The 72,089-nt window shown below is 37.3% G+C and overlaps 1 protein-coding gene across 2 annotated transcripts; it reads left to right on the top strand.

Annotated features, from left to right (window-relative positions):
* The first annotated feature begins 17,976 nt into the window (after window positions 1–17,976).
* BPNT2 (3'(2'), 5'-bisphosphate nucleotidase 2) lies at window positions 17,977–40,138 on the top strand. Of its 2 annotated transcripts, XM_081266287.1 has the most exons (5): window positions 17,977–18,632; window positions 27,200–27,362; window positions 28,692–28,787; window positions 37,479–37,640; window positions 39,188–40,138. In XM_081266287.1, the coding sequence occupies exons 1-5, from the start codon at window positions 18,246–18,248 to the stop codon at window positions 39,457–39,459; spliced, it is 1,080 nt and encodes a 359-aa protein (XP_081122413.1). In that variant the 5' UTR covers window positions 17,977–18,245; the 3' UTR covers window positions 39,460–40,138. The 2 variants fall into 2 exon arrangements, with proteins under 2 accessions (XP_081122413.1, XP_081122414.1); XM_081266288.1 differs by lacking the exon at window positions 37,479–37,640.
* The last annotated feature ends 31,951 nt before the right edge of the window (window positions 40,139–72,089 follow it).

Raw genomic sequence — 72,089 nt, 5'->3', positions numbered from 1 at the left:
AAAACTCTGGGTTTCTTTACATTGAAATATTCACGTTCATGGGGAAACTGAGGTGAAGGCTTATTTTTATTGTTTTAACATACATGGTTTCCTGTGACCTGACTTCTGATCAGGTTGAAGAGATAGAATGAGTGGAGAAGTATTAAGCATTTGGGATAAGCTGTTTCTCCTAATGGGTGTGGAGGGAAGGCTGGTATACTTTCCAGGTACAATCTCCCCTAGTAAAAATGGGCATTTCTTACCAAGTGAAGAAGGGCATCTTCAAAAATTTGGAGATAGCTGCCTTCAAGAGACAAAAGGGGCTTATAAGACATCTAAGAGACAAAAGGAGCTTATATTTGATAAAGACTGAGAAAGATGTGAGTACTTTTTCAGACAAACAAGAAAAAAAAAACAGTTGTAATCTACTTTCTTAAGTGGGAATGGGGGAGGCGGCGGTACTAAAGGATTTCCAAGTAAACAAAAAACAAACAAAGAGCTCTGCTATTTCCACTGCTCTCTACAATTGTGTTGAAGGCATTTGCAAAAGTAACTGGTCAATATGAAGTGGCACAGACATTAGAATCAGAAAGGAAGATATAGAACTATATTTTCAAAAGCTATAAGTATTAAATATCTTAAAAAAACTCAAAGAATCCATGGGAAAACATTACAAAAATAATAGAATTTAGTGAAAGAAGAGAAAAATTAATACACACACACACACACACACACACAAATCATCTAGAGAAATCAAATGAAGGCAAAGACCATATTTATAGTAGTAGAAATTATATATATATATACATATATGTGTATACACACACACACACACACACACACACACACATTCTAAGGAGGAATAATGAAAGGGAATATAGAAGTTACCAGTATGCCAGTTTGTGCTGGAAATCACTTTTCATCATTAAGTAAAGGTATTTCTAATATTAAAACATATCATAGCACTCTAAGTATAATTCTGTATCATTAAAAGGTGAATGGATATTCTAAAAACTAATAGTAAATCTAAAATATTGAATTTATGATATATAGGAATTCAATGATACATAGGAATTTAGTGTATGAGAAAGATGGCATCTCAAATCAATGGAGAAAAGATGAACTTATTAATCAGTTGTTGGAGTAACTGTATAGTGACATTAAAAATAAAATTAGATCCATTGTTCAGTACATGGAACTAAATCAGAATCCAGAGAAATATATATTAAAACTAAACAAAACTATATGCCATAGTTTAGATCTTGAATTTTCCCCAAAGCCCTTATGCTAAAAGGCTTAGTCACCAGCTGGTGGTGCTACTGGGAGGTAGTAAAACCTTTAGGAAGGAGATGGGGGTCTAATGAAAGGAAATTAGGTCTTTGGGGACATGCTTAAGGGGATATTGGGATTCTGGCCCCTTTCCCCCCTCTCTTTCGTTTTGAGCTACCTCCACAGTGTTCTCCCTACGATGATGCACAGCCTCACCACAAGCCCAAAGGCAACAGGGCTAAGTCATCATGGCCTGAATCCTCTGGAGTTACAATCCAAAATGAATTTTTCCTAGTTTTAAGTTGTTTTTGTCATAGCAATGGAAAGTTGACTAAGACACCATACAAGTGTTAAGAGAAAACCTGGGTAACTACTTCATTAGCTCATAGTAAAATATTTTTTCCTACAATGACTCAAAATATAAACCAATAAGTGAAAATATTAATAAATATGACCACATGAAAGTAATAACTTTGTATCATAAGAATCTATCATAAGCAAGTCAAAAAAGACAAGTGATAAATGGAATAAATATTAGTCACTTCACATCTGAAGGGTTAATATCACAAATATATAATGAACTTCTAAAATTGAGAATAATTAGCAACTTTATAGGAAAGTATGATAAACACATAAAAGGGAAGTTTATGCAGAAAATTTTAAATAACACTTAAATGTATTAAAAATGTTTGAATTTCCTCTAAAAACTGAAAATGCATATTTTATTGTAAAATCAAACTTCATTTAGACATCTTTTCAAAAATGCCAAAATTAAGTAGTTTGACTACACACTATTATCAAGATTATGGGGAAATGGATTTTTATATCTTGGTGGTTAGAATGTAACTAAATGACTAAAGCCCAAATGATAATTTAGCCATATCTGGCAAAATTATATATATTTACCTTAGATGCAACAATACTACCTTTAGGAATATATCTTAAAAATACTTGAATAAAAATGTGCAAATATATTGTTAGATGACTATTTGTAAAATACTAGTAATTGTCTTAACATGGGAATTCAGTGAATTAATTGTGGTATGTTCACAGGATGGAGCACTGTTACATAATGGAGTAGTCCTGAAAGTAATGAGGAAGACTATGCAATGTCGTAAACTTTATGATATACTACTAAGTGGAAAAGGCAAATTTCACAGTATTATGGATAGTGTAAGTTATGCATCAACTTGACTGGGCCATGGAGTGCCCAGATATTTGCTTAAACAGTACTTCTGGATATGTCTGTGAGGGTGTTTCTGGATGACATCAACATTTGAATCTGTAGACTACTGTGTGTCCTCAAAAATTTGGATGGATCATCCTCATTCATTCTTGGTGGTCTAAAAATAGGAGAGGAATGGTTCCCTCCTATAGGGAAATGCTGCCCCATTGCCTGTTGTTAAGCAGAAACATTAGTCTTCCTCTGCATTCACACTTCAGACACAATGGGGTGGGAAACACAAAATAAAGACAAAAATAAACAAGTGCACATAATTGTGTCAAATTTAATGACACAGAAAATTTGTATAATATGACTTTAGAACACAGTAATTTGGCTCTGTGATCTGCATGTGATATAGTCTAAAAAGAAAAAAAAACTCCAATGAAATTATAAACTTGTGTTCAGTGTTCCTATTGTTAGTAATAACAAAGGTCCCAGGAATTGCTCTCTTTTTGTTGTCCTGAAGATGTTGGCTCTCAACCTTGTGTTTGTTGTGCAATGATCTCTTCTTCAGTATCATTAGCCAAAACTAGGTTACATGACTACTCTCTGGCTTCAAAGAAGCCCAAGGAAATATGAAACAGGATTATCACAATTATTTAGATAACTCATGCACCATAACATTCAAGACATTTATCTACTCTTTTCCACAAAAATAGAAATATGTAAGTAAGGAAGAAGGAGAGCATGTGTTAGACAGAGGCCCAATAGAAAGTGTTGGCCATAGAGGCAAAAGGTGAGCGGAAGAGGTTTAAGATGATCCCTTTCTGGAGGCACTAGGAGGGAAAACCCAAGTGCAGACTGTTCATGGGGACAATTAACCAAGGAAGATATTTTCCTTCCATCATTCATTCCATGAGTTGGATTACAATCCCTCTTTCTAAAGCACCCTTTGGAAACTGTTTAATGTTCCATGTGTGCCTGTGTGCGTGCGTGTGTGTGTGTGTGTGTGTGTGTGTGTGTGTGTTCACTTCCTAGACATGGAAGGTTCAGTATCTTACCCAGGGTTAGACAGCCAGTGGTAGAACCTGAATTCTGACTCATAGGTCCAATGGTCCAGTGAGGTCAGCTGACAAGAGAGACAACCTTTTTATCTTTTGGAGAACTACCAATAAGGCGGGTTTTACTGACTTTAAGATAAGAGGCACAGTACTAACTTCAAGATAAGGGGCAATAGCATTGAACATTTAACAGCCAAACATTGTGCTAAATGCTTTGTATCAAACATCTTGTTAATCCTAGAGAAAAATCCAACTATTATCTAGGAATTCCAAGTTAGAACATTGAGACTCCAAGAGACTGAGCAGTTTGTCCCAAGTTCTTAGTTCTAGCAAGTAGCAGAACTGGAATCTACTCCTAATTCTGTCTTCTCCCACTGCCTCTTTTCTTTCCTGCCTTGGGAAATTTTCTACCAAAAAAAAAAAAAATTCTTTTTTTTTAATTAACCTTTTATTATTGACACATTCTTTTCAGCTCTTAAACTTATAGGCCTTTATTTACTTATTTTTGTCTCATTGTGTGGGCAAAGATTTTAATCAAGTATATTAATTTTTTAAATTGTAAATGGAACTTTATTTTTATTAATTTATTTTTGTTGATTTTTTTACAATTTTTTTAAATTTTTTAATTTGCTTTAATTAGTTATACATGACAGTATAATGACTTTGATATATCATACATTTGAATCAGATGGGATATAATTTCTCATTTTTCTGAGTGTCCAGGTTGCAGAATCATATTGGTCATGCAGTCACATATATACCCACAGTAATAATAATGTCTGTTTTATTCTACTATCTTTCCTATCCCCACATATGTTGCTGAGAATTGAACCCAGTACCTCACACATGCTAGGCAAGTGCTCTACCACTGAGCCACAATCCCAGCCCTTAATCAGATATTTTTAAATATGCTTTTTTTCCCCAATGGATGATGTGCAAATTAGAAGTAAATTTCTTAACGAAATGTTAATTGAGTAGTGAGAGTTAAAATTTTTGAATTTCAGAATTGGTGGCCTAGAGCATATGCACTTGAGTATTAAGAAAGAAATTGCATTGTGAGTAAAAAGGGAAATATAAGGAAAAGGGAAAGGGACATGATTCCTAGTGCAGAGATCAAGATGAACCTCAGAAGTACACAGCACTTAGATCCAAGTCAAAAGTGTGATGCTCTAGAACTTTCCAAAGTCAGTTGTTATAGTTACCCAGAGAATGCATGCGAACAACTTCTACTACCACAACCTTGAAGGCTTCTGCACAAATCAACTACCATGAAAGTCTTATGTGATTTGACACTATTTTATTTAAAGGACACTTCTGACACTTCTTTCAGTGACTCTGAAAGAAGCCATTGTTCAAGCTCAGGAGCCCCTGACCTCTGCCCCTCTTTTCATTAGTGTTGATTTCTGAGGATGATCTGCCCATCCACAGTGTGGTGAGTACCAGGGTTACCAGAGGCCAATTTACTAGAGCAAATACGGTACCAAGTGAATGTTGCTACACTGAAGATGAACACTTTCGAAAATAGAAAAATCAACTGAAAAAATGGAGAAGTTTATTTGTCCCAATAAGTGAAAAGATGATGACAGCAACATTGAAGTCTTGACAGAGTCAGCTTACCTGCCAGTTGGGATTTTTACTTCAGTGGTTCTGGGAATGTTACTTTCATTCCTCTTATATTCTCACTATTTTCCTTTTGTATTTTCTATTCTTATGATTAGTAGTGAACTACCCAAAAGAAAAAGGCCTTGAATGTTCTTCATTACTACATATACATATATACACAGACATATATAAATATATTTACAAATATATGTATACAGATATGTGTATATATATATATGTTTACATATGTGTGTGTGTGTGTATATATATATATATACACACACACACCCACACACACACACATACACTTCTCACTGCAGGTCTAGATCTGTCATGTTCACTGGCTCTTTTTCCCACTTTGCCCTCTCTCATCACAGCCACCAATATCACACTCTTTTTCATGAAGTTCTTCTCAAAGTCTCATCCAATGTTGAGGAGAAATAGTTGGACTCACTGAAGCAGTTATGTTTAAAAATGGCAAAACCAGACTTTCAAAATATTAATTGACTTTGGCGAAGATTAGATAAATCCTGTCTTCAATTATCACCATGCTAAATTGGCCTACTGAGAATATTTCTGTAGTAACTATTGAGGCCCAGCCATCAGTTGAGCCCACAGTGTTCAACATGATTCTTGCCTTCCTACAGTTTTCTTTCTTCCTCTATTCTTCCACTTTTTTTTTTCCTCCTTTGGATATTTCGGGGAAATTATATTTAATTTTGTAAGAAACTTTCAAAGTGGCTGTACCATTTTTGCATCCCCACCCATAGGGAATGAGAGTTTCTGCTGTTTCACATCTCACCACCATTTTGTGCTTGTCAGTGTCTTGGATTTTTGCTATTCTACTTGCTGTGTAGTGATTAGTCATTGTTGTAACTGCCATTTCCCTGATGACATGTGGTATGAAACATGTTGATTTGCCACCTGTATAACTTCTTTGGTGAAGTATTTTTCAAGGTCTTTGGCTTGTTTTTAAATTTAAATTCTTATTGCTGTGTTTTGAGAATTCTTTGTATATTTCAGACAACAGTCCAATATTAGATATATTTTTGGAAATGTTTTACCCAGTCTCTGATTTGTGTATTATTTCCTCTCAACACCATCTTTTACAGAACAGAATTGTTTAATTTTAATTATATCCATCTATAATGGATCATGCCTTTGGGTTTATTTTTAAAAACTCATCTCCAAATCCAAGGTCAATTATGTTTTCTCCCATGTTATCTTCAAGGAGTTTTATAGTTTTGTTTCTTACTTCTAGTTCTGAATTAATTTTTGTAGAGTGTAGAGTCTGTGTCTGCATTCTTTATTTTTAAATGCCAATATCCAGTTATTCTAGCACCATTTGTTGAAAAGACTATCTTTGATCCATTATACTGCCTTTGCTTCTTTGTCAAAGATCTTTGATTTTATTTCTGTAGGTCCATTTCTTTGTGTGCTGTTCTGTTCAATTGATGTACTTTTCCATTCTTTTACCAACACTATAATATCTTGGTTAATTTAGCTATATAGTAAGTCTTTAAATCAGGTTGTAGCAATCCCTGCACATGGTTATTCTCCCCTAGTATTGTGTTGACTATTCTGGGTCTTTCACCTCTCCCTAGAAGCTTTAGTTTATTGATATTCACAAAATCACTTGCTGGGATTTCGTTGGGGATTGCAATGAATCTGTTGATCAAGTTGGGGAAAAGGGACATATGGACTTTATTGTGCCTTTCTATCCATGAACGTGGAATATCTCTCCAATATTTTAAAATTAAGAAGTGTGTTTCAAATACATACTGCCAAATATCTACTTAGTATTTGGACAAAATACAAAATGTGTCTCTATTGTAGCATTTCTTACATTTATTTTTAATTCTCTACTCTCTATCATTCAGGCTGGCCTCAGACCTAGCAGCCTACAGTGCAGGAGGGGAGGTATGAATTGGGTCTTCATTCTCTCATCATTAACTCCAGGCAAAGAAAGGAAGAGAACTGGCATACAGAAGGGTTTAAATGGTGTTGTTGTGGGGTGGTTCTTCTGTCCTATGGACAGCGGAAGCCCAAATTCTGGCTTTCTCTCTTGGAGAATTTTTGTGGATTCTCTGGAGACATTCCACCTTTGCTCCCCTTGCTGGGAAACTTCCACCCCAGGTTCCTGGAGAGAGTGGCCTGCTCTAGACCCCGCCCTGAAGCTTTGTCTCCCAGAGGCCCTCTGTCACACTCACCTTGGTCTGGCAGGCAGTCCTAGTGGACTGTGCTACTTCAGAGAGCACTCGCCTGGCTACTTCTCTGCAGCCACTTTGTCTAGGGCAGAAAACCTGGCTCTTGTTCCACCATCTCCCGCAACTAATTTGAATTGAGGCCACTCCATGGAGACCTCATTCTTGGCTTTGTTCTACCACATCTATCTTAAGACTTTTCTATTCCTTGTGTCTCTGCACCAAAAGGCACATAGTTTTGTTGTTGTTGTTTTTTAAATTTTTTGCCTTTGGAGGCTCCATTCAAACCCTTCCCATTCTGTCAGAGTAAGAGATGAAGGGATGGTGGTGGCCAAAATAATATTCAGAAAGTTCCTTTAAAGAAACCTATATTTACCCATCTCCTCTGATCATATGCCTACTCTGTGTAGGTGGAAGGGAATGATTGGTCAGGTTTTTCTGAGACCGGATAATGATCTAGAGGCATGAAATGTCTATATTCTCTCTTGAGAATGTGTGGACTCTTCATAATTCTGTTCTTAGCTTGGGGGTCTCAGCCAGAACTCCCACACAAAGAGAAACTCTAAATGTAAGATTCCATTTCATACAATTAATAGAGCTAGGCACCTCTTCCTTCCTTCCTTCCTTCCTCCCTTCCTTCCCCTCTCTCCCCTGCCCGCATCTCTCGCACAAGGCATCATATAATCAATCATATCAATCAATAGTTACACCTATCCAGTTTTGTGCCAGGTACTAAGGAAATTACAAAGACTACACACCTTTGAGTACTAGTTATTACGGTAAATAAAATAAATGGCCTTTATTTAAGACATACGAAGTCAACAGCAATACCTGTGCCAACTGGCACAGTCTAATAGACTGGTCAAATAAGCCACAAGCAAACAGGGATGTGGGAGTTGCACCCAAGGCTAGAGCTCTTAAGGGGGACAGTGAGAGATGATGTTGCCTCTGGTCATATGTAATTTCTTGACAGATCACAAGACAGCATGGCCCAGAGGCCAAAAGCAAGTGTCCTGAAAGAGAAGAGTGTGCAGAGAAGGACAGGAGAGGGCAGCTTGTCCAACCATGCTAGATAGTCTGGGGGTATACAGACACAGGAGACCTCTGCCTTTTAGCCATTCCGACAGCCACTGGGTCAGAGCAGTGTGATCCATCTCCATGTCCTCAGAGAAGGGACTCTCTCATCCAGGAACAGTGTGGGGGCACTGATAGGCACCGAGTTTCTAGAGAAAGTATACGGAAGAGAACTGTGTAGCTTTCAGAGTGTATGAGAAAGGCAAGTTAAAAAAAAGAAATTTTGAGGGAAAAATAATCTTTTTGATTCCTTGACTGTGTGTTTTTTTGAGAACACCAGGGTTTGGCTTAATTTTCCTGTTGTTGTTTTGTTTTTCCAATCTTGGGACTCAAATACAGGACCTTCAACATGCTAGGCCTCTACCACTGAGCTACACCCAGCCCTGGACTGCCTTCCTTTGATTGCATGAGACTAGATGGTGTGGATGGAGTGTTTCAAATGTCAAGGGTCAATGATTAAGAACATAATGCCATGCTAAATAAGAGAGATAAAGATTATGAGCATAATAGAAATTCAGAAAGGGGGCTTCTAAGAGTAGGATGGAGTAGAAAGGAAGCCAAATTCACTGGGCTTGAAGGCCCACTTAGATTTGGCTAGGCAAAACCAGGCAAAGGAGAGCACATGCAGAAAATAGCTTTAGCAACTAAAACAAACATTATTAAAAACCCTGGGCCAGTCAAGGAAAAGCAAACTACTTCTCTTTTGTATTTTTTTCTCTCTTTAGTCTCAGCCATGGAACCCTATCTTGGATATGACCGTTTTTCACTGAAGTTGGCCTCATACACGCCAATTAAAAAGCACACATAGCACCCTTCCAAATTGTGCACTGCATTCTGGGATACTTAAACAAAATAAGTTGCTCACTGTCTAGTGGGAAGAAATCCAGGTATTCGGGTGAAGATGTAAGGTGTTCCATGCTATGAACAATGTTTATTCCAGGAGTGCAAAGAGAGTGAAGCCCAGTCTTGTGAGCAGGGAAGCTTTGTGGAGATTGTGATATCTAAAACCAGTCTTGAAAATCATGAACAGTATAAGGCATGAATTTGTTTGTCAAGGTTGTTCATGGTAATAAGTGATTGATAAAGTAGAAATGGGAAAAATAATTTAAAATTAAGCCATATCATTCAAGAAGTGAGAAAAATTTAAAAAGCAATCTGAATATGATCTAAAGTGATTCAAATCTGAAGTGATTCAACTGAATTTACAAAAAGAAAGAGAGCCAGGGAGAGGCTACCTCACCGTTGTCATGGAGCAGACTTTGTGGCAGTGGCTGAAAAAACAGAATCTCATTGGAAGGGCTAACGCTCTTGTGCTGTCCTAAGGACGGGTATAACATCCAGACCTGGGAATTTGGTGGAACTCAGGCCCAATAGGAAGCTGGAGACCAGGATTCTTGATCGGGTTTACTCTTTGCAGAACTCAGTTTACTACCTATCAAATCAAGTGTAGAAACTAAATTCTCTCTCAAGTGCTCTAATTTCTAATTTTTCCAGTTTGATTTTCACTTAGCAGGTGTTGGTGGCTTTTTTCACAAGGATGTTAAGATATTATCTAAGGGACTTTAATGATGGCATAATGTTTTGGATCTTAAATGTCCCCCCAAATCTCATGTATTGAAGATTTGGTCTCCAACTGATGATACTATTGGTAGTAGTAGAAACTATTGGGGATGGGACCTAATTGGAGGAAATTAGGTGAATGGGGGCATGCCCTTGAAGGGCACCACAGCCCCTTCCCCCCCCTCTCTCTCTTTTTGCTTCCCAGATGCCATGAGTTGAGTAGCTTTGTTCCACCACATGCTCCTTGTCATGTTGATTTGTCTTACCACAGGCCCAAAGCAACAGGGCCACGTAATCATGAACCAAAATAAACATTTCCTCCTTTAAGTTGATTTTCTCAGGTATTTTGTCACAGAGACAGACAGCTGACTCACACAGTTGGGCAACTATGGCCTCATCCACCCATAGCTCTCTGCAGAGGACAACCACATCAGGTAATTGTTTTTCTTTGAGTTGCTACAGCTTTTCCCCTGCATGAATTCAAATGAAAGTAATCCTGCTACCTTGGCTGAACTGACTCAGTCAGATCCAAAGACACCTGTGTAAATAAGTGTATGTGAATACTGAAAGAACTGGGTGTGAAAGACATCCTGTAAGAGTGACCCAACCAGAGCTCTTTATGCTGATGTGAACATGATCCATGGCTGGAAAAAAAAGTTGATCAGTGGAGCTGCTTTGTACTCTACACGCCTGTGAGTCATTCTTGAAGTGATTCATGATCTGTTGAAAGTTACAGTTTTAGAAGCACTGGGACACAGAATGACTCTGTAATTGCTGAGTGTGCTCCTGGGGTTCCCAAGAAATTCTTGCAAAAATGTCCAACACCTAAAGCAATCTGGGTGTGCCTTGTCGTTTCTAACCATAGAAACCACAGGGGCAGGCAGGAGGCTTTCTATGTCTGAATGAGGCTCCTGTTTGAAGAGAGAGGTGTAAGAAGCTTAGTTCTGCTAAAATGATAGTGTATTCAGTAAGACTCTGTAATGTAACACAATATTGACAAGTTGATGCTGTAGCACAATAGTTTGTCCTTTATATCCATGAATTCTGGGATTTAACCAACCTTGGATTGAAAATATTTAGAAAAAAAATATTCCAGAAAGTTTCAAGAAACTGTTGATGATCCACAGAAATATGGTCATTTGCAGGCACACTGCCATTTCATAGCCCTTTAGTCTATTTTCAGCACTTGTCTGAACATTATTCACATTGCATCTCATTTGTGTACTAAGAAGTCAGGTCTATGGTGGCTGCATCTATACTGAACATGTACAGACACTTTGTCTTTCACTAGTCTCTGGACAATGTATTGTAACATCTATTTACATAGCAATTATACTGCATAGGCATTATGAGTATTTTGAGTCATTAATTAAAATATTCAGGAGGATATGGTTAGGTGATTACAAATACTATTCCATTTTATTTAAGGAACTTGAGCACTAGTGGGGTTAGACATCCATAGGAGGTCCTAAATCATTCCCCCATGGATATTAATAGAAAACTGTATGTATTTTCTATTTGCTTTGGAACTAAGATTAAAAATAATTGTGAAATTTGGCTTTATGACTTAATTGACTTGAGATATGCCTTAATATATTCAATTCTGATTAGAATTTTCTTTAAAATTATAAATGCAAAATAATCTTTTTTTTGGGGGGGTACCAGGAATTGGGCACTCAACCACTGAGCCACATCCCTAGCACCTTTCATATTTTATTTAGAGACATAGTCTCACTAAGTTGCTGTTATGGTTTGGATGTTAGATGTCTCCCAAGAGCTCACGTGTGAGACAATGAAGAAGGTTCAGAAGAGAAATGATTGGGTTGTGGGAGTCTTAACCCAATCAGTGAATTAATTTTCTGATAGAGATTAACTGAGTGGTAACTGAAGTGCTAAGGAGTGGCTGCAGGAAGTGAGAATTGAGGGTGTAGCTTTGGGGTATACATTTGTATCTGGAAAGTGGACAGCTCTCCCTCTGCTTCTGGATCATCATGTGAGCTGCTTCCCTCTGCCACAATATTCAGTCACTATGTTCTGTCTCACCTTGATCCCTGAGGAATAGAGTGGCCTTCTGTGGACTAAGATCTCTGAAACCATGAGCCCTTAAAAAAACTTTTCTTCCCTAAAATTGCTTTGATTGGATCCTTTAGTCACAGCAGTGAAATAGTTGACTAAAAAAACAGTTGCTTACAGCCTTCTAAGTTGCTGAGGCTGGCCTTGTACTCACTATCCTCCTGCCTCAGCCTCTCTAGCTGTTGAGATTATAGGCATAGGCCAGCAAAATAATGGATTTTTGCTATTGCAAGGACTGTCTTTGTTACTGATACTTTTCAGGTCAATTTGTGGGCATCCCAACATTAAGTATAAGAAATAATATGAGTGGAACATGGTGGCACACACCTAATTCCAATGACTTGGGAGGCTGAGCCAAGAGGAACACAAGTTTGAGAGCAACCTCAGCAATTTAGAGAGGCCCTAAGCAACTTAGCAAGACCCTGTCTCAAAATAATGTTGGGGATTTAGCTCAGTGGTAAAGTGTCCCTGGGTTAAATCCTTAGTAGAAGAGACAGAGAGAGAGAGAGAGAGAGAGAGAGAGAGAGAGGGAGAGAGAGAGGGAGAGAACATGATATATGGAACATTTTGTCTTTTCCTATGGTTCAATTTTTCTTCAAAGTTAGAGTTATAAAAATTCTAAGTCATTTCTGAATAAAGTCTGGATTTTTGTTGTAAAAAAATATGTCCTCTTTCATGTAATTATTCTTCATTTTGAAAGTTCTTTTTTCTTTTCTTTTCAACTTGAATGCATAATGAACTCTCAACGGGGACAAGATTAAAGCTTTGAATATAGACTAAAGAAGTATTTTCCAAAATGTGTGGTGTATGACTGTCAAGAGCTGGGAATGTCTGAGATTTTACCCAAGATGCTAATAAGTGAGACTGCCAGACTTAGTGGTGCTGGCTGAGGACAGAGGGAGGAGCCTAGGATCAGAGCCAAACTGTAGCATTCAAAGGGTCAGTGTTTGCACTTGTCTCTCAGCCTTGATTTCCACAGGGTGGCATTAAGAGGGTTTCAAATCGCACACATACAATGGGGATCCATTTCAGGAGAGGAACATTGAACTTAGAGACCCTTCGCCCTATAAGCAGCCATTATCTGTGTTATAATGTAAGCGAATCCAACATGCCCTTTGCTCTGGAGGGAGACATCATCTCTGTCTCTCAAGGCTTTTTGCTGTACAAACATCCCTGAAAAGATAACATCCTTGGAAAGGGAGCCCGTCTTTCTTGTATACACAGAAACACAATACACTCACAGAGAACTGTCTCAAACAGTGACCTGTTAACAGAATCAGGAAATCAATTTGGAGGGTTTTAAAACATACAAGGGACATTCATTGTAGTAAGAGTAAGCATTTTAAATATTCAATGAAGCTTTTGTTTGCTATTTATACAAATTAAGCTTAAGAAAATCTTTTTCATTGGCAAAAAGTTCGGGAAACATTGGCTATGGTATAAAGACTATATTGAGTTCTTACTTTTGAGATGCCAAACTTGACTTGCATTCTATCCAAATCTATGTAATAGCAATATGTATTATGTTGGGGCTCTCCTGCATTATAAGTCATGAGCATAATTCCATAAACATATATTTTAATCTTATATTTTTAAAGCTAAATTGAATTTTAAAAAGATAATTTTACCTCAGGTTTCAGGTAGTGAACAAAATATGTAACACAAATTCTTATCAACCAGAAAATTTTTTTAAAATGTGGGAAAATTGACCTCACTGACTGAATTACAGCTTTGCCAAGCACAGAATTTAATGAAAAGCATGCACAAAAATTAATAAATTGACATCTTAATAGCTCCAAAGCAAATGCATATTCATTTTACACATACACACAAGTTCATGAAAATAGTTTTTAATAAAGTTTTTAAATGGTTTTAAAGTTTTTAAAAGCCAAGTTTCATAAATATTTACTGAGTTATTTCTATATGCAAAGGATCTGAGTTAGATCAAAAGATATAACAATATGTAAAATACTTATCTGGCTTCATGTGCATGTGGATTAGAGTGATTATAATTTCAAAGGGTTGAAAATATATCTGGCTTTCTTTTGTATATACCTACAACACTATCTTTATTTAATAAGAATTTATTACTAGTATTGCTAAGATCAGGGTCATAATAGAATGTGATAATGGGAACACAATTATTTTGCATTAATCAAAAAAGTTACCTGTTTAAATTTATTGTATTTCTAAATCCTGTAGAAAAACAATTTTAACAATGGATGTAGATTATGTTTTAGAAACAGACTGTTCACATCTTAACACATGAAAGTCATTGTTTCAGAATTAGATGAATGTATGCCAAAGAGAGAACTTCAATGGCAGAACCAAATACTATATCATTGTACCTAATAAAAACCAGAATCAGTATTTCAGTAAGATAAAACCACTTAAAGGAATAAGATACAAATAGCATTTTTCTTGGAAGTTCTATAATTTAAGCATGAAAAAAAAATTGCCATCAATTTATTCTTTTGTTTTCTTTTTCCAAAACATATTAGAACCACCTTTAATGAGGGTTCAATTAGCCTCAACCTTTCATTGACAACCTTTCATTGTCTTCCTACAATGTAATGTTTAAAGGAAAACAAAAAATACAATGCATCTGACAGAAGTTTTTTTTTTTTTCTTTTTTGGTCCCAGGGATCGAACCCAGGGGCACTTTACCACTGAGCTACATCACCAACCCTTTTTATTTATTTTTTTTATTTCAAGATGTGGACTTGCTAAGTTGCTTAGGGCCTTGCTAAGTTGCTAATGCTGGCTTTGGACTTGTGATTCTCCTGCCTCAACCTCCCAAGCTGCCCAAGCTGCTGGAATTATAGGTGTGAGCCACAAGCCTGACTCAGAAGTTAATTTAAAAAAAGTTTTTTCCAGGGTAAATTTTGGAGTCAGAAGTGATTTTGATAAACCAAAATGACCTTTAAGATGTTAATAATAGTTTATAAATAGGTATCTTTTTAAATTTTACATATAATGGAAACTCTAAGGAAAGGTGACATTTATAGGAAAGGCAAGCAATATATAGACATTTAGAAGAGGTCCTTTGATGGAATCAAGACTGGGGCCAGTCAATTGAGATAACTCAAAATGGGAACTACAGAAAAAACTAGAGATCTTAAACATTTGAACTTTAAAGATGTCAATATATATTCCTGTATACATTTTATATAAGGTAGTGCCTAATCTTTAAGTATAATCACTAGTTGCAGTTTCAAGTTGTCTTTTTTGTATCAAGCATAAGTATGTAATGCATCCTTTAAGATGACCCATTTTGCATTCTTTAATGTGAATTGAAAGGTTGAAGATTCTCAAGAAACAATGCAATTTCAGCATCTGTTACAATTTTTATGATTCCTTTCCTTCCAATCAACCACACTTTTTGCTCCAATTCCTTCAGCAAGTTATCTGAAGCTTTTGGCTTTATATTTTCTTTGAGTATTTTATTATGCTTCATGTTTTATTTAATATACATTTATAATGATAACCCTATGGCAAATGGGATTGGAAATACACAAAAGTTATTCTTTAGAATCATATAAAGTTCAATTTGTAGGAGTGCTCCAGTAGTAGGGACATTACTAGATGTGAGACCAGAGACTCTCTGAATACCAGTGAGTGGCTTTATAAAAATGTGGAGAGCATGAGTCTGGCAAGTCAGGTAAGCCAAAGTACATTTGTGAAGTTTCTACTAAATGCCAATTCTTCTTGCTACTAGGATTCGTACACAGAAAATATTTGGTAATATTCATCTTCCCCAACACACAAGAAAAATATTTATTAAAAAAACAGTTTGTCTCAAGATCACAAACATATTACTTTAGTTTTTCACACTTCTCATTCTAAAACAGTATATGTTGTTCAATCAAATTCCTGTGAAGATTTTTTTTTTAAGTTACTAGGGATTAGACCAGGGAGTTGGAGTATTACCCTGAGTTATAGCCTCAGCCCTTTTAATTTTTTTTTTTTTTTTTGTATTTTGAGACAGGGTCTTGATAAGTTGCCCAGGCTGATCTCAAACTTATGTTCCTCCTGCCTCAGTCTCCCAAGTAGCAGGGATTACAGACCTATGCTATTGTATCCAGCTCCTATGAGAATTTTAAAACAGTATCTGGGCTTGGGTTGTAGCTCACTGGTGGAATCTTGCCTAGCATGTTTAAGGCTGAAAGCCCTCAGTTTGATCTCTAGCACCACAAAAAATGAATAAATAAAAATCTAAATGTAATTAGTTAAATACTTTATTCTTGTTATAGTTTCTCTTAATAATTAAATGTTATATCCCCAATATTTATTGCTTATTATCAATTATCACTAGAGAACTACAGTACCTCTTAGAGCTATGATCTTTAAAAGCACTTTTTTTTTTTAAATATATGCTTTAGCACTTTTTCTCTCAAGTGTTGGACCACTTTCCTGCAGCAGAAAATGTGCCCAAACTTGTTTAATCTCCATATTAAGCATAATGCTACAGTGAATGTTGCCTTAAGTTCTTTTCCAATATCTTTGGAAAACATTGTTTAGACAATCCTCGGTCAGATTTCCCAATGATACTTTTGTACTCTCATGACCACTACTCAACTCAACTTGTTTTGTTGATCTCATAGTGTAGTTTTGAGGTGGTTCTGCTGAACTCAATCATTTATATCTCAACTTTGATCTTTATCTTCATCCCTGGGATGGGTATCCATAATTACTCTGTGATCTTCACTTTCAGACTTCTTTGGAAAGCAATTTTGTTTAATTGTGCGGTGGGTCCCTTTCATTGATTCATTTTTGTACTTTGTGCTGTGCTTACTTTTAAATTAGTTACAGATAGATGGCAGGAAAATCAAGCAATTAATAATCAGTGTCTATTGTATCTGTATAACCATATGCAAATTCTAGAGAAGCCCTGACCTCTAAGGAAGCAGTACAGGTCAGGTTCTACAATACTTGCTTAGCAATGGGTGTGTCAGAAGGTCTGTATACTAGCAGTTTTTAAGGTGTGTAATATTAAAACCAATGCCTTTTACTATGATCAGTAAAATGGGCTGCATTTTAAGTTGATTTAATAAAAATATTCTATCATTTAAGAGGGATACTGTACATTTAATATGCACATTAAAGATTAAATATAAACTTACTAATATTTATTTTAACACTAAAATTAAATAAGTATTCACTATTTTTATTGCTAAGAATAATAGCTTGGTAGAGGCAGTTATTTCTGTTCAATTCGTCTGTATAGTACACCTGGAGGATTTTCATTGACTCAAAGAGTATGTATCCTAGATCCACTGACATCTTCTAACAACCTTTAAATCAAGTGCACCTTGTCAATCAATTGCTCCCTGTTATCAATCTCTGGGAGGGCTGCAGAGCTAAAGAATACCTGGAAGCCCTAGAGACCTCTTGTGTATTCCTTCATTTTGAAAGCCTCAGATCAAGGTATATTTTTCAGCTTTTTAAAGAATGATTTATTCTGGCTGGTGATGGCAAAGGAAAACTCTACACTTTACATACAGAAAGTTCAGATCACAAGGAGGCCTGCAGAATAAAGGGCCAAGTAAAATTCCTCCCCCACTGCCTGCCCAGTCCCTGGAAGATCCTTGTGATTCTATTTCAAGCTACAGACTGTGTCCACACACGCACCAGCCAAAAAGGCTCACAAAGGTCTGTTTTGAAATGGCTCGTCGTTTTTTCCTCCCTTCCTCAAAAACCTGGCAGCGATGGGAAGATTACATGTCAGCGTGGCTTTACTGCGGCCATAGTTAGTGGCACAAAGAGAGATTTCACATAAATATCCTTTCGGTTCTCAGCACCCTTTCCTGCATAGAAAGCAGCTTTCCGCCTCCTGGAGTTTTTCGAAAACCCAAACACCACCAGAGCCATAAAGGAGGCCCATTCTAGAGCCTTTGGGCGCGAGAGCCGACCCCCTGCCTGGAGGGAGGGGCCTTCCTCGCCCCGCCCCTCGCCCCCGCCCCGCCCCCCGCGTAACCCGGATACACACCCACGCTCCCCTTTCACCTATCGGCGGCTGGCGAACGTGGAAGTCCGACCTGTGGGCCGGTAGAGGTTCCGGGAAAGTGGGGCGCGTGGGGCGGAGACCGTGATCTTCACGGCGCGGCTCAGCCTTTCCGGGAAGGGAGCGATGGGGCGCGCGGGCGCCGGGGAGCGGGCGCCGGTGTAGCCCGAGCGGCCCTTGGCCCGGAGCACGGCGGCGGCGGGAGCGGGGAGGCCTGTAAAGGCCGCCGCCCCAAGCGCCCGGCCTCCCGCGCCATGGCCCCCATGGGCATCCGCCTGTCCCCGCTGGGGGTGGCAGTGTTCTGCCTGCTGGGGCTCGGCGTGCTCTACCACCTCTATTCCGGCTTCCTGGCCGGCCGCTTCAGCCTCTTTGGCCTCGGTGGCGAGCTGGGCGGCGGCGCGGCGGGGCCCGCAGCCGTGGCCGATGCGGGCACGGTGGACTTGCGCGAGATGCTGGCAGTGTCCGTGCTGGCGGCAGTCCGCGGCGGCGACGAGGTGAGGCGCGTCCGTGAGAGCAACGTCCTCCATGAGAAGTCCAAGGGGAAGACACGCGAGGGAGCAGAGGACAAGATGACCAGCGGCGACGTGCTCTCCAACCGCAAGATGTTCTACTTGCTCAAGACTGCCTTCCCCAGCGTGCAGGTCCGTACCTGGAACGCTGGGCTCGGTGGGAGCCCATGGGCGGCGGGGCCACTCTGGCCACGGAGCCTGGGATCCTGGAAACGTTTTGCAGCGTGTGGACTGCCAACAGTCCCAGGTCGTGGGAGCCTCTGATTTCCATTTTGCAGATGCGAAAATTGAGAGGCAGAAGTTAAGGTGCACAAGGTCATGCAAACAGTTCTTGGAAGAGCTGGGTAAGGTTCCAGGCAGTTTAACTCAGAACCCATGCCCTCTGGTCCTTCCCTGGATTGTGTGGTGAAGTGTACCAGGGATCAGGAGACTTGGGCTCTGAGAAGGCTCTGATACAAAAATAACACCGATGCTTCAGGCTCTTCTGTAACATAAAAGAATTGGACTAGAATTCCTCAAACCCCTATTCACACTTAATTTCATTATTGGAAGGGTCATGGCTGTAGATTACACGTTTTCTGGCCTGCAGGCCAGTAGCCAACTAAAATTCAAAAACTATAAAAGTCTGCTGCAGAGCTGTTAGTTCCGCAGGGCATGCTCCTAAATTACGTGGCTTCCCCCCCACCCCCTCCCCAGGATCTCTTAATGGCTAATAGTTTAGAGGCCCTTCAAGTAAGTATTTGGAAATAGCTTCCAGGCAACTTCATTTTAGCTCTGTAGCTCTCTATCCTACCTGACACTTGATTAAAGATCTCTAATTATGCCAGAAAATTTAGAATTGAATAGCATTTACCTTGTCTTCAGGTAGGTTTCTGAAGGAGTTGACATTTTCTTCAGGAAATCCAGACATTCTGGATTTGTGATTAATACTTTTGGAATTCATCCGTTCAGTGGAGCTGTTGAGTTGAATATACTGTAAAACTTTTTTGAATTTATTGTAGTTCCAGAAGAACTGAATGTAGTGTAGCAATATCTTTTAAATGTATGTCTCATTTAACAGTTGACTTTGATTACTAGGAAAAAAAAATATTTCCAGTGAAGTTTGATTAGATAAAACAGTTGTAATTAAACCCAGGCTGTCTTGGAAGGTATCTAAACTTTTGCTGCTGTTCTTGAGATAGTTAAGAATATTGTCATTGTAGAATTATGTATCTTATGTAACTCCTTCTACGGTGTCATATTTGTGCTTTGATTTTCTTTATCCTCTCTTTCTCCTACCTCTCTTCCTTTCTTTTTCTTTCATTTTTTCCCCACATGAAACATTGGATTTCATGTTATGAGTTGCTGGATACCAGATATAAAAGAGACATTAGTAGAATTTTTTTTCAAATGTCTACTAAAACAAAAAAATGCATTTTTCCACTTTTTCTTTTGCCCTATTCTGCTTTATCATCATATATAATACTTACTGTTTGGATTTAGATGTAAGATGTGCTTGCGAAGTATCTGTCTTCTCTAAAACACCTGTATTTCTCTAAAACAGGATTTTCAGAGAAGTTGATATATGATAGTTATAACATTACTAACAATAACCACTTACTCAATGTATTCCAGGTGCCTAGATACTGACCACACAGGAGGACTTCATTTGGTTCTCACAGCAACTTTGAGAAATAAATTTTTTTATGCCCACTTTACAAGATGGGAAATCTGAGGCTTATGACACTCCATTCCACAGCCTACATGAACTGTCTTAACTCTTCATTGTAGCCAGACATTTAAGAGGCTACTTAAAACTTAATGTGACTTCCTGAGGGAAAAAAAAGTACAACTATAGAAGCTTTAAGGTGGTAATAGTAAAATATAAGCAAACACAGTTGAAAATTTTTTAAAAAGATAAGTTAAAAGTGTTTTAAATATTGAAAATATACATCTATATGTGTGTGTTTGGGTTTACTCATGTTATCACTTATTAACAAAAAATAGAATAGCTCCTAAAGGCAGTGAGTGGCATAAACACAAAAACTAAGCTTTTTGATTTGAAAATGTTAAAGTCTCTGCCTTAGAAAGTAACTTTTTGTCTTCTTGTGACTATTTGAATGTTTGCCTGTACATCTTTAGGGTTCATGTTGTGTGTCAACTGGAGGAATAGAGGAGGTTGTGTTCATTTATACAGCGTCAAAGTAGGGATTGTGTCATGTTGAGCCATCTCCTTTTACCCCTGTTTTATTAGTCTAGAGGCCAAATGTTCTATCTGTGTAAAAAATAAACTCAGCACTGGCATTTTTTTTCCACTCTTGTCTCTCCCCTCCCCCATTATCCCAAAGCAGTCTTAAATACCAACCAGTTTTAAATGACTGGTTGGTATTAAAGTCTCACCTCAAATTTTTTTGGTAAGAAACTTAGATCACATTCCTTTTCAGTTTACTTCCTGATGGAAAACCACCATGGAAAAGCCACAAGTACTCTTTTTTTAAAATCCTGGTGGATTAGGGAGGCATAGTGGTACATGCCTGTAATTCCAGCACCTTGGAACGTTGAAGTAGAAGGATAGAAAGTTCAAAGCCAACCTAAGAAACTTAGCAAGACCCTGTTTTTTTTTTTTTTTTTTTTTTTTTTTTTTTTTTTTTTTTTTTTTTTTAAGAGAGAGTGAGAGAGAGAGGAGAGAGGAGAGAGAATTTTTTTTTTTAATATTTATTTTCTAGTTCTTGGCGGACACAACATCTTTGTTTGTATGTGGTGCTGAGGATCGAACCCGGGCTGCACGCATGCCAGGCGAGTGCGCTACCGCTTGAGCCACATCCCCAGCCCCAAGACCCTGTTTTTGTTGTTGTTTTTTAAGAACTAAAAAGACTGTCAGTATGACTCAGTGTTAAGTGCCTTTGGGTTGAGACCTGAACTTGCCTATGTAAGGATCCCTCCTCAGTAAAAGAATATCAGGAGTTATTCTAGAGTGCTCAACTTGGCATGTTTATCTTTCAAGGGACATTTGGCAATGTCTGGAGATACTTTGGTTTTTCACAACCAGGGTGGTTGTGAAAAATGAGTAGAGGGTAAATATCCAAAGGTGCTCAAGACAGTCCTGCATAACAAAGAATTATCTTGCCCAATTTATCAGTTGATGCCCAAGTTGACAGATCATAATCCACAGACATGTGCTGTCTCAGCAAACTCAAGTTTGGTCCAGGATTGCTAAATTTCCTTTTGTCTTCAGTCTTTCTCAAGTTGACCTATAGGATGGGAGTTAAACGGGTCTCTTTCAACAGAAATACTCCCTGAAAAAGTCAGAAGTGCTCAGAGAACACTTGCTTTGCTATCATGTCTAGCCACTAGAACAGGTGATCTTATCTAGTCATATAGCTTTTGGGGGCCATAGTTTCCTCTTCTGTAATATCAAAATAACTAGTAATTGATACAGATATAGATACTATAGGCAAAGAAAACTAGTTCAAATTATCAAGCCCAATAGGTTTTAGTGCTACAAATTCAGTTAATCTGATGAGTTTGATGCATGTTAGGTAGATCATATTCTAGACTCAAAGGAGTTTAGACCACATCTTTAGTATTATAGTACTAAAAGAAGACTTCCTATTCTTATGGCTTACAATATGCTATCCTGTGGGCCTTGGGCATTTGGAGGTGAATGAGCCTAGTTATAAGACTGTTAGTATAGAGTGTCCGAGAGATGAAGCCCAGAGTTAAGCCAATGGAAAAGTTATGCTACCTAAAATTTATTTAGCCTTTAGCAAATAGCAAGCCCTTAATTAAACTTTTTAGTGTCATAATTAATTTATCTGCAGAACAACATAGGAAGTTAAGTAGTGTTGCATCCTCTGTACCTAAAGATATTGGGGTTTGGAGAAGCTAAATAATTTGCCAAAGATTGCCCAGCTAGAAAATAATCTTGGGTTTACTGAGGTTAATAAAATAGTCTGAGAATCAATTCAGGTCTTTCAGAGTCATGAGCATAAGCAGTATTGGGGGCGGTGGTAACAAAAGTGTACTCTTAACTGCCATGTTTTGAATGAATGGAAAGACTCAGATTAGATACTTGGAGAATAGTTTGGAGGAAGTGAAAGGAGGACAGAGAGGTTGATTTTAGTCTTTTTATGGTAAGAGATGATATGTTTTGAATTGGGTTGTGGTTGTAGAGAAGGTAAATATAAAATGATGTAAAAGAATTTTTAAGGGTATATTAAAAATGACTCCTGTAGTTTTCACAATTGATGTTTTGTTGATGGTAAAAAGAGGAGCGTATTATGAGTGCCATTTCAGATTGGTCTTAGAGGTTTAATTAGAGGTGCCTTTGATGTGCCAAGGGAGATGCTAAGGAGGCAGTTGCCTTTATGAGTCTGAAGATTGTCTTGGGGTCCTACTCTAGTCGTTGTACTCAGGGAAGGCCACTTTGAGCTGGTATCATTTGAACTGAGAAAGAGTATAGCAAGTACAAAGAAGGGACCATAAGAAGACTAGTAAGTCTGGAGTGTTCTAAATAGAGTGAAAGGAGAGAGATACTGCGTAGTGGTTGCTATAGTCAGATCATGTAGGAGTTTGTAGATGGTGGTAAGGAATTTGGATTTTATCTCTGCATTATGAGAACCATTAGAAGACTTTTAACTGGCAGTGGCATGATCTGATTTGGGAAGATAGCAGATTGCTTGGTTGAGAAGGGAAGCTCTATAATGGTAGTGATTTTGGTTTTTTCATTGTATTTTAATGCTCAGAACACTTTAAAATATATTAGTAATTAAATAGTTGTTGAATGAATGAATGATGAATGAGTACACTCACTATAGGAGGCAAGAATAATTGAAGAGTATAACAGAAATCCAAGGAAAAGATCCTAGTGGCTTAAACTAGCATTTTCTTGGTAGACATGATGACGCATTCTTAGAATTGGGAGGCAATATTTTCAGGACTAACTGCTCAGATGTGGAATGTGAAAGAGGATTAAGGAAGACTTCCATATTTTGACCTTAGCAACTGTTTATAAGGTCATTTATAATGATGGGTAGTGGATTTATTAAATTGGAGGCATGTAGTGGTACTGCGTGTTATTAGAAGCAGTTGTGCAAAAACAGATTGGGTAATTATGCTCACGAACTTGTTTTCTCGCTACAGTTGTTAATCCCTAACTTAATTCTCAATGAGATCACTTCAAATAAAGTTTGTTAATATATTAACTCATATTCAGTTGAGTATATATGGAGAAGCTGACTTAAATTCTAGATAGAAATCTTACTCATAAATCATAAACTTCAATAGATGCTAGTCAGACTTGCCATTTTTGTAAACTACAGTGGTCAAGACCTGTGACCTGCTCTAACTAGGAGTTTGTTTGTTTATTATAAGTTCATTCCTTTTCTCGTGATGTTATTGCTGCATTCATTCACCTAGCCTAGCATCATTATTAAGACCATGGGGTCTGAAGCAAAATGCTTTACCAGTGCTACACTGTCTTAATTATTCCATCATAAAGTAAGTCTTGATGGCTGGTAGGGAAAGTCACAATACTGTGCTATTCTTTTGTTTTTCCCTCTCTTTAGAACATGACTTTTCCTGGCTTTTTTTTTCTCTGCCAGGTAAATTTCAGAAATGGCTTCTCTGATTTTGAAGAAGTTAAAATCCTATAGGGATTTTGTTTGGAGTTGCATTAAATCCATAGTTTACTGATGGGAGATTGACATCTTTACTGTTTTTTAAAAGTCTTTCTATTCTATATACATACTTTATTTCTGTTATTAGTTTAAATGGCTTTCTTTTTTGATTAAATATTTATTTCTAATATAGCTAAGGGCAGTTTATGGTATATGTCTTACACCTAGCAACTTTCTATATTCTGTTATTATTCCTATAGTTTATCTTCAAGTTCTTTTGTATTTTCTCAGTGCTCAGTCATAACAAAATTCATTATGGTTTTGTTTCTTCCTTTCTCTTATCCCCTTTATCTTAACTGTTATTTGGGACCCTCTGAACATTGTTAATAGAGGTTATGGTGGAAGGCAGCTGGCTTGGTTGTGGTCTGCAACATCTTGAACCATCTGGCTTCCATTACTTTCTGACCTCATGTCCGTCCGGTGCCTTTCTCCTTGACTGACTCTGTCCTAACCATGCTTGCCTACTTGCTGTCCCGGAAACATGCCAGACATACTCCAGTCTTAGGGTCTTTGTATTTGTTATTCCTTGATCTGGAATGCACTTTCCTTAGATGTTTGCCAGGCTCCTTTTAGGTCTTCATTTAAATACTGCCTTTCCAATAAGGACTTTCCTAACTACCTTGTATTTTTTTTCCAAACAACTTTATTGCGACATAACTTACATATCATATAATTTGCCAATACAGTGTACAATCCATTAATTTTTAGTAGATTTGCCAAGTTGTGCAACTATCCTTATTAATCAGTTTTAGAACATTTTTACCATCCTAATGGTATACCTTTGCTCTTTTACTATTAATTCTTATTATCCAGGCAACTACTAATTTATTTCTATGTCTGCAGATGTGCCTATTCTGGACATTTTATATTAATGGAATCATATAGTATATGATCTTTTGCCTTCTTTCACAAAGCAGAGGAGTTCATCTGTGCTCTAGCATGAATCAGTACTTCGTTCCCATTCATCCTCTTAATAGCTGAATACCTTTTTTTTCTGAATATGTCACAGTGTTTATCTATTAATCAATTGATAAATATGATGCAGCTTCCAATTTTTGACATTTTTTGTGGGGGATACCAGGGATTGAACCCAGGGATGCTTAACAACTGAACCACATCCCTAGCCCCTCGCCCCCATTTTTTTTTTAATTTAGAGACAGAGCCTCACTAAGTTGCTGAGGCTGGCTTTGAACTCAAAATCCTCCTGTCTCAGCTTCCCAAGCCACTGGGATTATAGGCATGTACTACCACACCAATTTTTGATTGTTATGAATAATCCTAGACCCCTTCTACTGTCTAATAACATAACCTCCTTTCTTTGCTTTATTTTTTCCTCCTTTTCACTACCTAGCATACTACGTTATAGTACATGTTTTGCTTATGTGTTTTGTATATTTCCATTAGAATCTGAGTTTTATTAGGACAGAGATTCTTGTCCCATCATTGATTACTGTTTTATCACTAAGTACTAGAACTCTGTCTGGCATACAGATGGCAATCAATAAACTTTTGCTGGATTAATAAGTATAGAAGTGAATGGATGAGTTGGATGTTAACTGTTCTGTACTAAGAAATACTTTATGATTTAAGTGGCTTGATGTTTCTGGAATATTGCTATTTTTAATCTCTTCTGTGATAGCTTGGAAACTTTTGAAGTCTTCCAGAAATCACTGAGAGTTGTAGGGCTTTTATCCCATTGGTGACTTTTTATTCATGTATTTTCTATGCTAAAATCACTCTGTCAGTGTAACAAGGGATCTAGGTTGACATCATGGCAATATAAACATGAAGACCTACTCTTTAAAAGGACCCAGCTTTCTGTCCTGCTCAGGATGGTAGTTCCTAATTAAAATCCATATTTGGGGGACATTTTTCTTGTGTGTATATATGATTTGATAGAAGAAAACTTCTGATTGAGCTAGTAATTCAAATAAGGCTAACAGTTTTTATTAACTTAATTCATAAAATATAGTTATTAGATTTGATTTATTGATAAAATCTTAATTTCCAAAAGTAAATGCAGTTCTAAAACATTTTTAAATAGTTTGTAAATGAGATTGTATTTAAATATGCATTAATAAGCTTACCATTTAAAGCAGTGCTTCTATATATAGTACAGGACACAGACATAATCTGGCAGTGCCTGGAAACATTTTTTGTTTTCAGAACTGAGGGATGGTGTTGCTAATATCTAGTGGATTCTGCTGGTGTTTAGCCAGAGATGCTATTAAACATCTTAAAATTCAAAAAATAGCCCCACAAAAAAGAATTATCCAGTCCAAGCTGTCAGTGGTGCCAACATTGAGAAATCTCAGTTTTATAGAATCTAAAATGTATTCTTTTCTTAATAGAATCCTTATATATAGTATTGCATATGTACAATGATTTATGAAAAATAGCTCCAAAGATATATATGTGCTTATATATACATATGTATACATATATGCGCACGCACACACAGCCTCACTCTACACCCTTACATATCTATATGGTAAGTCACATTTATTTTATGTTTTAACTTTGTTCCCTAATATATAAAAAGTTGAAAATCTTGACTTTACCTCTTTATCCTGTGTTGTACATTATTGATGTATAGCTTAAAGAAGACTGATTGATTTTTGTGTCCCTTTTGATTGCCTATTTCAGCTTATTTAGGTTTTGGAATATACTAGTTTATTATGTGTTTCATAATTTCCAGGTTTCCTTTTCTTATAGGTTAAAGATATAACATTCACCATTCTCTATTTTTAAGGCATATTTTTTAACTACATTTCACTTTTCTCTCTCTTTGCCTCTAACTATAGTTAACTGCTTGTGTTCATTGTTTCAGAATATTATCTGTTTTCATATTTTGAACTACTGGTTTTTATAAATCATTAAGCTGTAAGTAGCTATTTGTGTGATGTTTAGTTTCATGTTTGTGTACATTTGAGTTTTTTATTTTGATTAACCTACAAGCTACATTTTAATATTAGATTCTTGTGTTTCTTTAAATAATAATATTTTTCTCATTTTTTTAATTGTCAAATATTTTTGGTGCAGATAAATACTGAGGAACATGTGGATGCAAATGATAAGGAGGTTATCTTATGGGATCATAAGATTCCTGAGGATATTCTTAAGGAAATAACTACCCCAAAAGAGGTACCTGCAGAAAGTGTTACTGTCTGGATTGACCCACTTGATGCTACACAGGAATACACAGGTGATTTTAAAATTGACCTGAAACTTTAGATTGTCGTTTTATATTATAGAATCAGAATCAAGGCAGGTGATGTATAATATGGTGTTAGATATTTTGCAAATCCAATAACTAACAATTAGATTTTAAGATAAGAAAACTAGGTTAATGTAGCATTTATGATACATTTGTACTGAATTTTTAACCTTTTTATTTTTATTTACCCCAAATTCCATATTGTAGCTATACCCACTAGCTGACATCTCACTCAGAATTAGTGACTCACTGATTCTGAACATTTTAAACAGTAGCAGCAAAATAATTTCTACTGAACACCTATTATTGAAAAAATTTATTTAGCCAGAATATAATAGTTACTTAAGATATTTGGAATTTAGGTTTTATTCATATAAATCTGACCTTGTAATTAAAAATAGTTAATCCTAGCTACCCAGAAAGCAAGTAAAAAGCAAAACTGAAATATGTGATCCTCCCTTCCACCCAGTTTTCCTTTTTCTTACCTTGTCCTAGCTCAGGTTTCATTGCTGTGGATCTTTTCTCAGGGCTTCTTACCTAGATATACTAATTTCTTCTTTTACTCTCTCTTCTTGGTATATATGTCAAAGTTAGTTATTTATCTTTTTGTCTTGGTAAATGGTAAGCTACCTGAATGTAGGGGTTTCTACTTTTTTACCTTTGTGTTCTAGTGCCTATGCAATAAACTTGAACCATAAGAGGCACTTAATAGATAACTCTTTGAAGAACAGGAAGAAGATGATAGATAGATATAAATAAATAAAATAACTGAAACTATAAAACAGTACTTTGCATGAGTACGTAATAGAAATGTGGAATATTGAGGAGTTTGTTTACAGTTTTTTCTAAACTGAACTGACCTGATAATATAATAATGATAACAAACAGTGAGCACATCTCTTGCACAGGGACTGTTTTTAAATGCCTAACTTGACTTTTAAATTAATCCTAAAATTAAGTTAACTTTTAATTTATTTAAGTGTATTTTTACTTTTTAAAAACTTAATTTATGCTGAAGATGGGTAATTATCATCTGTATTATGCAAATAAAAAAACTAAATTTAAGTAATTTTTCCCATGACATGCAGCTAATAAAATCATAGATTGGGAGATTAACCTAGGTAATCTGCTTTTAGAACTAGAACTTGTAACTGCTCTCTATAGTTGGCCTTCATCCCTGAACTCTTTTTGCATGAGGGGATTATTATCTTTGAAAGACATTTCATGAACATAAATTTTTGATGAAATAAAGTGTAATCTTGTATCCTGAATTTATGCACAGTATTAAGACAATTGTGTGTGTGTTTTTTCTCACAGAGGATCTTCGAAAGTATGTCACTACTATGGTGTGTGTGGCTGTAAATGGCAAACCTGTGCTAGGAGTTATACATAAGCCATTTTCGGAATATACAGGTATGAAATATGCAAGAGCTTTCAAGAGTTAATGTAATCAGACTATGTATAGTAATGACTATACCATTCACATCTCATCTGTATCTCAGTAATTATTGAAATCTGCCCCCTATCCTAACATACCCCTTCATTAGATACCATGGGGGTTTTATGGTTAGCACTGATAATATTTAAAAACTATGGTTTTCTAAACTATCTTTAGTGGATGGACACTGTTGACTGTAAATGAGAGATTCTTAGTGGGTTGAGGGATCCCATTGGACATAGACTCTTCCCAACAGCTGTGGTGTCCTCTCTGTTTCTCTATTACTGTTGCTAGTGGTGAATCAGGACTTTTACATTGTAGATTCTGAGGTCTACTGTATAGTTGCCTTACCCAAATCTGTTGACATATTGGGAGCTTGATATTGTGGTGGTTTAAGGGCAGTGCACCTCAGCATTCAGAATGAAGGAGTGTCACTCTGAGGTTATTAGGAGTTAGGCCAATCCTTGAAGAGCTCTGGACATCTTCATAACTCCTTCAGACCTTTGTTTCCCCCTACTTCTTGATTCATACTTTTAGCTTCATACAGATGGCAGGTTAGATCAGTGATGATTGTGTCAGGGTATGGCAGGCCTTGACAGGGAGCTTGACATTCAGCTAGGATTGACTTATCTATAGCCTTGCCATTGCCAGTGGATACATAGATGATATTTTGGTATCACTGGAGACATTCCATTGTACTTATCCAGAAAGGCTAACTCTAATCTTCTAGGTAACAGTAATGGTATAGACTGTGATTACAGTTGGAAGGGAAACACTTGGCATAAGCAGCATTACTAACAGCCTGAGGGGATTTGTCATTCTTTTAATTGGTAGATCCCATCAAATACATAGGGCAAAGAATATGGCTGTTTGGTTCCACCCTTCTTTAAGATGACAGGTTCTTAGTGATGATGATGTCCACTTTACCAGTACTGAAAACAGTCTTAATGATCAGGTATAGTGGACTACATAATGTCCTCTCCAAATTTATGTCTACCCCTGTACTAGTTTCCTAGGGTTGCTACAATTAAAAACCACCAACTCTGTGTTAAAACAACAGTAATGTTATCTCTCACTGTTATCTCAAAGTGTTGGTAGAGCCATTCTCTTCCTGATACCTATAAGGGGCAGTCTTTTCTTGTTTTTCTTTTAGCTACTGGTAGCTTACCAGTAGTGCTTGATGTTCCTTAATGTGTAAACACATGGTGCCAAATTCTGCCTCCATTATCACCTGGCATTCTCCCTTTGTGTCTGTTCTTTACCTTTTCTTGTAAGGATACCAGTCATATTGGATTAAGGGCCTACCCTATACCTCATTGATCTCATCTTAACTAATTTGTGTCAGTATTGACCCTCTTTCTAAAAGATTCTTCAGTGCTGGGGTTCTGGCTTCCTCCTATCTCTTTGGAGGACACAGTTCCACCTATAACAACCTAAAAAGTTAAGTATCAAGATGAGATACTTAGGGTAGGATCTTAAACTAATGAGTGTCATTTCCTCCTAAGAAACAAAAAGGAAACAGACATTATCTCGGATGACAGTGTGAAGATGGAGACAGATTTCAGGGAAGCTTTGAATAAGCCAAGGCTTACCAGCAGCCAACAAAAGCTTAGAAAGAGCCATGGATTGGTTTCTCCCTTTGAGCCTCCAGAAAGAACTAACACTGCCAGCATCTTGACTTCAGACATTGGGCCTTCAGAACTATGAGATGATAGATTTATTTTGCTGCAAGTCACTTAATTTGTGGTAATTTGTTAAGACGGCCCTAGAAAACTAATTCACTAAGTGTCCCATAGAGTAGTCATTTATTCCAGCGATTTCCAGTATGTCTTACTGTGTCACCACTGCACAAAAGGACTGCCAAATAGGGAGAAATAGGCAAATTTTTCATTAAAGTTATTTATTTGTTTTGTCAAATAATTATGGATCCCAAATTCTAGCTGCTCTGAAACAGGCTAAACATATTTGCATTTCAAAATCTTGTCTGCTTTATGCCATCTGGCCTTCATCTCTTTTTCATAATTCAGATAGTTCTTTAAAGTGACAGTTTAAGATTAGTTTAAGATTATCTAATTGCTTTATGATTTTTTTTATAGATGAGAAAATGGGCTTTCACGTCTTTACTGAGTTAGTTAAGATAAGTTAAGCTGTTAATTTAGGCTGTTATAATGTACACAAAAATATAGGAGCTTGAACAAATAGTTTATTTCTGTTCTCTGACAGCTGGTACATAAACAGTCCTGGGGGCAGCTCCCAGATAGCAGGCACCAGGCCTGTCCCTCCTGCTGCTTTGCTCCCCTAACACTTGTTGTGCTTCTCAGCATGATTGAGGATGACTCACTACTTCATTGATATGTCATCAGAAGAGAGGATGAAAATGGAGGTTATTTCTAACTGAGAGTTTTACCCATAGGTTTCATGCTTACTTCCCACATCCCACTCACAATGTTCATGTCCCATTGATCAAAAGCATAGTTAGAGCCATTTGCAAAAAAGGGTTAAGAATTATTGTCTTTATTTTCTGTGGCCAGCCACACTAATATCCAGGGATTACATCCCTCAAGGAAAATGGGGAAAGTGGATATGAGTACAACATAGTAATACTCGACACTCAATCTAGTTAGTATATAAGAGAGGGACACAATTACTTAAATTAGTACTCACACTTACAGATGAGAAAATAAGACCTTAAAATTCAGTGTATTCCTCAAGGTCATCCAGCTAAATTATTGGCAAAGTCTTGCAAGTAATTCTATTACAGTGCTTTCGTAATAACAACCTCATAATTCTTAAAATTTATGTAGTGTTTACTGATTTGTTGGATATTTAACGTTATTTCATTTAAACTTTTTGATAAGTTTGTGTGATAAGGAATAATTTTGTTTTATTAACTTTTTTATTATAGATGAGAAAATGGGCTTTAGTATCTCCTGTCATGAAAACCATGTAGTTCAAAGTGTTCTTGTAATAGCTAACCATTTCTTATTAATATCTTGCAATTATATTATATTTTCAGGTCTAGAGATATAGCTCAGTGATAAAGTACTTTTCCAACATGCATAAGGCACTGGGTTTGAATTCCCAGTACCACAAAAATAAAAAATTAATATTTAGTATTTTTAGTTTATAAAGTTCTTACAGCCTTCTTTTAACTGGAAGAAATATAAAATGGGAATTATAGTAACTTTTTAAACTAATAAAAGAAATAGGCATTTAAAGATTAAGTACAGAACTTGAGTCTTTGAAACCTCCTCATTCTTTTGGCACCTGTCCCTCAGTTGAATTAGGATTGCATTTAGCTACACAGAAGTAAATCTAATAACAGGTGTGCAACAAGTGAGGGTGTTTCTATTTATCACCAAATAGGAAGGCTGAAAAAAATAGGGGTGGTTCACTAATGTCAAGGACCTGACTCTTCTCTTCACTTTTTTTTGTTTGAAGGTGGCTTTTTATTTGCATGCACAGAAAGATGGGTCTCCCATTTACTGTGATAATGTTTCTAAGCAAGAAAAAAGGGCAAAAGAGGACAAAAATATCCCAAATATACTATGTATTTGAAGGCTTGTTCATTAACTCTGTGTTTCATAACATTGACTGAATGTCACATTGTACTATTAATTATAAACAGAATCTGCTACTCCAAAGAGAATTTTGAACCTTAATAAAGTAAATGAAGAGGAAATTTATAAGCAAATAGAGTCGCATTCTTGGGCCTTGGTTTCCAGATCTACTTATACCAGGGGAATAGTTCAGAGTATTCCTGTAAGACATAATACCCCTTATTAGGATCTTGCAATTATTTAGTATTTTTAGGGCTGGGATTTTCATATTAGGGTTAATAAAATGTCCATTTTCAGAAATCTTTATTCTATAATAATATGTATCCCCTTACAGTCTTACCCAGTTTAAAATAAAGAAGGCAGAAATTTATCATACTTCAAGTTGATTCAAAAAGTGTCTCTGTAAGTTAGTAATGTAATGGGGCTGACTTACTCAGTGTGCTAGAACATGAAAGTGCTTGCCAGTTAGCAAACACTCTGAAAGAATCATAACACCCATAAGTATGTGTGTGTTGACCTTCCATTCCTGGATGGAACATTGCTTTGCCTAGGCCTTCCTTTTGGAATGTTATTTTCAGACCCAGAGTATTGGCAATACAGTACAACTTATACCAATTGTAAAATACTGTATGTTTACATAAATTCAGCTCTGTGTTATAAGTAGAGCTGATCAAAAATCTTATGAGACTTAATTATAATTAATTCCTTGAGTTTGGAATTCTTAGAAGAGAAATACTTGAATACTTAAATGAAGGTGTAAGTGTATTAGTGTAGTGGAAATTGTAGTTATTAAAAATAAGTTATCTTGTGTAGAAAAGTATGAACAACTTTTTATTTTCTACCAGGTCTTTTAGCATAACCAAATAAATAAAATTAACATTCTGAAGCTACAATTTTGCCTACTTATCAGTAATTTACATTTACCTACTATCTTTTTGAAATGTGTCCATATAAGTACTACAGATGAATGCATTGAATTTATGTAATTTGAAGTACATTTTTCAAAATATTGATTTATTAATTTTTTTTATTATATTCTGTCAGATATTTCTGGGCACTTATGCATATTTATATGGATGCATAAAATGTACTGTATTGTGTATTACGTTACATATGTGGGCTAATAAGTAATTAAAAAAACAACTCATGCCATGTCTTAGAGTATAAAATTATTCTGATAGTATCTGCTGAGATGTGCTGTTTTATTTTCTTATACAATACTGACCTCTAGAGATACCTCATTGTAAATTCACTTAGTAAAACTTTTCAAATATTTATAAAAAAGAATTCAGAGGATTTTTGAATTTTTTTCCCTTCCACAGTTTTTGCTTTTATTATGAATAGTTTCAAATGTAAAATTAAAGTAAGTACTCATATACATCGTCTAGATTCGCCAGTTATAACACATGTATTTGCTGGGTTTTGGGGTTGTTTTTGAGGGGGGGTTGACTTATGTTCTTTGAAGACAGTTACAAGAATTATAACATTTTACCCCTATATATTTCAGTTTGCATCTCTAAATATTAAGGACATTTTTCTACTCTGCTATAATAAAATTAACAATTATTCTTTCAGGATCTCCAGTATTCACATTTCACTAGTTGTTCCCTAAAGTGGATTTTATAGCTGCTTACTTCAAACAAATATCTAGTCAAGTGACAAACACTACCTTTACTTGTTGGGTTATTTAGTCCTCTTAATCTAGAGCAACCTTCAGGTCCTGTTACTGCAAAGACATTGACTTGTAGAGGAGACCAAATCATTTCTCCTATAGAATATCCTTTTAGATGTATCTCATTGTTTTCTAAGGGTACATTGAACTTCTTTGTTTTTACATTATCTTTTTCATATAAAGTGCACATTAGACCTGAAGCCTTCATTGGATTGGTTGTACATTTTTGTCAAGAATATTGTGTTTTTGCTTCATGTACTTCTGTATCATATTATATGGCATGTAGTGTACCTTTGTCTCAATATTAATGATGCTCAGATGGTTAAAGTGGTCATAACTAGAGCTCTTAATAATTTGAAGATCTATTAAGGGTGTTACCAAAGAGATTTTCTAATTCTGTTGTTTTTTTCTACACGTATTATTGAGAACTTTTTCCATTTCCTGAAATGTATTTTCTTCTAAAAAGGCAGGATAAATGTTTAACTTTTCTCCTTTATTTATAGTTTTAAACTAAAGAATTTGGGTAGAAACCATCTTCATTTGGAAAAATATATTTTAGGGAAGAAAACACTTTCTGTTTTTTGAAAATAGCCTTTTTATCTCATGAATTTTCGTATAGTCAAAATGATTCAAACAGCTTCAGTTATTGTTTTTAAGCTGAGTGTGTTTTTTTTCTCACTTTGATTATTAGGGTACCATTTTTATATCCCTTTTTCTTCATATACTATTATATGATCTTTTTCTGTAGATATTATCTATAAATTTTCAACTGTAAGCAAAAATTAAACAGGCTTATTTGAGCATCTTGACTGCCATCCTATTTTAGTCATAGTCATTCATTTCTTTTCTTTTCTTTTTTTTTTTTTTTTTCTAGGTTTTACTGTTACCCAGGCCTAGGTTTTATGATCCTCCTGCCTCTGATTCTTAAATAGCTGGGATTATACGCTTGTACCACCAATCCCCACTATCCCATCTTTCTTCGAGTTACTTTTAAACTCTGGGAAACTGTCAGCAATCAATTACGAGATGACATTTATGGACCTTTACTCTTTCGTCTTATAACCATCTTTGGTGTCCTCAGAGCCATAGCTAACATTTATCCAGTGACAGTCAAGAGTACTTCTGCTAAGAATTTCTCAGTCATGCCTTGGTTGGCTGAATCTTGTCCTCTTATAGATTATTTCAAAAGAGCTAGCTCAAGGGTATAATATTACTAAATATGTTTTAAGAACTTTCTCTATAGCCTGATACCTGAAAGACTCTACTATTTTTACAGTCTTTGGTTTGCCCTGTATACACTACCTACATAGTGTCTTATGGCTGTTGTAGGAAATTACTACAAATGGGGTGGTCTGAAATGACAGAAACTTAATCTGTCCTAGTTCAGGAGGCCAGAAGTTTAATAACAAGAAATCAGCAGAATCATTCTCTTTTGGTAGAGTAGAGGGGAAATTCCTTGCTTTCCTCGTCCACCTTTAAGTGACTCCAGACTTCCTTGGCATGTCATGTTAGATGGTTGTATAACTTTCCTCTACTTTATGGAAATTTCAAGCCATCTGAAATATTTTAATCTGCATTTTCTATATTTTTCAGTGGACATTGCAGTTTCTTTCTCATTTATATCTGGGACAGGTACCTTGGTACTGATGGAAGAAAGGTGACAGGACAGGAATTTGGGTGATTTTTAGTACAGGAGCTTTCTTTTCTGATAACAGGAAGAAGACTTCATAGGCACTCTTGAAATTGCTTTCAGACTTATTTTTTTCTTGCTTGATTTTGTTTCAGGAAGACCTGTCTTCAACCCCTTCCCTCCTTAGCTTTAGCTGCCATCTTCCAAATCCCAAAAGATACCTTATGTCATCATTTTCTCCTTCCTCCCAGGGTATTCTCAAGACTACATGCCTAGTCCTGTGTCTTCTCCAAGCCTTTTTTTAGTGCTTTATTGTTTCAGGCCTGCTTTCATTAATTCCCATTTCAAATGGGAACTTTTCTTTCTGAGAAGGACTTCTGGCACATATTAACCTGAGTTCTACCACCACTGAAAATTCTCCAGCCTCTTAACCACCTCTGTGAAGCTCCTATGCATCCCCACATTCCAGGGCTTATTCTGTTGATCATTGGTCTTTATTTCCCAGCTTTCTCATACATGCATGTTTGTAGTTCTCCTCTGTTTCCTTAACTTTGTACTTATAGATTATGGGTGTATTTGCTGTCCTTGTGGCTGTGTATGTTTCTTTGAAGGAGGTGTGAGAAGAGTCCAGGAGACTGCTTATCATCATTGTGAGACTCAGAAATGTAGATTCCACTAGTTATGTTTTTTATTTTTATTTTTTCTGTAGCTAGGAATAAGCTGGTAATGCACCTATTTACATTACTAGCCATAATGGACTATATTTTGTCCCATAGGGAGTGAATGCTAAAACAACAATCTACTTGGATAATTATCAGTAAGTTTGTTATCATGCATAGTTTGATAGTGAAAAAAAACTTCCCAAGCAATCAAACATCTCAAGCAATCTCTGGGGCCCCCTTTCCCTTTTAAAATTTTGTTCTTTTTTGAAATCTAAATCTTTTTTTTTTTTGTACCAGGGATTGAACCTATCGGTGCTCAACCACTGGGCCACATCTTCACCCCTTATTTCTTAAGACAGGGTCCATCTAAGTTACTTGTGGCCTAGCTAAGTTACTGAGCTGGCTTTGAACTTATGTTCCTCCTGCCTCAGCCTCCTGAGCCATTGGGATTACAGGCATGCACTACCAAAGCCTTTTTCTTTTTATATACCCTTATAAAACAGACATAAACTTGACCCAGTTACCTCTTCAACCATTTTTGTTTATAAAGCTACTTAGGAGAATGAATCAATATGCACATAAATTAATCCATGAATATATCAGAAGTAGAGATGTTTTAGGAGAAAACTGAATTTTAAAATTTGAATTATCCAAGGAAGTTGTATTTTTGTCACAGGGTGGGCTTCCAAAAAATCAGACTTAAGATGGAGATTAACATGCAGAATATTTAATAGGGAATGTGTTAGGATCAAATTTATAAAGGGAGGGAAAGAAAGCAGGGTGCATGCAGAGGGACGTTGAGTTGCAGTTCAGTTCCAGTAGAGGATCAGCCAGTATCCCACAGGACCACATGGGTTCTTAGGCCAGATATTTAATATCCATTATCTGTGACTGCAGGATTACATGTCCCCCCCCCCTTTTTTAACTTTGTCTTAGTACATGGCTATTTCGTTATAAGAGACACATAAACCTATTACTTTTGTACTTAGAAAAAGAAGGCATTCTGTTGGGGTCCGGAGGGACTACAAGTAATTTTATAGAATAGGATGTTTTTCAGTTACCTGGTACTTTGAATTCCAAAGGATATATCTTTTGGTTTTAAAGTTTCAGTACTATTAATGGGTATTGTATTTGCTTTTCAGCTTGGGCAATGGTAGATGGTGGCTCAAATGTGAAAGCCCGCTCTTCTTACAGTGAAAAGACCCCTAAGATCATCGTGTCTCGCTCCCATTCAGGGATGGTAAAACAGGTTGCTCTTCAGACATTTGGAAACCAGACTGCAATCATCCCAGCTGGTGGTGCTGGTATGTTCCCCCTCCTGTGATTCCCAAGAGTACTCCTAGATTGGGCAATTCTATGTCCTATAATGGGAAAGAAAATGAGAAGGGATAGTATACTTTCAGGGTAGGCTCAGTTTCCTACTTGGTAATCTCTAGGGTAGACTTTAGTGACGTTGGTCTTATCTAGAAGAAATAATCCCATCTTCCCACCAGTGATGTGCCATCAGTGGTTGCTTTTTGTATGATCTGACTTCAAAATAATTATTGTTGATTAAACAGGAAAGGAGAAAATATCAAGGTCTTCAGATGCTTCATCCTAAGTATTGTTAGAAACATCAATCCCAGAGTCAATTTTTTAAAAATATTTATTTTTTTAGGTGTAGATGGACACAACACAATGCCTTTTTATTTTTATGTGGTGCTGAGGATCGAACCCGGGTCCCGCCCGTGCTAGGCATGCGCTTTACCGCTGAGCCACAATCCCGGCCCCCTGAGTCAATTTTAACAGCCCTAAACTTTTCAACTTGCTTGTGTGGGATGAGAGATAGAGTCTAGTGCCATCCAGCTTGCAGTGTATTCCATACTGTTATGTGAGTATAGAGCAGAGGTCAGCCTACATTTTCTGAAAAGGGCCAGATAGTAACATTTCAAAACTTAGGAGCTACATGTGTATGTCTGTCTTATACTATCCCTTGACTTTTTTTAAAGCCAACTTTAAAAATATTTTTTAAAAATTATTTTGAGATGTGTACAAAGCCAGACCACAATCTGGATTTGGCTCAAGGGACTATTTGATGACTTTCGTTATGAGTGCTACTTAACATATCAGAAATATTTTAATTCAGGTAGATAGCAAATTGTTGTCAGAAAATATTTGTGTTGGAATACCTTTTCAGCAAATTAATAAAGAGAGAAATGATTCTTTTTAACTCTTAAGCCTAATGGTTTTAATTTGTCAAATGCATGTAACTGATTTCTTTAATATTTACTTTCAGCCTCTCTTTTAGACTGATTAGGAAATGTAATGTTGAAAATATACCTAGTAAGAATGAGATAAACTAGATTCTAGATATGTTTTTTTCTGCATTTGTTTTATTTATTTTTTCTTCTTTAAATTTGGCCTCATTAAACAAAGGATTTAGGGTAGAAATGTTACTTTTTGTTCCCTGAAATCAGGTCTGCCTTGGTGTTTAACTGAAATGTATAAGTGTTTAGCTATAGTATAATATGCCATTCCATAGAAAATGGAATATTGAATGTGTCATTCCATAGAAAATAAGCATAAAGATTTAAAATTTAAAAGTATAGGCATGTTTTTGGTTATATATGAGACTAGCTTAGTAAGTTATTTTGTAGTATTTTGTTCCTCTGTGGAGTTTAATGTTTGTACTCTTACTTGGGAAAATATTTTTCATTTGGAAATAATTTTAGACTTCAGCAGTTGAAAACACAGTATAGTCATGTTCTGTATACCCTGTTTTATTCTTTTCAACAGTGCACTTAATCAAAAATATACACTACTTTCTTAAAATCTTTTAAACAATAACTTAAATTCTGTGTTTATCTTTTAGGTTACAAAGTTTTAGCACTCTTGGATGTGCCTGATAAGACTCAAGAAAAAGCTGATCTATATATCCATGTGACATACATCAAAAAGTGGGATATATGTGCTGGCAATGCCATCTTAAAAGCCCTTGGAGGGCATATGACCACTCTGAGTGGTGAAGAAATCAGTTACACTGGGTCAGATGGAATTGAAGGGGGACTCCTTGCTAGTATCAAAATGAACCACCAGGCTCTGGTTAGAAAAATCCCAGATCTTGAAAAGACAGGACATAAGTAAGCATCACTGATTACAGAGTGCAACTGCTCTTCCAGAGCTGACATGGTTATGCCTGAAATGCTGGAAGCTTCAAAGGACTGTGGAGACTATGCATGGTTAAGGCCATCTTGAACCTTTTTAAGTATTTATGAAGCATCAAGGACTTATTTTCCCTGTAATAGGATACAGAATCAGGGAAAATGGGTTGCTTCGTGTCTCAAGTATTGTCTTTATTTTTGAGACTATTTTCGTACAGTTGTCATACACAAGGCGCATATATATATTTGTGAATTAAAATCTATAGCTGAGTCTACATTGTTATAAGTCAACCATTTTCACACAACATCATGAATCTTCACTATTTGTTAATACTTTCACACAGAATTGGGTTAAAGGAAGGATTGATTTTTGTGTAAGTGTTTAATATAACTTTACAATTATTATCTTACTGAAAATATAATAACTGGGAATTTTTACTCCTGATTTGGATGGAAAGCACAAAAGCTACACATTCATTAATACTCAACAAATGCTCTGTTCATCTGTTACTGAATATTTCTATGATGAAAATAGAAAAAGCTTAAAATGATTTTTTTCTTTGAAATTTTAATAACAGGTTCACCAGCTAGTAGAAAATATAGATATATGATGGTTTGCATTCTAATTGTAATTTTCTCTGTGTGTGGTTTGTTTTGTTTTTTATAAAGAAAAGTGTGTATGTGTACACCCATGGGTTCAACATTTCTACCATCTTGCTGTTGATTTTCATTTTCCCTATGAAAGATGCATGATTCCATCCTTTTCCTCCCGACTGGTATTTAGTCTTTAACTTGTAAGGTTTGGCTTGGGGTTTTAGGGTTAGCATTATTATTTTGATACATTATCTCATTAGGGATAAAATAATGCTGTAAGACACTAAGAATATAAATGATTCTGTTATAATGGAAAATTACATGGTTTAAATTAGTTTTTGTTATTTTCAGGAACTTTGTTTTAGTGAGTTTTAAAAATTTTGCCAGGTTTATATAAAGGGATTCATTGTCAAGAATGAGTACAGTTGATTTTGCCATGGTTGCTTTTTCTATTAATAAATTATTACCTAACCTAACCAAATTCTCATACTAGTAACTTTTGAGATACTCTATATTCCTTTCAAATTACAGTAATGAAAGTTAAAGTTACCTTTTGATGAAATTTTTCTTCAATTCAGGCAGCAGAATATGGTTGGGGAAAAAAGTTGTGACATTTGTTTTGTTGCCAAACTACAGCCTTGCTTTATGAGAAATCTTTCATTGGGATGTGTGGGTTCTCTCAGCGTGATATCCAGACAATTATTTCATGTGGCTTTGATGCCTTTATATTCCATAGCAATGATAAGGAGAGGGATTTTTCATGCTTGCTTTCTTCTTCTTCTTCTTTTTTTTTTTTTTTTAACAATTTAATCATTAAAAAAAAGTTTCTTATTTATTTTCTTATCTTGGAGGTAAATTGAACCACAGAATGTACATTCTAAACTGGTAGAATGTTCATACTTTAGGTTTGCATAATACACTGTACAGAGCCCTTTGATTCCTTTTAAGTGAACTGAATCCATTAAGTAGGCTTTTTATTCAGTGAAAATTCAAAGTTGTGGTGGTCGGAACACTTGAATTTAAATAGGACTTCAGAACTTGCAAAGGAATATCAGAAACCTCATCTGTTTACTTCATGTAAGATAAGGAAATTCTTTGTTCTCCAGAGAGATGGCAAAGGCATATGCCATTACCAGAATCCTGTGGTATAAGCATTTCTTTAATATGTCAGGGAGATGACTGGCAAATAGGAAATTGAATTTAATTGGTGGTTTTTAAAAATATTATGTGGAAACTTCATAACTTAATGAAAACTAGTTCACATTAGCAAGCATGATTGCTTTAGTTTTATTTTTAATTCCATTAATCTACATAGCTACGATGTGAAGGATGTGTGTTGTGTGCAAAATTAAGGTATTGGCTGAGAGTTAAATACATTATTTTTATAATTTGTTGGATATAGTCTAGTTACTAAGGATTTTTAAGTACTTTTATAGAAAATTCATTTTTTAAATTTTATTTCTAAGAGCCAATATACATTACAAACAACAGTATTTATATTTATTTATATGAGGCGTTATTATGCCCAGGCATACTAATAAGTTACTTTCATGAGTGAGGCATACAATATCATTTCTAAAACATAGCAAAACAAGTAGTTTCCTTTTAGTGACTCCTACCTGCCCAACTCCGGGTCTTCTCTTTCCTTCATCTTTGCCCTTACATTGAGGATAGTTTTCCCTTAAGGCTGAGTTTTATACATCATATCAGTAGAAGTGGTGATGTTAGTATTTATTGGCTGGCCCTCTCCTCTGCCCTTCTTCATCTCTACCTTATTACCTGTTTGCCTTGCCCATTAATGTCCTCATGTCTGCTTCTCTTCCTTAGCCAGGATATATACTCCCATGCTCATTTTCCAAATTTTCTTTTATGTACCCCCTTCTCTCCAGATTGGCTGCTAAAATCTTTGGTAAAACTGAGGCTCTGGTCAAGTTCCCAGTGAGGGAGATAATCCTGGCCTAGGTAACCATTACTTTCCAAACTGCACAAAAAGTATAAATGAAAATCACTTTCAAAGCTACAAACTTTCATGCTGTCAAATCTAATCGAATGTAAAAGTCTTTACAAAGCATTTCTTCCAACCCATCTCAGGAATGTCAACAAAAAATATGAGAAAATGGGATAGATAAGCCTTCTTAAGGAAACCTGCTTTTTCTGTTGGTTACCATACTTGTATTCCCCATTTCAGTTGAGTTTACAAGGGCCTACAAGATGGTCATGTTTGTCTTTAGTATATAATTTTCTGTTCCCCCAATTTTAGTGTTTGTTTCTAATTTTAAATCAGTATATGCAAGTGAATTATTTATGGTGTCTAATGAAGTAACAGCAACATTTTGGTTTTGTGTGTTTTAAGTAACAGTTGTGCAAATTATTTCTGTTTGCTGGGTGCTCCCTTTGGGTATTTTGCAAATTGTGTCAGAGGAGGTGGAACAGGAACAATAGCTGAAAATAGGGTAGGAAGAGAGATGGAAAATGAGGGGAAGGGCGGCTGAAGGAGGTACAGAGCAAACATCTGCCCTGAATGCTACAGTCAGCAACTCTGCTCAAGTCTCTTATGTTATTTTCAAAAATAGGATTTCACTCAGACTGTGAAGGTTACAACTATATCTGATAGTCCAAGTGTAAGTAAAGAAAAGTGGGGTACACTACAGAAAATAATCAGCTTTTCCTCTCTTGAGTAACACCTTTGAAGATGGACTCCCTGAGACAATGTGATAGGTCAAAACAGGAACTGTTTTGGATTCTTCTAGATGCAACTGCCTATTGTGATTATGTATTGATTGTTCCTAGATAGAAATGTGACTTAATTTTAGATCTTGGTTGAATTTAAACTGTATTTAATTATATACATTACAGAAGTGTGTCTTATATAACTGTTGTGTAAAATAAACCTCATCTGTGATTTCAGTTTTGTTCTAAAAAAAGTTGTGCCTTAATAATAGGGCATTGTATGTTAATAAGGGAAAACAAAATCTTTTTTTTAGTAGATGGGAAAAATAGGAATTTTTTGCCATTAAAGTTTAAGTTCTTTTAATGTTTTTAATATTAGAGTTGGGGGAAATTCATTGAAATTAAATAAAATTGATATAAAATTATTTTTACATAATCTAGCATTTACAACTAAATACATTTTATAAGAACTGGCATCTTGATGTATATAGGTCTGAAATGATATTTCATCTTTTGATTTTTAATTTAATAAAGACCAGGGTAGATCACATTTTTACAGATTTACTTTTAAATAAACCATTTCCATGTGCTAATACATCTGTTCTCCTAGTTCTCTAGAGTCATTTTGGTTAAGAAATAAATAGTTATATATTCATGGTAGCTTCTCCATCATTCATTAATATCAATTAATATTGTATGTTTTATAGCATAATAAATACTTCCTAAGGGGGACAGGTTTCTAATTCTGATCAGCCATTATTGAGAGAGCAAGAAGAATCAAACTCTATACTTAAGAAGTAGATTTTGGTTTTATGAGATGCTGGTTATGTAAATTGTCTATTTTTATCCCATCAAAGCCCGGCAGGTATATGCTTTTGAATTTACCATTGGCAAAGCATTTCTTTATTTTGGAAGTTGAGTAGTGAATTAGTTTTGTTGAAAAATATTTTCCTTTCAGTTAAACAGACCAAACTTGTAGATGTTAAGGATCATGAATATACTAACACAATGTTATATATTTTGTTTGTGAGAGTTCCCTAAAGTATTATAATTAATGTAATTTGTGTACATTGCAAAAGGAGAAACTAGTGTTTGATAAATATGTTCCATTAAAATTCTTTTTGCAGTGCAATACACATAGTGAATTTTTATTCAGAATTTTTTTTTAAATAGGAAAGCATACCAAGTCATCGTGAGATCAGTTAACCCATGAAAAGATTTTATCTTCTCAAATTATCTTACCTTTGTCACCATTCACGTTGTGTTAAGAAGGAAACATTTATGGACTTAATTTTTGTATATCCTTACTATCCTTTCCTGGCGTACCCAAAGCCCATTCTTTTAGTCTCATGGAAGAACCCCTGTTCTTCAGGGGTTCCGTTTCTTCAGGATGAACAATAGCGCTGTCTGGGCTTGCTGCTTTCTTTTGACATTAACTTGAGCAACTGCACGTACATACCCAGGGTTAGGATTTACACTGAAGTTATGACTGTTTCCTGTATCCCCGCCTTTCCAAACTGATTTCTTGTCATCCTCACTTCTGTTACTCTGTTTCTTAAAAATGGGTCAACAATGATGAAAAAAATTAAAATGAAAATACTTTACCTTTGTAAACTCCTTCCTCTTTCACACATTTAAAGCCATGGCAAAGCTATACCTTTTCCTGTTGTATAGACATGATAGGCCAACAATTTTCTTAGCGTGCTCTGACTGCCTCATACCACCAAATTTAAGTGGATTTCAGCTTCAATCGTTACAGGAAATAAAACTCTCCTCCCTCCATGGCTTTACCGAAGTTTTTTTGTACCTCGCCTATAGCAACTTAACAGTAAACTTAGGAATTGCGTTGTGGTTTACTTCAACTCCCAGATAGCCCAGTAGCTTGCACGATTAATAGGTGCTTAGTATGTTTTGAACCAAATTAACTAAAGGGTTACCGCTAGCATTAGCATGCTTCATGCCTCAGTTGTATAAGCTGGTTAGTGGTTTGTTTTCTTTACAAATACTATGATTATCACTACACACAACTCATATTTTTAAAGTTTTGCATTTTCTCCAGATACTATCCCATGGTCAATTAACTGTAGAAAACGTGATTGCTTCCAATGACATAATTATCCCAAACTCTGTCCCTGGATATACTTTGCCAAATGAAATTTGAATTCTCTGAATAAATTGGTCATGTCTGAAAGAATTGGTGTGCTGCATCTGCTTACTTACTTATTTTTTTACTTTTTTATATGAAAACGTAATAATGTTCCATTTTGACCGCTTTCAGGTGTGCAATTGAGTGGCATTAAGTACATTCACGATATTGTGTGATCCTTACCACTACCCTGGTTACTGGTCATTTTTTTGGAAAGTACATTTTTTATTTCATGGACTGTTACAGATCACCTCCATGACTTACTTTTGGTGATTCTGTTGCTGTTCTTTTCATATGTCCTGATGTAGGGGAGAAATGATTTTCTGTTCCTTAAGGCCAACATAAGTTAACAGCATCATTTGCTGCTTTGCTCTTACCAAAATAAAAGAATATAGTCTCTTGCATTGGAACAGTTTTGTCATGGATTATGTAAAAGCACGTGGCACCTGCAGGAGAGTCCAGATCAAGGAAGACAAGACAGTAAAAGGGATATAGAAGAGCACGGTGGATAATAAATAATTTGAGAAGTGTGTGAAGTGTGCAAATAGGTAAGGAGTCAGATTATGTGCATCAGGATAGCTAGCAGTGGTACAAGTTTTTTACATTCCCATTTTAACCCTACTTGAATGCCATGAAGGGGGAGGAAAAATCCCATTTTAGAGATCTCACACAGGTGAACAACTGACTTCCCAAATTGCCAAATGACAAACTCTACCTGCCTCTGGTTGATAAATTCTTCCTGGAAACTGCCTTTCCCCTTCTATTTCAGTGAGTTCATTTTCTTCTGTTTTGTCACCTTCCCCTCCCTTTGAAGCTACTTCTTTGTTTTGTTTTGGGGTACTCCGCTATCTATCCAGTCAGTGTTTGTATTTCCAGGAATTCCATTCTGAATACTCTCTTCAGCGAAATTTCCCAGGGCAATTTTCAACTATCACATATGTGCCAATGACCCTAAGTTTATATCCCCCTGCTTTAAATTTCTCCTATACCTTAAACCCATATTTTAAAATATGTATCTTAAGGTGACTATCCTGCATTCTTCCCAAATTCATCATGTTCAAATCTAAGTAATTATATTTTACTACCCAACCTCTGGTAATCTCCTTAGCTACAGAAATCCGTATCCAAAGTAGTCTCCCAGACTAAAAAACTCGGAGATATTTTTATCAACTTTCATCAGCTGCCTCCCTGTTTTCACCATGCTTCTAAGAATTTAATTACACCTACCAAATGTCTCTTGAATGGGTCTCTTTCCATTTCACTGAACAATTTTAGGATCATTTAATAAGTTAAGAAATTTTAAAATTTATTTTGGAAGCAAGAGTAGAAACAGTTTTTGTTTTAATTCAGTTTTCTTCCTATTTATAAACAATGCATGCTCAAAAAGAAAATGAGTAAAATACAAATAACATGAACAGGAAAAAATTTAAAACCACCCTACTTCTACCTCTCAAAAATAACCATGATTCACATTTTTTATGTGTGTTTCTCCTGTATGCTCCTATGGAAATAAAGATTTTGTGTGCATATTTTTGCAATAGAAATATGAATACTTTTACTTAGTTTTTTCCAATTGACAAAATATTTTTTCCCTCATTCTCAGGTCCATCGATTTTATAACAAATTCTAACATAGTTGCCGTATTCAACTTCACAGATGCACATGATTTACTTTTATCATCCTGTTGTATATTTAGTTTATTTTCCATTGTAATTATTACAAATGACATAATAATGATCACCCATGTAATTATTTTCTTAAACTATTTTTATAACGAATAATGCATATCGGTAAAGTAAGCAATGCATGCATTCTTATTTAATCAGTAATATATGCCCATCACAAAGTATAGATCAGTCAAAATTGCAGAATGCCACACATTTAGATATCACAGAGTTAGACACAAGTTTGGGGAGTCTACAGAATACCCTTTGTTTAATAGTTCACCAGAAGGATTCATAGAACTCAGCAATAACTCCTGGTTTTTGTTTATTTCAGCAAAAGGATTTGGAGTAAGATCAACAAAGGGAAAAGATTCATAGGGTGGAGTCCAAGAGTTCAGGCACAAGCTTCCAATTACTTTCTCCTAGTGGAGGCATGGAGATACCACTTCTCCCATCAACCCTGTATGCCAACATTCATGGAGTACTGCCAACCAGGGAAGTGCACCCAAACCTTGATGTCCAATTTTTTTTTACTGGAGTCATATAAGGTTGACTGATCATTTACATAACTGACCTTAGTCTCCAGCCCTTCCACAGGTCAAGTTGATATCATGAGACCAAGAGTCCTCACCATAATTCACATTGTGAATCAAATATTCAGTGTGACCCAAGGTAAATAAGGATACTCTATCAGGACATTCTAAGGGTTGGAGATTACCTCCCAGAGTTGGTCAAGAGCCAATCCTTCCTGGTCAAGGTTAATTCTTTATTGTACACTAGTGTATGCTCTTCTAATTTAACTCTTTGCATATCTATGCTTATGTTTCCTATCATAATACATCTTATTCTATTAATTTAGCCTTTTCTGTGATAAGTGAGTATTAAAACAAATATCATAATTATTGAACGGTATTCTATCATAAATAAGGGAATTTCTAAGTTTTATTTTGGCTATTATGCATACCAGTAGTGATTATTCTAGATGAGTTGTGTATGTCCATTATTAAAGACATAAGGTTTACTACATTTTTCAACATTTTTTGTGTATGTCTGTATATATGTATATCATATATATACATATATTTTTAAACCCTTAAATATATATATATATATATATATATATATATATAATATTTAAAACCATTACAAATACCACAGAATGTTGTACATTTATACTTTTACCACGAATGAAAGTGTGTGCACACTTATACTTATTTTCACAAAAAGTACTTTTTAAAAGACAACTATTTGTTGGACAAAATATAACTTCATTTCAGTATTTACATGATAAATAAGTTTAGCATTTATTATATGCTTTTCATTTTTGTTTTGTTTATGAACTATGTGTGTTCCTCATGTATTATATTACTGTTCTGGATATATTCATGACAAACTTTTTTATCAGATGTGTCATTTATATTAGCTCATTTATATTTTGTTCCTTCCTACCGGTTTCTGACTCACATTTTTCTGATAGAAAGTCAGCAATAATGAAGCAATTTAGCTCCAATCACCTGTATGTAACATACCTGGTTACTCTATGCTCTGTTTATCATGAAATTTCATCAATTATGATATCCGTTATGGTTTGGGTATTAGGTAGCTCCTGTGTTAATGCTTGAATACTCAGAGGTAAAATGATTAGATTATGAAAGCCATAAGCTAATGTGATGGAGGAAGTTAGTTAGGTCACTGGGTCATCCCTTGGGGATTAGATCTTGTCACCCTAGCTCCTCCCTTTTTCTTTTTCTGTTTTCCGGCCACCATGTTTTCCGGGCAACTTTTTCATCTTGGGCCTAGAGCAATGGGATCTGCAAACCATGAACTGAACCTCTGAGACTGTGACCCCAAACAATCTTTTGCTTCTCTAAATTGTTCTTGTCAGGTATTTTGCTCACAGCAACAAAAAGCTGACTAACACAGAAATTGCTACCAATAAGTGGGGTCTTTTCTGTGATTAACCTAGTCTTGTGGTTTTGAAGCCTTTGAACTGGTTTGAGAAGAGTTTGAAAAAGTTTGTAGATGCAGACTGAAGAAATCTCACAAGGTTGTAAGCAGAACTTAATGGGCCATTCTGGGTGGAGCTTAGAAGAGCAGAGTACTCATAGGAATCCAAACAGTAAAATCTGTTCTGTTGAGGTTTAAGAGGGGAGTGAGAATACTAGTAGGAATTGAACTAGAAGCCATTCTGTTACATTTTAGCAAAGAACTTGTCTACATTTTTCTTGTCCATGTCCTGAAATGTTTGTGAGGCCAAATTTAAAGGTTACAGACTAATGAATCTGGTGGAGGAAATTTCAAGGAAGCACAACATTGAGGAGGTGGTATGGATATAACTGGCAGTTTTTAACCAGGTTTACTTTGAGAATCAGGTGCAAAGGGATTTTCAAAACTTTCAGTTTGGCCAGAAAAGTGCATCTAAAAACTGGAGTCAAGGAATGTGTGGTTGGTGAAGAGATCACAGCTACTAGAGCCATTAGGTGCTTTATAGAGAGATGTCTTGAGCACATTTGAAGAATTTGCAAAATCACACCCACCACAGGCTCAGGGTGTAAATTCCCTTGAAAAGAGACCAGTGGGGCCCAGGAAGTGTTTTTAACCATGCTGAGTCACCCAGACACTCAGAGGCTGCTACAGCTATCGTTCCAGGAGGCCTGGCTACTACTCAAGATGGTGGCAGGTCTTGGCATTGTTCACCTGGTGCTGGTTCTGCAGAAATGCAGGATGTTGGAGTTAGAAGTTCATGAAGGCTTTCGCTGAGATTTCAAGGGATGACCTGGGAGCAGGCAAAGGTAGCAGCACTGAAATTTCTGAAGGATTCCCCTTAGAGGACAATACCTGAAGCTGTGAAGGTGAAGCCAAAGTTGAAATGGAGACTCCCAGAATTAAGAGATTCCAGTAACATGAACTTGTCTGCTGAGGAAAACAATGGCCTGTGGAGAAAGCCAAGTTAAAAGAGAAGCCATAAAATCTTTAAACAGCAAAGCCAAAGAAATGGGGCTCCTCAAGTTCTTCAGAGCTCGAATCTCACCAATGTGTGCCCAGATGCTGTTTGTGGAGTTACAGGACCTAATGTTTTTCCATCTGGATTTCAGTCTGGCTTTGGTCCCATCCTATCTTTCTTTGTCCCTACTCCTCCCTTTTTGAATTGAAATGTATAAACTTTGCCATTTTATATTGGATATATATAACTTGTATTCCATTTTCACAGGAGCTCACAACCCAGAGTGGATGTCTCTGGTTGAGTCTCAAAGGAGACTTTGGACTTGGTCTTTTGGGCAATGCTGTAACTATTAAGATTATAAGGACTCTGGGAAAGGGGAATAAATGCATTTTCATTGTGATATGAGCGTGAACTTTTGGGGACTGAGATGTAATGCTATGTTTTGGAAATGAGATACTACCCCAAAGCTACTATGTTAATGCAGGAATATTCAGAGGTAAGATGATTGGATTATGACAGCCATGATCTAATCAGTGAGTTGATCCCTTTGATATATTAATAATTTGAATGGATTATTTGGGTGGTAACTATAGGCAGATGGGGAGTGACTAGAGGAAGGTCACTGGGACATGCCATTGGGGATTGTATCTTGTCCCTTGTCTCCTCCTTCTCTCTCACAGATGCTTTCCAGTTCCCATGAGGAGAGTAGTTTTCTTCTGCTTTACCCTTCTACCATGATGTTCTGTCTCATCTTGGGCCCACAGCAGTGGAGTCAGCAACTATGGACTAAACCTCTGAATCCATGAACCAAAACTTTCCTACTCTAAGTTGTTCTTGTTGGGTATTTTGGTCACAGTGACAAAAAGCCACCTAACACAATGTCCCTCAGTGTGATCTTATATGTCCTCTTCTTATTTGGGACTTGTTGAACTTGTATTTGTGGTACTATGCATGTTTTTTAATATTTTTTATTTGTTATGCATGATAGTAGAATATACTATCATATTACTATTATATTTACATACATGGAATATAACTACCCATTCTCGTGGTTGTACATGGTGTAGAACCATGTGTTCACATATGAACATTGGAAAGTAATGTCCAATTCATTCTATAGTCTTTCTTAGTCCCATCCTCCCTCCCTTCCCTTCATTCCCATTTGTCTGATCCAATGAATTTCAATTCTCTGCCCTCCCACCCCAATGTGTGTTAGCATCCACATATCAGAGAGAACATTCAGCCTTTGGTTTTGGGGGATTGGCTTATTTTGCTTAGGATGATAGTCTCCAGTTTCATCCATTTACCACGAATGCCATAATTTTATTTTTCTTTATGGCCAAGTGATATTCCATTGTGTATATATTCCACATTTTTTTCCACCCATTCATCTGCTGCAGGGCACCTAGGTTGGTTCCATAGCTTAGCTATTGTAAATTGAGCTGCTATAAAAATTGATGTGGCTGTACTATGCATATTTTTTAACAAATACGAAAAATGTGTGCTCATTTTCTTTGAATAATATTTAACCCTCCTTCTTCCTCCTCTTTTTCTGATATTATAGATACTTTTAAGTTATATTGCTTAATATTACCCCAAAGACTATAGAGGTTCTGCTCACGATTTTAATTTTTTTTCTCCTTTTGCTTCAATTTTGATAGTTTTTATTGTCATGTTTTGAGGTTTATTTCTATTGTCTTGTATTGGTCTTTCAGTATCAAATCTATTGTAATATTTATCCAGGGAATTCTTCATCCTGGTAAGACTTTTAGCCCTAAATTGTTACAGTGTTTGGTTTCCATTTGCCTCTTCATTTTACATGTTTTTCTTTAACACTTTGAATAAATTAACAATATTTGTTTTAAAGTGTTGTCTGATAATTTTATCTAATCTGCCACTTCTGCATCTTTTCTATTGGTTCCTGCTTTTCTTCTAATAAAAACATTGTTTTTCTGATTCATTACATGGACAGTAGATTTGATTTCAAGAAGTGAGCAGGTTTAACAATGAAAATCTATTTTAATAAAAAATATTTTTTAAGAGTGTACACATCCTCTGGAGGACATAATATTTAACTGATTTTTAATCATCCTGTTAAGAGAACAATCTTTGTCACTTGCTGGTTAAGAACCATCACAAAACAAAGAGAAAATAAAGCATGGTTCTCAAATACAGTAGTTTTTCCGCTACATTTTTCCTTTAAGGATCTTTACAATTGGAAGAGTTATAATGAATAAAACTTAATGATCACTATTTTGAGAAGTAATATGCAATTTGAGGCTAAACATATGCCATTTAACCAAAATGTCAGGTTTATTATAATGCACATAATTTAAACTATTCCATCATTAGAATGTAAAAAATTTTAGACCCTACACTTTTGTTTCTTGAAGATGAATCTCTATTAGTTGCATAATCTTGAGTTATACAATGAATTTGAAAGCTATTTGTATGGTAATAATAGGAGAATAGCAGTCAAGTTAGAACTTGAGCTCTGTCATTTGTGAAGACAATAAAAAGTATTCCCAGCCACAAAAAAAGTAAAATCAATTTATTTTTGCCCAGGAAGAGTACAATTTTTCATTCCAGTTCATGCAGAGACAGGTTTAATGACCCCAGCAGCTTGTTAGTTATTGAAGTCAGCGAAACGGTCCTCTCTGCATATGTCAAGGGGGTTATTGGTCTACTACTTGGTGGAAAAAATTCTTCATTTAAATAGAGAAAGAAATTAACAAAGGCTGGGATGCACTGGACCCATGAAAGGATGTTGAAGGAAAGTAAAATTCTACTGAAGTAAAATTGGCAAAAGATAAAGATGTGGTAACTTCTGGACTGTGAGACAAAGAGTGGCACATACCAACTGTGTGCTGTGCCCACCAATGTGTCGTGAACTTGCCCTTTTGTCAGCGAAACTGCTTGCTGCCCACTCCCCCTGGAGCATGGGATCTGCAACCAAACGTTCATGTGGGGCACATGCCATCAAGGTATTGAAACATAGCAATTTTGAGTTATACAATGAATTTGTATAACTCAATAACCAGAGGTGATTCCGTTCGGAACTTTATGAAGACAACAATAATGTTCCAAGGACATCCTCATGAAACCAAGAACTTCACAAGCTGTAGGTAGTGTGGTTTGACTATGAACTGCTACTAGGAGAGCTATTGGGTGGGATTCTAACTGTAATTAATTATTCCATGTCTTGGAGAACACTATTAAAATAACAGCAAATCTTTATGGCAGCTATAGGAGCCCAGAGAGATTTTTCTTCTTTGAGGCAGTGTATTACAGTGGTGAACCCATACACCAGAGTCAGATGAGACAGCATCATGTTTAGTTCAGAGATTTTAGACATACTATTTACCCTACCTGTCTACTAAATGAGGATCATTTACATATCTACTGAATGAGGATCATTTGGTTTCCCCATAAGACTAATCAAAGGCATAAGATTGTCCATCAAGGTTAACTATTAGCTGCAGGACAGGCTGAATAAATATTAGCTTCAGGGTGGGCTGAACACTCGATCCCCACCTGTCTGGTTCCTTTTCACTTGTTTCCTCAAAGCTGAACACTCAACCCCATTCAAGGCTGAACACTCAGGAAACCCATATCTGGCCCCTGCCCAGTCTGCCTGAGGGTAGAAGATGACACCCTAAGCAACTACTGTAAGATCCAATCACAGTACACCAACAAGGCAGCTTGCAGACCCAGAGACCCCATTAGATTTTGACTATAAAAACTCTTTTCTGCTAGAACACACACACACTCTCTCTCACTTTGCCCTCTCTCTCTCTCTCTCTCTCTCTCTCTCTCTCTCTCTCTCTCTCTCTCTCACACACACACACACACACACACACACACACTTTGTCCCCCATCTCTTCCTCCCTCTCTTTCTCTCTCTCTCTCTCTCTCTCTCTCTCTCTCTCTCTCTCTCTCTCTCTCTCTCTCTTCTCTTCCTTCCCTGTTAATCAGACACCACTGCAATAAAAATCTCTTGGTCCCTTTGAGTGTCATGGTCACTTTCCTTTCATTAACTATTGTAAATAGTTTTAAATTTTTGTTTTCTGATTCCAATGAGCCTTATCAGTGAGCACCACATGGTCCATGTCTCACAAAGGACAGAATTACTATGCATTGTTCCCTGAATTTGTGCCTCATATTTAACTGGAGAACATCCATACTATCTCAGAATGTAAGTAGTCAAATTCCAGAACTGACACCCAGAACTTTTATGAGATACCAAAGACAGTTGCCTTTCTCCAACTGAATACCATTGACTGCACCTCATGGATACTGAGATGGGTTTCCTTTTCTTTTCTCAGTTTTCAGTCTTTTGTTTCTCTTTGAAGGTTCCCTTCTGACTTTTCATTCTTTAGGATCCATTTTCAGTTTCCTATTGTCAAAAAAGGAAGAGTTTTATCTCCTTACTTTCCAGAAGGACAACAATCCTTTTGTATTTGGTGCCAACCGGTTGTCTACTTGGAAGAGATACAGATGTTCCTATGCGGTCTACAGAATGGGATTAAAGGCCCTTTAATATCTGGTTAAATCCACTGCAGCCTAACTCCAGGACTGGAATGTTATCATTTCACACACATCTTCAGAAGTCATACAAGTTAATTTGATTTAAATGTGTAAGAAAAGTGATCAGTAGTTATACAAAATCATAATCTATATCAGTGAGTATAAAATTTAAAGAGAATAATAAAAATTTATTTATAGGTAGAATTATTTATGTCCTATGTCCCCATTTTCTCAGAGCAATTATAATTATTGTGTGCTATCTAGGTATCTCATTCAGTAAAGTATTTGCCCTAGGCTTTTAAAAATTTAGTGAGGCATTTAAGAGTTGTGTGTAGATAAGCCAGAATTTTTTTTTTATTGTTGGTCGTTCAAAACATTACATAGTTCTTAATATATCATATTTCACAGTTTGATTCAAGTGGGTTATGAACTCCCATTTTTACCCCGTATACAGATTGCTGTATCACATCAGTTACACTTCCATTGATTTACATATTGCCATTCTAGTGTCTGATGTATTCTGCTGTCTATCCTATTCTCTACTATCCCCCCTCCCCTCCCCTCCTCTCCCCTCCCCTTTTCTCTCTCTACCCCCTCTACTGTAAATCATTTCTTCCACTTGTATTATGCTTCTCTTACCCCTCATTTCCTCTTATATGTAATTTTGTAAAACCCTGAGGATCACCTTCCATTTCCATGCGATTTCCCTTCTCACTCCCTTTCCCTCCCACCTCTCATCCCTGTTTAATGTTAATCTTCTTCTCAAGCTCTTCGTCCGTACCTTGTCCTTGGTTACTCCCCTTATATCAAAGCAGTCATTTGGCATTTGTTTTTTAAGGATTGGCTAGCTTCGCTTAGCATAATCTGCTCTAATGCCATCCATTTCCCTCCAAATTCTATGATTTTGTCATTTTTTAATGCAGAGTAATACTCCATTGTGTATAAATGCCACTTTTTTTAATCCATTCATCTATTGAAGGGCATCTAGGTTGGTTCCACAATCTTGCTATCGTGAATTGTGCTGCTATGAACATTGATATAGCAGTGTCCCTGTAGCATGCTCTTGTTAGGTCTTTAGGGAATAGACCGAGAAGGGGAATAGCTGGGTCAAATGGTGGTTCCATTCCCAGCTTTCCAAGAAATCTCCATACTGCTTTCCAAATTGGCTGCACCAATTTGCAGTCCCACCAACAATGAACAAGTGTACCCTTTTCCCCACATCCTCTCCAGCACTTGTTGTTGTTGGACTTCATAATGGCTGCCAATCTTACTGGAGTGAGATGGTATCTTAGGGTGGTTTTGATTTGCATTTCTCTGACTGCTAGAGATGGTGAGCATTTTTTCATGTACTTATTGATTGATTGTATGTCCTCCTCTGAGAAGTGTCTGTTCAGGTACTTGGCCCATTTGTTGATTGGGTTATTTGTTATCTTATTGTCTAATTTTTTGAGTTCTTTGTATACTCTGGATATTAGGGCTCTATCTGAAGTGTGTGGAGTAAATATTTGTTCCCAGGATGTAGGTTCCCTGCTTACCTCTCTTATTGTTTCTTTTGCTGAGAAAAAACTTTTTAGTTTGAGTAAGTCCCATTTGTTGATTCTAGTTGTTAACTCTTGCGCTATGGGTGTCCTATTGAGGAATTTGGAGCCCAACCCCACAGTATGTAGATGGTAGCCAACTTTTTCTTCTGTCAGACGCCGTGTCTCTGATTTAATATCAAGGTCCTTGATCCATTTTGAGTTAACTTTTGTGCATGGCCAGAGAAAGGGATTCAGTTTCATTTTGATGCAAATTGATTTCCAGTTTTCCCAGCACCATTTGTTGAAGATGCTATCCTTCCTCCATTGCATGCTTTTAGCCCCTTTATCAAATATAAGATAGTTGTAGTTTTGTGGATTGGTTACTGTGTCCTCTATTCTGTACCATTGGTCCACCTGCCTGTTTTGGTACCAGTACCATGCTGTTTTTGTTACTATTGCTCTGTAGTATAGTTTGAAGTCTGGTATCGCTATACCACCTGATTCACACTTCCTGCTTAGCATTGTTTTTGCTATTCTGGGTATTTTATTATTCCATATGAATTTCATGATTGTTTTATCTATTTCTACAAGAAATGCTGTTGGGATTTTGATTGGCATTGCATTGAACTTATAGAGAACTTTTGGTAATATCACCATTTTGATGATGTTAGTTCTGCCTATCCATGAACAGGGTATATTTTTCCATCTTCTAAGGTCTTCTTCTATATCTCTCTTTAGGGTTCTGTAGTTTTCATTGTATAAGTCTTTCAAATCTTTTGTTAGGTTGATTCCCAAGTATTTTATTTTTTGGGGGGATATTGTGAATGGAGTAGTTGTCCTCATTTCCGTTTCAGAGGATTTGTCGCTGATATACAGGAATGCATTTGATTTATGCGTGTTGATTTTATATCCTGCCACTTTGCTGAATTCATTTATTAGCTCTAATAGTTTCTTTGTAGACCCTTTTGGGTCTGCTAGGTATAGAATCATGTCATCTGCAAATAGTGATAATTTAAGTTCTTCTTTTCCTATTTTTATGCCTTTAATTTCTTTAGTCTGTCTAATTGCTCTGGCCAGTGTTTCGAGGACTATGTTGAACAGAAGTGGTGAGAGAGGGCATCCCTGTCTTGTACCAGATCTTAGAGGGAATGCCTTCAATTTTTCTCCATTCAGAATGATGCTGGCCTTTGGCTTATCATAGATTGCTTTTACAGTGTTGAGGTATGATCCTGTTATCCCTAATTTTTCTAGAGTTTTGAACATAAAGGGATGCTGTACTTTGTCGAATGCTTTTTCTGCATCTATCGAGATGATCATATGGTTCTTATTTTTAAGTCTATTGATGTGGTGAATAGCATTTATTGATTTCCGTATATTGAACCATACTTGCATCCCAGGGATGAATCCTACTTGATCATGGTGTATAATTTTTTTGATATGTTTTTGAATCCAATTTGCCAGAATTTTATTGAGGATTTTTGCATCTAGGTTCATTAGAGATATTGGTCTGTAGTTTTCTTTCTTTGAAGTGTCTTTGTCTGGTTTAGGCATCAGGGTGATGTTGGCCTCGTAGAATGTATTTGGAAGTTCTCCCTCTTTTTCTATTTCCTGAAATAGCTTGAAAAGTATTGGTATTAGTTCCTCTTTAAAGGTTTTGTAAAACTCTGCTGTATACCCATCCGGTCCTGGGCTTTTCTTAGTTGGTAGTCTTTTGATGGTTTCTTCTATTTCCTCTATTGTTATTGGTCTGTTTAGGTTGTCTATATCTTCCTGACTCAATCTGGGCAGATCATATGACTTAAGAAATTTATCTATGCCTTCACTATCTTCTATTTTATTGGAGTATAAGGATTCAAAATAATTTCTGATTATCTTCTGTATTTCTGAAGTGCCTGTTGTGATATTGCCTTTTTCATCCCATATGCTAGTAATTTGAGTTCTCTCTCTTCTTCTCTTCGTAGCATGGCTAAGGGTCTGTCGATTTTATTTATTTTTTCAAAGAACCAACTTTTAGTTTTGTCAATTTTTTCAATTGTTTCTTTTGTTTTGATTTCATTAATTTCAGCTCTGATTTTAATTATTTCTTGCCTTCTACTTCTTTTGCTGTTGTTTTGCTCTTCTTTTTCTAGGATTTTGAGATGAAGTATGAGATCATTTATTTGTTGGTTTTTTCTTTTTTTAAGGAATGAACTCCAAGCAATGAATTTTCCTCTTAGAACTGCTTTCAGTGTGTCCCATAGATTCCGAAATGTTGTGTCTGTGTTTTCATTTAACTCTAAGAAGTTTTTAATTTCCTCCTTGATGTCTTCTAAAACCCATTGATCATTCAGTAACCTATTGTTCATTCTCCAAGTGATGCATGATTTTTCCTTCCTTCTTTTATCGTTGATTTTCAGTTTCATTCCATTATGGTCAGATAAGATGCATGGTATTATCTCTAATCCTTTATATTGTCTAAGAGTTGCCCTGTGACATAATATATGATCTATTTTTGAGAAGGATCCATGTGCTGCTGAGAAAAAAGTGTAACTGCTTGATGTTGGGTGGTATATTCTATATATGTCAATTAAGTCTAGGTTGTTAATTGTGTTATTGAGTTCTATAGTTTCCTTATTTAACTTTTGTTTGGAAGATCTGTCCAGTGGTGAGAGAGGTGTGTTGAAGTCTCCCATGATTATTGTATGGTGGTCTATTAGACTCTTGAACTTGAGAAGAGTTTGCTTGATGAACATAGCTGCACCATTGTTTGGGGCATATATATTTATGATTGTTATGTCTTGTTGGTGTATGGTTCCCTTGAGCAGTATGTAGTGTCCCTCTTTATCCCTTTTGATTAACTTTGGCTTGAAATCTATTTTATTAGATATGAGTATGGACACTCCTGCTTGTTTCCGCAGTCCATATGAGTGGTATGATTTTTCCCAACCTTTCACCTTCAGTCTATGTATATCTTTTCCTATTAAATGCGTCTCCTGTAGGCAGCATATTGTTGGGTCTTGTTTTGTGATCCATTCAACTAGCCTGTGTCTCTTAATTGGTGAGTTTAAGCCATTAACATTTAGGGTTATTATTGAGATATGGTTTGTTCTTCCAGCCATATTTGTTTATTAATGTTACTAAACCTGATTTGTTTTCCTCTTTGATTACTTTCCCCCCTTTACTGTCCTACCTCCCACTGTTGGTTTTCATTGTTATTTTCCATTTCCTCTTCCTGTAATGTTTTGCCAAGGATTTTTTGTAGAGATGGTTTTCTAGCTGCAAATTCTTTTAACTTTTGTTTATCGTGGAAGGTTTTAATTTCATCTTCCATCCTGAAGCTTAATTTCGCCCGATACACGATTCTTGGTTGGAACCCATTTTCTTTCAGCGTTTGAAATATGTTATTCCAGGATCTTCTAGCTTTCAGAGTCTGTGTTGAGAGATCAGCTGTTATCCTGATTGGTTTACCCCTAAATGTAATCTGCTTTCTTTCTCTTGTAGCTTTTAAAATTCTCTCCTTATTCTGTATGTTGGGCATCTTCATTATAATGTGTCTAGGTGTGGATCTCTTATGATTTTGCACATTCGGCGTCCTGTAGGCTTCTTTCTGCTTGGTGAAACTGTTGTGTTTTTGAAATTTCCCCCTATTTATTTATATTGCTCTTGTATAGTTGGAAAATCTCCCTTGCAGGGCGGGTAGTGGCTGTGCTCCTCCTCTAATTAGGGTTATCTGTCTACCACGCTGGTCGGTCGCAGGTCTGCCCACCCTGCGGGCGCGGGTGGCGGCTCTGCTCTGCCCGCACTCCAATTGTGGTGAAGTAACTACCACGCCCTCTGGTCGTTGGTCCTGATCCGGATGTGGGCGGCGGCTCTGCTCGGCCCCTACTCCAATTGGTGTGACGTGTCTACCACGCTGGCAGGCCTCTAGGCCTGTTCCGCCGGTGGGTCGCAGTTCTGCCTACCTTGCAGGCTCGGGCAGCAGTTCTGCTCAGCCCCCACTCCCAATGGGGGTACCTGACTGCCTCTCCAATGGGTCGCTGGGCCTTTTCCGGACACGGGCGGCGGCTCTGCTCCACCCCCACTCCAACCAGTGTGACGTGACTGCCTGGGTGCTATGTGTCCACCACGCTGGCAGGCTACCGGGCCTGTCCTGCCAGTGGGTCACAGGTCTGCCTACCTTGCAGGCTCAGACGGCGGCTCTGCACAGCCCCTACTCCAAATGGGGTGACTTGGCTACCACGCCATTGGGTCGCTGGTCCTGTTCTAGGCGTGGGTAGCTACTCTCTTCGGCCCCAGCTGTAGTTGGGGAGTCGTGATACCATGCCGGCGGGTCACTTGGCCTGTTCTGGGCGCGGCGGCAACTCCACTCTGCCCCCCTGGCCCCCACAGCACCCAGCAGGACCCGGACCGAGAAGCAGTCACCGCAGGTTCCCCAACCCTGGGCCAAAGCAGCTTCGGGAGCCAGAACCCGGCCTCTCCGATCCTGGCTCACGCTCCGCTAGGAGCAGGCTCCAAGGAGCGACCCCCGCCGGTTCCCCTGCCCCAGGCCAAAGCAGCTCCGGGAGCCAGAGCCCGGCCGCTCCAAGCTCTCCGAGCTTGGTGCATGTTCCGCTGGGAGCAGGCTCAAAGACGCAGTCCCCGCGGGCTCCCCAGCCCCGGGCCAAAACTGTTCCGGGAGTCAGAACCCAGCCACCACGAGCTCAGCGCACGCTCCACTTGGAGCTGGCCTCAACACGCAGTCTCCGCAGGTTCCCCAGCCCTGGGCCAAAGCAGCCCCGGGGACCAGATTCCGGCCGCTCAGAGCCCGGCGTACGCCTTGCCAGGAGCAAGCCCCTAGGAGTATTCTCCACTGGTTCTCCAGCCCCGAGCCTGAGCGATCTGTCTGCGAGACGCAGGCAAATACCAGCCTGAAATCACCTGTTCCGTAGCTGAATGAGCTGAGATCAGTAGAAAACAGGGATGATTACATCAGCTCTCCAAGATGGCGGCTGCTGTCCTCCTCCGTGGTCCTACTGGTGTCGAGAACTGAACTGGACTGCTTCTCTCCTCTGTCTCAAAGCCGGAACTCAGCACTAAGCACGGCCATTGCACCACTGGCAGGAGCCCCCAGAATCCGCATCGCTGCACCCCCACTCCGGCACCTCGCTGCTTCCCAGCGCTAGCCGCAGACTCCAGCTGCGGGGCGCGACCCTCCGTGCGGAGAAATCGCCCGCGTCCGAGCCCCTGCAGCCGAACCTCGCGCGATGGAAATCCGTCCACTAGATTCTGGAGCACCTCAATTTCACTGGAAATTCCCAACAAGATAGCCTTCAGCTGTTTCACCTCGTCTTTCTCCCGCACAGTGACGCGGCGCACTGGGGTGATGCACTCCCTTCGCAGCCATCTTCCCAGCCCCCCCCAGAATGGTTTTGATAGCCTTCTAACTTGTGTTTACAGTTTCTGCCTGTCTTTCCTTGTAATATGTAAGTTGGATGTGCAGTAAATAAAATTCCCTAATATTAAGTCTAAAAAAGAAGCTATAACCTGTCTTAATTAGCTCAGGCTGCTGTAATGAAATACCATAGACTGGATGTCTCAAACAAAAGACATTTATTTCCCACAGTTGTGGAGATTGGAAGCCTCAGATCAGGGTGCCAGCAGGGTCCCTGTCACTCAAACACTGCAGCAATAAAGATCTCTTGGTTGCTCCAAGTGTCATGGTCATTGGTGGGGTCCTCTTCCTGGTTTAGACACAGCTGGGCCTTCTCATGGAGGAAAGAAAGCTAACCAGCTTTCTGGGCTCCTCTTTTAATATTTATTTATTTATTTTTTTAGTTCTCGGTGGACACAACATCTTTTGTTGGTATGGGGTGCTGAGGATCGAACCCGGGCCGCACACATGCCAGGCGAGCACGCTACCGCTTGAGCCACATTCCCAGCCCATCTGGGCTCCTCTTACTAGAGCACTAATCCCATTCATGAGGACTCCACCCTCAGGACCTAATTACCTCTCAAGTGCTTTCCCTCCAGACACCATCACTTTGGGATTAAGCTTTCAACCTATGAATTACCAGGGACAGGAATGTTTAGTCCATGGGAATAACCCACTCTCTTTTCCAGGCAAAACACAACTAACTAATGCCTTCCTTTCAGAAAAAGTTCTACAAGTAGAGCACTTGATGAACAAAGTGCTCTTGATTAGAGGGCTGGAAATACTACCTTACTGATCTTGAGCAAGATGAGAAAGTTGTCCCTGCACCTACCTGCTGTGCTCTCCTCACCCCCACTGTGCCTTGGCCCTTGATATAAACTCTTAAACTATGAAGCAGCCAGATTGCCACCCTGCCAGGTCTGTAGGAAATTACAGGACTTTAAATATTTATGGTAAATAACAGCTGAACAGTATTTGACATCAAGAGCACAGAGTAATCTGAATGCTCTTCCCATTGTGGTTTTAATATTTCTTACATGGAGAAAATTAATGACTTTTAATTTATAAATGTTATAAGATGGTAACAAAGAACTCTAAAAGTACATATTTATGAAAAGTAAAACTAAACTTTTATTTCTTAAAAATGTTGATGATAAACTGTTATTTGTGGAAGAAAACAAGAAAGCTAGATGACACAAATCTGTCAAAGAAATACCAGCATCTAGGTCAAAAGTTGGTAAACGGCCATGAGTAGCTCAGTAGTAGAGTGCATGCCTACTATGCACAAAGCTTTTGGTTTGATCATTGTATCATGTGCATGAGTGCATGCAGAAACACACCAAACACACACAAACACACACACATGTTGGTAGTTATTTAAAAAATAAATACTAAAGATGATAGTACAACATGAGTGATCCAGAGTGAAGGATATGAAAAATAACAACCTCCAAGAAAAGGCAAATGACAGACCCCAGGGAGAAAGGGACAGTGTGATCCAGAGGGAGGGCAAACAATGGGCCATGGGCTTTGGGCTTTCGCCCTTTCCCAGTGATGATGGGTCTTGGTTGGAGGCAAACAAATGGGCTCTGGACTTTTTTGAAACTCTTTGAAACAATGAGTTTCAAGCTTTTACTGCTGTTTTTCCTGAGTTAGAAGGAGTTTTGAGCTTTTATCACTATTTTCCTGAGTTAGATTTTTAACCTGCACAACTAGTTTCCTGACTTCCCAGCCGGCACATCCCAAGTTTCTAATGAATAACTGACATTAAACGTTCTTCTATGATTAACTCTCATTAAGACCTATAAAAAACCAGACTCCTTTTGTAACCAGTTGCCACGTCCTCCCCTGAAAATGTGCCGTTCCACCTTTGCTTTAGGAAGACTGCTTGGGGATCTGTTTGAAGTCAGTTATTTCTGTTTACACAGAGGTTGCATTTATATTTCTGTTTGTGATGCTTCTTCTGAATTAATGTTACTTGTTCTTCACTTCAAAATTTCTTTGGCAAGTATAATTTGTGGAATAATTCACTTAACACATCAAATCCCTGGACAGAAGGAGAATTCTATAAACAGTTAAACGATATCAGCTTTAGATCCGTGTCATTAGATATTTAAAATAGAAAATCCATTATTTTTAATAATGATTAACTTCTTTTTCTAAATCCATACATTCAAATTAGGTTAATTTTTCAAAATTTGTTCTTTTAGTTATACATGGCAGTAGAATGTTTTTTGACATATTATACATATATAGAATAATGTTCCCATTCTTCTGGTCGTATGTGATGTGAAATTGTATTAGTTGTATATTCATATATGAACATAGGAAAGTAAGGGGTGGGAGGGAAAGGGAGGGGGCAGGGGGTTAGCAATGATGGAGGGATGTGATGGACATCATTATCCAAAGTACATGTATGAAGACATGAATTGATATGAACATACTTTATATACAAACAGAGGTATGAAAAATAGTTCTATATGTGTAATAAGAATTGTGATGCATTCTGCTGTCATGTATTTAAAAAAATAAAACCAACAAAAAAGGAAAGTAATGTCCAATTTATTCTACTGTCTTTCCTATTCCCACCCCTCCCTTCTCTTCATTCCCCTTTGTCTATTTCAAAGTACTTCTATTTTTCTCTTACCTCCACCCCTTATTGTGAGTTAGCATCCACACATAAGAGAGAACATTCAGCTTTTGATTTTTGGAATTGGCTTATTTCATTTAGCATGATAGTCTCCAGTTTCATCCGTTTACCAGAAAATGCCATAATTTTATTTTTCTTTATAACTGAGTAATATTTGTGTGTGTATGTGTATATGTGTGTGTGTGTGTGTATGTATGTATGTGTATATATATATATATATATATATATATATATATATATATATATATACATATCACCTTTCTTTATCCATTAACCTGTTGAAGAGCACCAAGGCTGTTTCCATAGTTCAGCTATTGTCAATTGAGCTGCTATAAACATGTGTTGTGTGGCTACATCACTGTAGTATGATGATTTTAAGCTCTTTAGGTATAAACCAAGGAGTGGGATAACTGGGTCAAATGGTGGTTCCATTCCAAGTTTTCTGAGAAATTTCCATACTACTTTCCATAGTGGTTGCACGAATTTGCAATCCCATCAGCAACGTATGAGTGTGCTTTTTGCACCACATCCTCACCAACATTTATTGTTACTTATATTCTTGCTAATTGCCATTCTGAGTGGAGTGAGATGAAATTGCATTATAGTTATAATTTGCATTTCTTTAATTGCTAGAGATGTTGAACATTTTTTCATATATTTGTTGAGTGATTGTATTTCTTCTTCTGTGAAGTGCCTTCCTGTTCAGTTCCTCTTCCCATTTATTGATTGGGTTATTTGGGTTTTTTGTTGGTTTATTTTGTATTTTTTTTATGTTAAGTTTTTTGAGTTTTTTTATGTATTCTGGAGGTTAATTTTATCTGAGGTGCAGGTCACAAAGATTTTCTCCCATTCTGTAGGTTCTCTCTTCACATTTGTGATTGTTTCCTTTGCTGTGAAGAAGCTTTTTAATGGTTTTAGGTTGTTGAAAGGCAAAACATTAGATATTATTAATGAACTTTTGATGATCTTCCCAATAGTACCACATTTCCTTTCACTGTCCCCACTTTTGAAACCACTACCATTAGTTGTTTATACTGTTTTTTTATTTATATTTTAAACACATAAATTCATATTATATTCTATATGTTTGTGTATCTGCCACCCAATTCATGGAGTTTCATCTACCAGGGCCACCAGGACCTCAATCCAACGCTGCAAGCTCCTGTGGAGAAAATGAACAATGTCCTTGGAACCCAAATATCCAGGTCTTCTCCTTTCTCGAAGACATATTCAGTGTGGCCTCATCTTATATTCACCTTGCTATCAGGTCTCAGTGTAATGTAGGGAGGAGCCCCTTAAGTGTCCTGAGTCAGTTTTCACTTGTATGCCATGTCCCCTGTGGTCTGTGAATGTGACCCTTTAAAGTGTCTGTGCTTGTCATTTTAGTTTTTCCCTGGCAAACGACACAAGGGCAAAGCAGCTGTAGTGTCCAGTATTTCACATGTTTTTCTTGAGCCAGGCTTTGAGTCGTCCATATTTACAAACAATAAACACGATCAGTTTTTGTTTAACATTCAGGGAGTCAAATTTAATCACAAACCTAATCCCTGGTATCTGGGAGGCCGGTCAATTTCACATTCTTTGACTTATTATTTAGATCATATAAAACTATTTTGGCTTATTACTTTTCAAGAGTGTAAAAAAAAAATTTCATCCATGTGTTTTTTAAAGTTCTTAACAAGAAAAACAAGGTTCAATGATAATAATGTGAAACTGATATTATGCACACTTAACTAAAAGAGATTAGAGTAAAGCAGACCCTATAAAATTATCTGTGATAGGTTCAGGAAGACACTGAGTATCAGCCAAGACCTGGCTGAGTCACACAAGAGGAAACGATGCAAAACAAGGGTCTTTGGTTGACCTAGAGGAGGAGCTAGATGTGATAAGGAGACACTGGAACTTCCATAGCTGCTCCACATAAGATAATTCTCACTGCCTCCAACTTTGACATTGTAAGCAGAAGACAGGTCTCAGTCTCCACTGGGCCACCTCCACAGGGGGTTGGGGTTGTATTTGAGGGGGGCAGGGCTGTGGAGAACACACTTGTGTTAGTGTTGAGCTGCTTCTCCTCTATTTCCCTCATTGGCTTCTTTCCTTACAGTGATAACTTACAGGGAGAAAATCAATCATGCATCAAACACGGTCTATAGGTCACTGGACTGGAGACAACACAAAACTTTATCAAAGCAGGCAAAAACAAAAGAAACTACTCCCAGCCCTGCAGCACTAATACTGGCCCTGGAAGGAAGAAAGCTAAGCCATAACTCTCTACTCCAGATACATTCAAGGTCAGCTTGGTAGGAAAGTAGGTTTTGTCCAAAGCCAGCTTTGGGGGAAGTTGGGAAAAAATCTTCTCTAAAAGATTTCAAAAATTCCATCTCTAAAAGCTCTGGGAGGAAGAGAGCTTTTAGAAAGGTAAAGAGATGTATTAGAACAAAACATGAAGTTTCACAAGTTTCAAACAGGTTTTCATGTCCAGGAATTTTACAGGTTCTAACTTCTAATCTTGTCAAAAAGAGCAAGATTTCATGGGTTTGACACCTGTATCTTCCAATTTCAGAGGGGGAGAGCTTCCAAGTTCAGTCTTTAAAAATGTTGGATTCTATATGGCACACACCAACCTCCCGGAAGTTACCCATTGTCTATCCTGCATGTCTATAATCTCTTTTCTGATAAACTCCTGCCTGCTGCTATGTGTGATTTGCTTGAGATTCTTCCTCTGAGATCACAGAAAACTACTGGGCAAGGGTAAGGTCTCACCAGTTGTCACTTGGTCCTGTGGATGGGTCCTCTGAGTCAACACTTCTGGGGGTTGAGAAATGCAAGATTGTTATCAGGATCAAATATCCATGCTACTCACTGCTCAGCCCCAAATTCAGGAGACAGACATTGGTGAAGGAAAATAACTTTGTTCAAAACTGTCTTTGAAGAAGACTGACTAAACTTCTCAAATCTGTATCTTAGGGGGCTCAGGGACCTGGAGGGCTTTGATAGAAGAAAATATTTACAGTGGGACAATTGGCAGGAAAGTCATGCATTGGTTTGAGGTGGTGCTGTCTCAGTTTTCTCTCCTCTCCCTCCCAAATTGCCAGCATGAAAATAGACCTCAACCTCCTGGGGCCCTCATCCGCCATGTACTTTCATGACATAAACACTGCTTTTCTGCAAATCAATTCATATTGTGAGAAATAGAAAATCTGGTGGTCCATTTTCAGAATATAGTATTCTGCCCTAATTGGATTCAATTGCCATTTTAATTACAGGGCTTTCCTTTGCCCACCCCCATTTTAAAATTAGCCAATCGCATTAGACTGTACCCTTGAATCCTCCAATCAGGGTGAAGGGCGCACTGCCTTAGGGATCTAAGCAGGCTGACTGCTCACCCAAGGTGCACTTACTAGCCAGGTTCTGTACCTAATCGCCCTGTCAGAAGTAGAAGTGTGCCTTGCCCACCTACTTTTTTTTTTTTATTGTTGGTCATTCAAAACATTACATAGTTCTTAATATATCATATTTCACAGTTTGATTCAAGTGGGTTATGAACTCCCATTTTTACCCCGTATACAGATTGCTGTATCACATCAGTTACACTTCCATCGATTTACACATTGCCATTCTAGTGTCTGATGTATTCTGCTGTCTATCCTATTCTCTACTATCCCCCCTCCCTTCCCCTCCCCTCCCCTCCCCTTTTCTCTCTCTACCCCCTCTACTGTAAATCATTTCTTCCGTTAGATTTCTTGCAGACAACTTGGTATTTCTAACAATATGAACTGAAGAAGGAGGGGGTGTTTCTAGAGGACTCTCTTTAAATTTTAGAATACTATGTAAAAGGGATGGGTCATTGAAAGATTGGGGTGGGGGAGATTAGGGAAAAGATTAGAAAGAGGAGGGAATAGTAATACTGTTAAAGACAGATTCTAGAGGAAGTTTTTCCATTACAAGATCAAGTTGCCAGTAGGTTGGGGTCTGGGGAAGGTTAGCTTTCTGCCTCTTGTTGTATCCACACATGGCACAAGGGATAGAAGGGAGTCACACTTCTTCATGACCTTTTATGAAGGCATTAATTCCGTCCATGAAGGCATGGATTAGATCCTTATGATCTAGTCACCTTTCATAGTCTCCATCTCTTACTACCATCTACTTGGGGGTTGTTACAGTTTGGATCTAGAAATGTCCCCCCAAAAGCTCAAGGTTCTGCCATTTAACGGGTACCAGAATGAAGTCTGCAAAAAGCCACTTCCAGCCATTTGCTTCATGGGGAAGTGGATATGGTAAGAGCAGTGAACTCCGCGTGCACATAGACTCATTGCTGTGCTTCATTTGTAGGAAACAAGTTCCTTGGTCAGATGCCAGGCCACGTGGAATACTGTGACAGTGGGTAAGACATTCTGCAAGTTAATGGATGGTGGTTAAGTAAAAGCATGTGGGCAAGGAATGCAAGTGCATATTCAGAATATGGGTTCATTTTAATAATGACACTGCACTGTCTTTTAGATGATGAAATTCATCCAATGTAATTAATCTAGATGACAGCCTCAGGGAATACTTCTGTAATATTTGCTGTTACCTCAACATCACAACTCTGGGGACCAAGCTTCCATCTCATGAGCCTCTGTCATAATATACCAGGCAACCTTACTAGGGCAAGAGAATATCAATAATGTGGACATGTAGGGTTAGAATTTGCAACCATAAGTCTGATGTACAAGAAAGTTAATTTACTTTTGAGTTCAATGTAGGACATCCTTTTCTGGTTAATCCTTTTCTGGAGAAAGAAAAAAGATTAAACTTGTAAGAGACTACATATGCAGACAAGAGCAAGAAAATATATGAAAGCCGAACTTTGGCCCTAAACCTGAAGTAACTTGCTCAGAAAACCAGCCCCTTTCCTACCATAAACAACCCAGAAAGTCAGAATGCTGTAAGTCAGACTTGCAGGAAGTCAGACTGCTGTCTCTAATGACAATATAGAAAGCTAAACAATAAATTTTGTAACCCTCAGCTCCAATAGCCAGGCTCAATAATAACTGATATCTTCCTTTATTTTTGTTCTCTCTCGCAATTTAGGAACAAATGGAGAAAACCAAATATGCAACTCTAGCCAATCACATAGGAGGCCCTGCTTCAATTACACACCTTCAGCTTTCCCTGGCCAACATCTTCCACTCAGGGCTCCTCTGCAATCTTTCCTTCTTTCTGCTACAAAGTTTTCTCTTCCTGCCTGTTTTTGAGTCTTTGCCAAAACCCACGTGATGGTGTCCGACTCCCTTGCTATAGTAGCTCCAAATAAATAGATTTGCCTGGATTTTTGTTTATTCCCTCACTTTCCAACTGAAGGTAATAAATACTGTGACTTATGACATAGGACCAGGCTCTATGCAGTATCACACTCAGAGTTTCCCCCTTCCCTTTCTGCTTTTATCTTTTCCCCAGGGTGATTCAGTTCTCAGAGACTTCTATTGACACTTGGCAACTGGGGAAGGGAATCTAGTCTGAGTACCATTCTCTGCCACAATCCGACCTCTACTGAGGCAACTCAAGCCCATGGTCTGTGGGTGTTGGTCATTGTTTTTGATGTACCCATCAAAACCTCCTGTGGACTCTGGCTTTCAAGGTGTATGCTTTACACCATCCTTTTTCTGACCAGTGTATCTGCCAGGTTTTTCTGGACTTCTGTGGCTACCTGGAGGCTTCGAGGTCTCCCAGTGCCTTTCTGCTCATGCTTACATTACTGGTGTGCAAGGGACTCTAAAAGGCTGTCCTTGGGATCATCTATCTATATGGATATTTGCTTTAATTGTTTTTATTGTTCAAAACTTTTTACCCCAGTTCCTCTCTTTATGGTTTCACCTTCATAATAGTAGAAGCGGAAAGTCTTATTCCCAGTCCTCTTTGCCACCAGTCCACAGATATGGGAATTAGGCTCTACAGATATTACATGTGGCTTCAATCTGGAGAGAAGTGATATGAAGAAGGCAGTATGGTAAGAAATAATAAAAATGGCAGGTAGCAGTGATATAACTGGCATGCAGAAGGACCCTGGCAAAACTCTGAAATGTAGCAATTGGTGCAGTACATATACAATGATATGTGTGTGGCTCTAGGGTCTTTCTTGAATGTCCCAGAATATAATTGAGGTGTTACCTTTGACTTGCATTCTCTGACCTTTCTAAGATTCTTGGAGTTCCCTATTATAAGGTAGCACTTTTTTTTTTTAAGGTTGAATACAGCTAAGGTGTATTCAGTTATTTGCAGCTAAAAATTATCAGGTATTTTCTCAATCATTGTTCATCAGATATTCAGTGATATTACACCTCTAGCAACAGGCCATACCAGCTAATGAGTACTAAGTGGCTTCTATGCTCCAATGTATACCCAGAGACAGGAGGGACATTGGTTACAGCAATGAAGTACAAGGAAACTACAATACATTGGCAGGTGGCTCAAGCACAAATCCACTGGGCTGGAGCAACAGATGACAAATATCAACCTGAACTGGTTCAGAACTCAGAGAACATGGGTTCTTTGCTCATATTCTCAGTAATACCCATAGAACAATTTTTACAGCCATGCAGGGTGAGGGAGTAGACACTGCTAATTGAGTAATAGGAAACACAATGGCAACTCCCTGATCTGGGACTTGAGGAAATTCAGGTTCCAAGAGACAGGACACAGTGCTTACTACATAACAGGCTGTATTTTAAACACAGGACATGAAATCATTGAATCTTCTCCATAGTCCTCTGAAGTGGTATATGCTATCATTGTAGTGATAACAAAATTGAGGCTTAGCGATAGGAAGGTCAAGGTCATGCAGCTGGTAAGTTATAGAACCATGATGCAGAAAGGGAAGAAAGATGGAGATGGGAGAGAGGTCCAGAGTGCCTGCCAGTTTTTAAAATTCATGATATGCTTTTAAAACTGAAGATACCTCTTTTCTGTAGGAGGAAAAATTTGTTAATGAAATAAAGTCTGTAATAGGGCTGCAAGGCAGATATGCCCTAACACTTTACCTGAAAGAAAAGTGCTAAGTGGGAGAACTGGGGCTTCCTTCAATTAGTTGGAGGCCAAAAGAGATCACATCGTTCCCCTCAAAGTTCAGTTTGCTCTTCCAATCCTAGAGGCTACTGATGACACAGCTGTGTACACGGTGATTCATAAATAATTCTCAAGGCCATACCTCCTCCTGGGTATCATGCAGTCATGCTTCAGCAGTGAGAGGAGATGGGTTTTGTCTCTACTGGCAGTATGGTTTGACTTGGCTAACTCTTGGGTTCCTCAAGTTCTTTTCTCAGATATCAGCCCACACCATCCACAGACCCTGTGGAAATGGGAGGCAGGACTTGTTTGTAGCAAGTGCTTTTCTTTTTATTTTTTTATTGCTTATATATTTTTAATGAAAACCTGCAGCAGAAAACTCAAGGTCAACATTAATGAAAAAATAGTTACCTCATTGCTATTAGGTTTTTTTTGTTTTTTTTTTTTTTTTTTTTTGTATCGGTTATTGAACCTAGGGTTGCTTAACTACTGAGCCTCATCCCCAGCCCTTTTTATTTTATTTTATTTATTTTTTATTTAATTGATTTTATTTTTTAAGTACACTACAGCAGGATGCATTACAATTCCTATTACACATATAGAGCACATTTTTTCATATCTTTGTATAAAGTATGTTCACACCAATTCATGTCTTTATACATGTACTTTTTTTTGCATTACAATTCTTATTACACATATATACCACGATTTTTCATACCTCTGTTTTGTATATAAAGTATGTTGACACCCAATTCGTGTCTTCATACATGTACTTTGGATAATGATGTCCATCACATTTCACCATCCTTGTAGCCAGTGCTTTTCTTACTTCAAAAATCTGCTGTTTTGGAGTAGTTGTTAGCAAAGTGTGGTCCTGATGCTCATCACCTGGATCACCTGGAGACAGTCCATATGCAATTTCTCAACTCTACCCCAGAACTACTGATTCAGAAACGAGGACAAGGAAGTTCAGCAATCTGCATTTGAACATTTCTAAGTGATGCTGAGGCTTGTTTACATTCGAGGGCCACTACTTGAAAGTCAGGGTTAAGTTTATATCCCTAGGTCTTCTCTTAATGTAACAGCTTTATTGAGCTATAATCCACATGGAAACCACCCCTTTAAAATATATAATGATGTGAATTTTAGTATATCCACAGAGCTGTGCAAATGTAACAGTGGCCTATCTCGTGCTTTGAATATAACCCTTACTGCTTTGCCACTGAGGCTTATTTTAAAATGGATGTGTTTTCTTTTCCTCTTCTGCATCTCCCCCTCCCTAACCTGGCAAAGGGGATCAGGATTACCTTTTCCCCATCCTAGGCAGAATTATCTGTCTTTGAGTACATACCCACCATAGGAACTAAGTAATTCAGATTTCATGGATGGCTTCAGAAGATCTAAGGATTAGCTATCTCCCAAATTAACAAGTGAATCACGGCTCCTCACAGGGAACACAGGAATG

Source organism: Spermophilus citellus (genome assembly GCF_964194105.1).
Source record: "Spermophilus citellus genome assembly, chromosome: 14".
Taxonomy (NCBI): Eukaryota; Metazoa; Chordata; class Mammalia; order Rodentia; family Sciuridae; genus Spermophilus; species Spermophilus citellus.
The sequence above is the reverse complement of the archived record's forward strand: the minus strand, read 5'-3'. Positions and strand labels throughout refer to the sequence as shown.

Bases quoted from the DNA above. Each gene is read 5' to 3' on its own strand.
- BPNT2 (XM_081266287.1), top strand. From the start codon at position 18,246: ATGGCCCCCATGGGCATCCGCCTGTCCCCGCTGGGGGTGGCAGTGTTC. The intron at 27,363-28,691 runs GTGATTTTAAAA...TTTTTCTCACAG, and splicing joins TGCTACACAGGAATACACAG to AGGATCTTCGAAAGTATGTC. The intron at 37,641-39,187 runs GTATGTTCCCCC...TTTATCTTTTAG, and splicing joins CATCCCAGCTGGTGGTGCTG to GTTACAAAGTTTTAGCACTC.